Source organism: Bos grunniens, chromosome X, assembly GCF_055505025.1.
Source record: "Bos grunniens cultivar Pamir isolate PY7600 chromosome X, Bosgru_T2T1.0, whole genome shotgun sequence".
In the NCBI taxonomy this organism is placed as follows: Eukaryota; Metazoa; Chordata; class Mammalia; order Artiodactyla; family Bovidae; genus Bos; species Bos grunniens.
Genome location: NC_141194.1, coordinates 70711491 through 70783579, shown reverse-complemented (window position 1 = coordinate 70783579; position 72089 = coordinate 70711491). Strand labels below are relative to the sequence as shown.

Below are 72089 nucleotides of genomic sequence, written 5' to 3'. Positions count from 1 at the left end.
CTGTTTCCCCATCTATTTGCCATAAAGTGATGGGACTAGATGCCATGATCTTAGTTTTCTGAATGTTGAGCTTTAAGCCAACTTTTTCACTCTCCTCTTTCACTTGCATCAAGAGGCTTTTGAGTTCCTCTTCACTTTCTGCCATAAGGGTGGTATCATCTGCATATCTGAGGTTATTGATATTTCTCCTGGCAATCTTGATTCCAGCTTGTGCTTCTTCCTACCCAGCGTTTCTCATGATGTACTCTGCATAGAAGTTAAATAAGCAGGGTGACAATATACAGCCTTGATGTTCTCCTTTTCCTATTTGGAACCAGTCTGTTGTTCTATGTCCAGTTCTAACTGTTGCTTCCTGACCTACATATAGGCTTCTCAAGAGGCAGGTGAGGTGGTCTGGTATTCCCATCTCTTGAAGAATTTTCCACAGTTTATTGTGATCCACACAGTCAAAGATTTTGGCATAGTCAATAAAGCAGACATAGATGTTTTTCTGGAACTCTCTTGCTTCATCGATGATCCAGCAGATGTTGGCAATTTGATCTCTGGTTCCTCTGCCTTTTCTAAAACCAGCTTGAACATCTGGAAGTTCACGGTTCATGTATTGCTGAAGCCTGGCTTGGAGAATTTTAAGCATTACTTTACTAGCGTGAACCTAGACAGCATATTAAAAAGCAGAAGCATCACCTTGGTGACAAAGATCATTATGGTGATGACCTTTTGTGGTGATGGTTTTTCTAATAGTCATGAATGGATATAAGAGTTGGATCATAAAGAAGACTGACCATTAATGAATTGATGCTTTCCAATTGTGCTGCTGGAGAATACCTTTCAGAGTCCTTTGGACAGCAAGGAGATCAAACCAGTCAGTCCTATAAGGCATCAACCCTGAATATTCAACCAAAGGAGTGATGCTGAAGTTCCAATATGTTAGCTACCTGATGTAAAGAGCTGATTCATTGGAAAAGATCTGATCCTGGGATAGATTGGAGGCTAAACGAAAAGGGGGTGGCAAAAAATGAGATGGTTACACAGCATCACTTACTCAATGGACATGAATTTGAGCAAACTCAGGGAGATAGTGAAGGACAGGAAAGCCAGGCATGGTGCAATTCATGGAGCAAAAAAAGAGTCAGACATGACTAGTGACTAAATAGCACAACATAACAAAAAAAAAAATGTTGAATAGTAGCGAGTGTTTCCCAGAATGTGGAGGCTGTAACCTCTATATACTGCTGATGGAAATGTAAAATGTTATAACCACTTTAGAATATAATCTATCAGTTCATTAAAATGGCTAAACATAGAGTTATTACATGACCCAGCAATCCCACTTGTAGGTATATACCCAAGAAAGTTGAAAACCTAAGTTCACACAAAAGTTATAGAATATACATAGCAGTATTATACATAATAGCTGAAAAACAGAAACAACCCAAATATTCACTACTGATATATGAATAAACAGATGTGATAGCTCAGGCAAGGGAACTATATGTTAGAGTATGAGAATATGGATCTCCCCCTCCAAAGCCCATCACAAATACAACTATATGTGGAATGGTTCTCCCAGAAAACTATAAATGGGAAGAGCTCCTATACAACCAATGCTGCAAAAAGATTCCATGTGACTGGGGAGGATGGGACAAAGGTATTGAGTCAGGATCTGAAACCCTGGGACAGATCTGTAAAGAAGCAAGATTCATCTTGGCAGACCCTCACCCTGGGGAATGAGCCACAATCTGGGCGTGCCAGTCCTGGGGAACTGTGCAGAGGAGACAAGCCCCCTTGCTTGCTGGGAAATCCCTTGAGATAGATAGAAGGTCTAGAGAAACACAGTCTCTACTTGTGAGGAATTTGCACATGATAACTTGCTAAAAATAATAGCAGAGAGTGCTTTGAGGCAGTGGTAGCAGCCTTGCAACCCTTCCCAATCCACAACATGGCCTAGCATGGACCTGGGCAAAGATTCAGTAGAGCTCCACAAAGACTGACCAGGGTGCCTAGGGTATGATCTAGGCATAGATGTGGAGCCCATTGTCAGAACATTTAGGGGGCAATGGATGGGGTCTCAGCAGACATTGCCAGTGTGTGTGCATAGTGCACCACAGTAGCACACCATGGTTAAGCACTGAATCTCAGACAGACAGCCCCTGGGCAGGAGTATGCAACAGTTTGTTTCTCAAAGAGAGTGTCCCAGCTTCACATACTCAACAACACAGCTTACTGCTAGATCTAGGTCAGAGTAAAACTTACAATATGCTGCTTACAGGAGACTGTTTTCAGGGAAAAATAAATACACAAACTGAAAGTAAAATGAAGGAAATAATATTTTATGCAAATGGAAACAACAAGAAAGCAAGTATAGCAATACTCATATCAGGCAAAATAGACTTTTAAAAAATCCACAAAGAAAGACAAAAAGTCAGCATTATATAATGATAAAGGGATCAATAGAAGAAGAGGTTACTGCACTCCTTAACATATGTACACCCAATATTTATATACCTCATGGTGAACTGTGTCAGATTTGTGGTCTTGGAAGAAAAGAATTTAGCTTCAGGACCAGAGACAAGGCTTGTTCACTCAGAGATTTTGTGTAGCAGAATTTTCTAACAGTGAAAAAAGGACAGAGAAAGCTTCCGGCACAGACATTAGAAGGGGGCAGAGAGTGCTTCACTCGCTAGTCTTATCAAGGCCTTATATAATTTTTCAGTTGGTTACTAACAATAGAAGGTCTTACTAGGCCCACTCCCACAACATACCTCTTAAGATAACAAGATTAGCCAGAAGGTTTCTATTAAGAAGGAGAAACATGTCCTCAAAGAAAGATACATTGTTTTTATATAATCATTAGCACAGATCGTAAGGAAAAACATATCCTTGATCAAGATGCATTGTTTTGTTCTATAATCATTAGTTCTGGGCTTAAAGAAAGTTATTCTTAAAGAGTATTGTCATAATAACTCAGAGTTTAAGAAAAGAACATCTAATTTGATTAAGACGAAAGAATGCAGGAAAAAAAAGTTTGTCCTTTTATACTCTTCAAGCAGAAAGTGAAGAACTACAATGTCTCTTGATGAAGTGAAAGAGGGGAGTGAAAAAGTTGCCTTAAAATTCATCATTCAGAAAACTAAGATTATGGCATCAGTCCCATCACTTCATGGCAAATAGATATGGAAACAATGGAAATGATGAGAGACTTCATTTTTGGGGGATCCAAAATCACTGCAGATGGTAACTGCAGGCATGAAATTAAAAGACCCTTGCTCCTTGGAAGAAAAGCTATGACCACATAGACAGCATATAAAAAGGAGACATAACTTGACCAACAAAGGTCCATCTAATGAAAACTATGGTTTTTCCAGTAGTCATGTATGGATGTGAGAGTTGGACTATAAAGAAAGCTGAGCACCAGAGAACTAATACTTTTGAACTGTGGTGTTGGAGAAGACTCTTGAGAGTCCCTTGGGCTGCAAGGAGATCCAACCAGTCCATCCTAAAGGAAACCAGTCCTGGGTGTTCATTGGAAGGACTGATGCTAAAGCTGAAACTCCAATACTTTGGCCACCGGATGTGAAGAACTGATTCATGTGAAAAAACCCTGATGCTGGGAAAGATTCAAGGCGGAAGGAGAAGTGGACAACAGAGGATGAGATGGTTGGATGGCATCACTGGTATAATGGACATGAGTTTGAGGAGGCTCTGTGAGTTTGTGATGGACAGGGAAGTCTAGAGTGCTGCAGTCCATGGGCTCACCAAGAATTGGACACCACTGAGGGACTGAACTGAAACTCTTCAAGGACCTCAGATCCCTTTTTCTTCCTCGAGTGTCCCAGACCCCTTTCTCCTCCTCGAAGAGCCCTGGATTCCTTATGAACCTACCTAAGAATTAACTCTTTCAATTGGAGCATCAAAGTATATGAAACAGATACTAAAACACCTAAAGAGAGAAACTGATAATGATATAAGAAGAGTAGGATACTTTAACACCTCATTGATATCAATGGACAGATAATCCAGAGAGAAGAATCAATAAGGCAACAGAAGTCCTAGATGACACAGCATATCAGTTGGACTAAATTGACATCCACAGGACATTATATCCAAAAGAACCCAAGAATACATGTATTTTTCAAGCATGCATGGAATGTTCTCTATGGTAGACCACACAGTAGGTCATAAAGTAAACCTCGACAAATTTAAGAAGATAGAAATTATTTCAAACACTTTTTTTCTGACCATAGTAGTGTGAAACTTGAAATGATCACAGAAAGAAAAATAGGAAAAGAATGAACACATGGGAATTAAAAACATGTTATTATAAACTAACTGTTTAATGATGAAATCAAAGAATGAATCCGAAAATACCTTGAAACAAAGGAAAATGAAAATGAAACCTTATACAATCTATGGGATTCAGCAAAAATTCTAAGAGGGAAGTCCATAGCAATATAGGCCTTCTTCAACAGACAAGAAAAAATCTTGAGCCTATTATACAGAGTGAAGTAAGCCAGAAAGAAAAACACCAATACAATATACTAACACATATATATGGAATTTAGAAAGATGGTAACAATAACCCTGTATGCGAGACAGCAAAAGAGACACTGATGTATAGGACAGTCTTTTGGACTCTGTGGGAGAGGGAGAGGGTGGGAAGATTTGGGAGAATGACATTGAAACATGTAAAATATCATATAAGAAACGAGTTGCCAGTCCAGGTTCGATGCACGATGCTGGATGCTTGGGGCTGGTGCACTGGGACGACCCAGAGGGATGGTACGGGGAGGGAGGAGGGAGGAGGGTTCAGGATGGGGAACATGTGTATACCTGTGGAGGATTCATGTTGATACATGGCAAAACCAATACAATATTGTGAAGTTAAAAAATAATATAAAATAATTAAAAAATATATCTTGAAAAAACAACCCAAACTATCAACTAAAAGGGGTTTCCCTGGTGGCTCAGGTGGTAAAGAATCTGCCTGTAATGAAGGCGACTTGGGTTTGATCCCTGGGTTGGGAAGATCCCTTGGAGGAAGGCATGGCAGTACACTCCAGTATTCTTGCCTAGAGAATCCCCACAGAGAGAGGAGCCTGACAGGCTACAGTCCATGGGGTTGCAAAGAGTCAGACACAACTGAGCGACTAAGCACAGCACACCAACGAAAAGAATCAGAAAAAGAAAACAAAATCTAAAGTCAGCAGAAGGAAGGAAAAATAAATATCAGAGAGGATATAAAATATAAACAGTAAAAAGATCAATAAAACCAAGAGCTGGGCTTTTTTATTTATTTATTTGGAAGAGATAGACAAAACTGACAAACCTTTCCTCAGACTCACGAATAAGAAAAGATAGAGAACTCAATTAAACAAAATAACAAATGAAAGAGAAGAAATCTCAACTGATACCAAAGAAATGAAAAATAGCAATAATAATAAAAAAAGAAATTCTAAGAGAACACCATGAGCAGTTAAATGACAGCAAATTGGATAATTTGGAAGAAGTGTGCCTCCCCAGGTAGCTCAGTGGTAAAGAATCTGCATGCAGTGTAGGAGACACAAGAGTTGTGAGGTCAATCCCTCAGTTGGCAAGATCTCCTGGAGTAGGAAATGGCTATCCACTCCAGAGTTGTTGCCTGGAAAATTCCATGGACAGAGGAACCCGGCAGACTACAACCTATGGTGTCACAAAGAGTTGGACACTGAGCATATGAGCCACACAAGAAATGCATAATTTTCTAGAAACATACAGTGTGTCAAAACTGAACCAAGAAGAAATGGATAATTTGAACACACTGATCACTGAAGTGAAATAGAATCTGTTATTTAAAAAATTAAAACTCGGCGAACAAAAGTCTAGGATCATATGGCTTCTCTATGGAATTCTACCAAACATAAAAAGAAAACATTATACTTATCCTTCCCAAACTACTCCAAAATTTGAAGAGGAGAGAACCCTCCTAAATTCTTTCTATGAAGCCATCATCATCCTGATATCAAAACCAAGGACACTAAAGGAGATTAAATTACAGGCCAATATCTTTGATGAAAATAGATGCACATATCTTCAACAAAATATTAGCAAACAATTCCAATATATAAAGAGAATTACAGACTATGATCAAATTTGATTTGTTCCAGAGTAGCAAGGATATTTCAATGTATGCAAATCAACCAATATGATACATCACAATAACAAATCAAAGAACTACATGATCATCTCAATAGACATGGAAAAAATCTTTTGATGAAATTCAACATCGATTCATGATAAGAAAAAAAAAGTCTCATTAAAATGGATATAGAGGTAATATATGTCCACATAATAAAAGTCATTTATGATAAACCTGTAATCAAAATAATACTCAATGGTGAAAAGCTGAAAGCCTTTCCAGTAAATTTGGAAACAAAACTAGCATACTCACTGTCACTGTTCTTATTGAACATGGCATTGGAAGTCAGAGCCACAGCAATTATACAAGAGAAACCAATACAATATTGTAAAGTAATTAACCTCCAATTAAAATAAATAAAATTATATTAAAAAAAGAAATTGAAAGGCATGTGGTAAAAAAGTCATTTGCAGACGACATGATACTTTATATAGAGAATCCTAAAGACTCTACACACACACACACACACACACACACACAAACTGTTAGAGCAAATAAACTGCAAATTAGCATGATTCAAGATTCAGTTCAGTTCAGTCGCTCAGTCACGTCCGACTCTTTGCGACCCCTTGGACTGAAGCATGCCAGGCCTCCTTGTCCATCACCAACTCCCGGAGTTTACTCAAACTCTTGTCAATTGACACGGTGATGCCATCCAACCATCTAATCCCCTGTTGTCCCCTGCCCCCACCTTCAATCTTTCCTAGCATCAGGGTCTTTTCAAATGAGTCAGTTCTTCGTATCAAGTGGCAAAAATACTGCAGTTTCAGCTTCAGCATCAGTCCTTCCAATGAATATTCAGGACTGGTTTCCTTTAGCATGGACTGGTTGGATCTCCTTGCAGCCCAAGGGACTCTCAAGAGTCTTCTCCAACACCACAGTTCAAAAGTATCAGTTCTTAAGAGCTTAGCTTTCTTTAGTCCAACTCTCACATCCATACATGACTACTGGAAAAACCATAGTTTTCACTAGACAGACTTAAGTTGGCAAAGTCAAGTCTCTGCTTTTCAATATGCTGTCTAGGATGGTCACGACTTTTTTTCAAAGGAGCAAGGGTCTTTTACTTTCATGGCTGCAGTCACCATCTGCACTAACTTTGGAGGCCCCCAAAATAAAGTCTCTCACTGTTCCACTGATTTCCCCATCTATTTGCCATGAAGTGACATGACCAGATGTCATGATCTTAATTTTCTGAATGTTGAGTTTTAAGCCAACTTTTAACTCTCCTTTTCACTTTCATCAAGAGGCTCTTTATATCTTCTTCACTTTCTGCCATAAGGATGGTGTCATCTGCATATCTGAGGTGATTGATATTTCCCCCAGGAATCTTGATTCCAGCTTGTGCTTCTTCCAGCCCAGCATTTCTCATGATGTACTCTGCACATAATTTAAATAAACAGGTTGTCAATATACAGCCTTGAATTACTCCTTTCCCTATTTGGAACCAATCTGTTGTTCCATGTCCAGTTCTTACTGTTGCTTCCTGACCTGCATATAGGTTTCTCAAGAGGCAGGTCAGGTGGTCTGGTTTTCCCATCTCTTGAAGAATTTTCCACAGTTTATTGTGATCCACACAGTCAAAGGCTTTGACATAGTCAATAAAGTAGAAATAGATATTTTTCTGGACCACTCTTGCCTTTTCAATGATCCAACAGATGTTCGCAATTTGACCTCTAGTTACTGTGCCTTTTTAAAATCTAACTTGAACATCTGGAAGTTCACGGTTCATGTGAGATGAGTGCAATTGTGCGGTAGTTTGAGCATTCTTTGGCATTACCTTTCTCTGGGATTGGAATGAAAACTGACCTTTCCAAGTCCTGTGGCCACTGCTGAGTTTTCCAAATTTGCTGGCATATTGAATGGTGCACTTCCACAGCATCATCTTTTAGGATTTGAAATAGCTCAACTGGAATTCCATCACCTCCGCTAGTTTTGTTAGTGGTGATGCTTCCTAAAACCCACTTGACTTCACATTCCAGGATGTCTGGCTCTAGGTCAGTGATCTAGATTGTGATTATTTTGGTCGTGAAGATCTTTTTTTTGTATAGTTCTTCTATGTCTTCTTGCCAACTCTTCTTATATTTTCTGCTTCTGTTAGGTCCATACCATTTCTGTCCTTTATTGTGCCCATCTATGTATGAAAAGTTCCCTCGGTATCTCTTATTTCCTTGAATAAATTTCTAGTTTTTCCCATTTTATTGTTTTCCTCTATTTCTTTGCATTGTTCAATGAGGAGAGCTTTCTTGTCTCTCCTTGCTATTCTTTGGAACTCTGCATTCAAATGGGTATATCTTTCCATTTCTCCTTTGCTTCTCACTTCCCTTCGTTTCACAGCTGTTTGTAATCCCTCCTCAGACAGACATTTCACTTTATTTTGCATTTCTTTTTCTTTGGGATGGTTTGGCTCTCTGTCTCCTGTACAATGTCATGAAACTCTGTCTATGGTTCTTCAGGCACTCTATCAGATCTAATCCCTTGAATCTATTATTCACTTTCACTGTATAATCATAAGGGATTTGATTTAGGTCCTACCTGAATGGTCTAGTGGTTTTCCCTACTTTCTTCAATTTAAGTCTGAATTTGGCAATAAGAAGCTCATGATCTGAGCCACAGCCAGATCCTAGTCTTGTTTTTGCTGACTGTATAGAGCTTCTCCATCTTTGGCTGCAAAGAATAAACTCAATCTGATTTCAGTATTGACCATTTGGTGATGTCTATGTATAAAATCTTCTCTTGTGTTTCTGTAACAGGGTGTTTGTAATCACCAGTGTGTTCTCTTTTTATTTTTATTTTTTAACTTTACAGTATTGTATTAGTTTTGCCATATATCAACATGAATCCGCCACATGTATACACGTGTTCTTCATCCTGAACCCTCCCCCCTCTTCCCTTCCCATACCATCCCTCTGGGTCGTTCCAGTGCACCAACCCCAGGCATCCAGTACCGTGCATTGAACCTGGACTGATGACTTTTTCATATATGATATTATACATGTTTCAATGCCATTCTCCCAAATCATCCCACCCTCTCCCTCTCCCACAGAGTCCAAAAGACTGTCCTATACATCAGTGTCTCTTTTGCTGTCTCGCATAGACGGTTATTGTTACCATCTTTCTAAATTCCATATATATACGTTAGTATACTATACTGGTGTTTTTCTTTCTGGCTTACTTCACTCTGTATAATACGCTCCAGTTTCATCCACCTCATTAGAACTGATTCAAATGTATTATTTTTAATGGCTGGGTAATGTTCCATTGTGTATATGTACCACAGCCTTCTTATCCATTCATCAGCTGATGGATATCTAGGTTGTTTTCATGTCCTGGCTATTATAAACAGTGTGGTGATGAACATTGGGGTACACGTGTCTCTTTCAATTCTGGTTTCCTCAGTGTGTATGCCCAGCAGTGGGATTGCTGGGTCATAAGGCAGTTCTATTTCCAGTTTTTTAAGGAATCTCAACACTGTTCTCCAGAGTGGCTGTACTAGTTTGCATTCCCACCAACAGTGTAAGAGGGTTACTTTTTCTCCACATCCTCTCCAACATTTATTGCTTGTAGACTTTGGACGGCAGCCATTCTGACTGGCATGAAATGGTACCTCATAGTGGTTTTGATTTGCATTTCGCTGATAATGAGTGATGTTGAGCATCTTTTCATGTATTTGTTATCGATCTGTATGTCTTCTTTGGAGAAATGTCTAGTTCTTTGGCCCATTTTTTGATTGGGTCATTTATTTTTCTGGAATTGAGCTGTAGGAGTTGCTTGTATATTTTTGAGATTAGTTGTTTGTCCGTTGCTTCATTTGTTATTATTTTCTCCCATTCTGAAGGCTGTCTTTTCACCTTGCTTAGAGTTTCCTTTGTTGTGCAAAGCTTTTAAGTTTAATTAGGTCCCATTTGTTTATTTTTGCTTTTATTTCTAATATTCCGAGTGGTGGATCATGGAGGATCCTGCTGTGATGTAGGTCGGAGTGTGTTTTGCCTATGTTCTCCAGGAGGTTTATAGTTTCTGGTCTAAAATTTAGATCTATAAGCCATTTTGAGTTTATTTTTGTGTATGGTGTTAGAAAGTGTTCTAGTTTCATTGTGTTACAAGTGGTTGACCAGTTGTCCCAGCACCACTTGTTAAAGAGATTGTCTTTAATTCATTGTGTATTCTTGCCTCCTTTGTCAAAGATAAGGTGTCCATAGGTGCGTGGATTTATCTCTGGGCTTTCCATTTTGTTCCATTGATCTGTATTTCTGTCTTTGTGCCAGTACCATACTGTCTTGATGACTTTGGCTTTGTAATAGAGCCTGAAATCAGACATGTTGATTCCTCCAGTTCCATTCTTCTTTCTCAAGATTGCTTTGGCTATTCGAGGTTTTTTGTATTTCCATACAAATTGTGAGATTATTTGTTCTAGCTCTGTGAAGAATACCATTGGTAGCTTCATAGGGATTGCATTGAATCTATAAATTGCTTTGGGTAGTATACTCATTTTCACTATATTGATTCTTCAAATCCATGAACATGATATATTTCTCCATCTATTAGTGTCCTCTTTGATTTCTTTGACTAGTGTTCTATAGTTTTCTATATATAGGTCTTTAGTTTTTTAGGTAGATATATTCCTAAGTATTTTATTCTTTTCGTTGCAATGGTGAATGGAATTGTTTCCTTAATTTCTCTATTTTCTCATTATTAGTGTATAGGAATGCCAGGGATTTCTGTGTGTTGACTTTATATGCTGCAACTTTACTATATTCATTGATTAGTTCTGGTAAATTTCTGGTGGAATCTTTAGGGTTTTCTATGTAGAGGATCCAAAATCACTGCAGATGGTGTCTCCAGCCATGAAATTAAAAGGTATTTATTCCTTGGAAGGAAAGTTATGAACAACCTAGATAGCATATTCAAAAGCAGAGACATTATGTTGCCACCAAAGGTCCCTCTAGTCAAGGCTATGGTTTTTCCTGTGGTCATGTATGGATGTCAGAGTTGGACTGTGAAGATAACTGATCACCGAAGAATTGATGCTTTTGAACTGTGGTGTTGGAGAAGACTCATGAGAGTCCCTAGGATTGCAAGGAGATCCAACCAGTCCATTCTGAAGGAGATCAGCCCTGGGATTTCTTCGGAGGGAATGATGCTGAAGCTGAAACTCCAGTACTTTGGCCACCTCATGCGAAGAGTTGACTCATTGGAAAAGACTCTGATCCTGGGAGGGATTGGGGGCAGGAGGAGAAGGGGAAGACAGAGGATGAGATGGCTGGATGGTATCACCGACTTGATGGACGTGAGTCTGAGTGAACTCCGTGAGTTGGTGATGGACAGGGAAGCCTGGCGTGCTGAGATTCTGGAGTTGCAAAGAGTCGGACACAACTGGGAGACTGAACTGAACTGAACTGAACTGATGTAGAGGATCATGTCATCTGCAAACAGTGAGAGTTTTACTTCTTATTTTCCAATTTGGAGTCCTTTTGTTTCTTTTTCTGCTCTGATAGCTCTGGCAAAACTTCCAAAACTATTGAATAGTAATGGTCAAAGTGGGCACCCTTGTCTTGTTCCTGACTTTAGGGGAAATGCTTTCAATTTTTCACCATTGAGGATAATGTTTGTTGTGGGTTTGTCATATATAGCTTTTGTTATGTTGAGGTATGTTCCTTCTATTCCTGCTTTCTGGAGACTTTTTATCATAAATGGATGTTGAATTTTGTCAAAGGCTTTCTCTGCATCTATTGAGATAATCATATGGCTTTTATTTTTCAATTTGTTAATGTGGTGTATTACATTGATTGATTTGCCTATACTGAAGAATCCTTGCATCCCTGGGATAAAGCCCATTTGGTCATGGTGTATGATCTTTTTAATGTGTTGTTGGATTCTGATTGCTAGAATTTTGTTAAGGATTTTTGCATCCATGTTCATCAGTGATATTGGCCTGTAGTTTTCTTTTTGTGTGGTGTCTTTGTAAGGTTTTGGTATTAGGATGATGGTGGCCTCATAGAATGAGTTTGGAAGTTTACCTTCCTCTGCAATTTTCTGGAAGAGTTTGAGTAGGATAGGTGTTAGCTCTTCTCTCAATTTTTGGTAGAATTCAGCTGTGAAGCCGTCTGGACCTGGGCTTTTGTTTGCTGGAAGATTTCTGATTACAGTTTCAGTTTCCATGCTTGTGATGGGTCTGCTAAGATTTTGTATTTCTTCCTGGTTTAGTTTTGTAAAGTTGTACTTTTCTAAGAATTTGTCCATTTCTTCTACATTGTCCAATTTATTGGCATATAATTGCTGATGGTAGTCTCTTATGATCCTTTGTATTTCTGTGTTGTCTGTTGTGATCTCTCCATTTTCATTTCTAATTTTATTGATTTGATTTTTCTCCCTTTGTTTCTTGATGAGTCTGGAAAATAATCTGTCAATTTTATTTATCCTTTCAAAGAACCAGGTTTTGGCTTTGATGATTTTTGCTATGGACTCTTTTGTGTTTTTTTTTTTTTTTCTTTTTGCATTTATTTCTGCCCTAATTTTTAAGATTTCTTTTCTTCTACTAACCCTGGGGTTCTTCATTTCTTCCTTTTCTAGTTGCTTTAGGTGTAGAGTTAGGTTTTTTATTTGACTTTTTTTGTTTCTTGTGGTATGCCTGTATTGCTATGAAGTTTCCCTTTAGGACTGCTTTTACAGTGTCCCACAGGTTTGGGGTTGTTGTGATTTCATTTTCATTCGTTTCTATGCACATTTTGATTTCTTTTTTGATTTCTTCTGTGATTTGTTGGTTATTCAGCAGCGTGTTGTTCAGCCTCCATATGTTGGAATTTTTAATAGTTTTTCTCCTGTAATTGAGATATAATCTTACTGCATTGTGGTCAGAAAAGATGCTTGAAATGATTTCAAGTTTTTGAATTTACCAAGGCTACATTTATGGCTCAGGATGTGAACTATCCTGGAGAAGGTTCCATGTGTGCTTGAGAAAAAGGTGAAATTCATTTTTTGGGGGTGAAATGTCTTATAGATATCAATTAGGTCTAATTGGTCTATGGTATCATTTAAAGTTTGTGTTTCCTTGTTAATTTTCTGTTTAGTTGATCTATTCACAGATGTGACTGGGGTATTAAAGTCTCCCACTATTACTGTGTTACTGTTAATTTCCCCTTTCATACTTTTTAGCATTTGTCTTACATATTGTGGTGCTCCTATGTTGGGTGCATATATATTTATAATGGTTATCTCTTCTTTTTGGATTGATCCTTTGATCATTATGTAGTGTCCTTCTTTGTCTCTTTTCACAGCCTTTGTTTTAAAGTCTATTTTATCTGATATGAGTATTGCTACACCTGCTTTCTTTTTGTCTCTATTTGCATGGAAAATCTTTTTCCAGCCCTTTACTTTCAGTCTGTATGTGTCCCCTGTTTTGAGGTGGGTCTCTTGTGGACAACATATATAGGGATCTTGTTTTTGTATCCATTCAGCCAGTCTTTGTCTTTTGGTTGGGGCATTCAACCCATTTACATTTAAGGTAATTATTGATATGTATGATCCCATTGTTATTTACTTTATTGTTTTGGGTTCGAGTTTATACACCCTTTTTGTGTTTCCTGTCTAGAGAATATCCTTTAGTATTTGTTGGAGAGCTGGTTTGGTGGTGCTGAATTCTCTCAGCTTTTGCTTCTCTATAAAGCTTTTGATTTCTCCTTCATATTTGAATGAGGTCCTTGCTGGGTACAGTAATCTGGGCTGTAGGTTATTTTCTTTCATCATTTTAAGTATGTCTTGCCATTCCCTCCTGGCTTGAAGAGTTTCTCTTGAAAGATCAGCTGTTATCCTTCTGGGAATTCCCTTGTGTGATATTTGTGGTTTTTCCCTTGCTGATTGTAATATTTGTTATTTGTGTTTGATCTTTGTTAATTTGATTAATATGTGTCTTGGGGTGTTTCTCCTTGGGTTTATCCTGTTTGGGACTCTATGGGTTTCTTTGACTTGGGTGATTATTTCCTTCCCCATTTTAAGGAAGTTTTCAACTATTATCTCCTCAAGTATTTTCTCATGCTCTTTCTTTTTGTCTTGTTCTTCTGGGACTCCTATGATTCGAATGTTGTAGTGTTTAATATTGTCGTGGAGGTCCCTGAGATTGTCCTCATTTCTTTTAATTAGTTTTTCTTTTTTCCTCTGTGATTCATTTATTTCTACCATTCTATCTTCTAATTCACTAATCCTATATTCTGCCTCTGTTATTCTACTATTTGTTGCCTCCAGAGTGTTTTTATCTCATATTGCATTATTCATTATATATTGACTCTTTTTTATTTCTTCTAGGTCCTTGTTAAACCTTTCTTGCATCTTCTCAATCCTTGTCTCCAGACTATTTATATGTGATTCCATTTTGATTTCAAGATTTTGGATCATTTTCACTATCATTATTTCGAATTCTTTATCAGGTAGATTCCCTATCTCTTCCTCTTTTTTTGGTTTGGTGGGCATTTATCCTGTTCTTTTACCTGCTGGGTATTTCTCTGTCTCTTCATCTTGTTTATATTGCTGAGCTTGTGGTGTCCTTTCTGTATTCTGGCAGTTTGTGGAGGTCTCTTTATTGTGGAGTTTCCTTGCTGTGGGTGGGTTTGTACAGGTGGCTTGTCAAGATCTCTTGGTTAGGGAAGCTTGTGTCAGTGTTCTGCTGGGTGGAGCTGCAGTTCTTCTCTCTGGAGTGCAATGAAGTATTCAGTAATGATTTATGACATGTCTATCATTTTGTAGTAACTTGGGGTAGCCTGTATATTGGAGCTCAGAGCTGTGTTCCTGTGTTGCTGGAGAATTTGCATGGTATGTCTTGCTCTGGAACTTGTTGGCCCTTGGGTGGTGCTTGGTTTCAGTGTAGGTATGGAGGCATTCGATGAGCTCCTGTCAATTAATGTTCCCTGGAGTCAGGAGTTCCCTGGAATCAGGATTTGGACTTAAACTTTCTACTTCCTGTTTTCAGTCTTATTTTTACAGTAGTCTCAAAACTTCTCCTTCTATACAGCACCATTGATAAAACATCTAGGTTAAAGATGAAAAGTTTCTCCAAAGTGAGGGACACCCAGAGAGGTTCACAGAGTTACATGGAGAAGAGAAGAGGGAGGAGGGAGTTAGAGGTGACCCGAATGAGATGAGGTGGAATCAATAGAGGAGAGAGTAGGCTAGCCAGTAATAACTTCCTTATGTGCACTCCACAACTGGACCGCTCAGAGATGTTCACGGAGATATACAGAGAAGAGAAGAGGGAGGAAGGAGACAGAGGTGGTCAGGAGGATAAAAGGGGGGGATGAAAAGGAGAGAGACAGATCCAGCAAGTAATCAGTTCCCTAAGTGTTCTCCACCATCTGGAACACACAAATTCACAGAGTTGAGTAGAGCAGAGAAGGATTAGGGAGGAGACACAGGCGACCTGGTGGAGAAAAAGGAGAGTCCAAAGGAGGCGAGAGCAGTCAAGCCAGGAATCTTGCTCCCAAGTAAAAATGGGTACTGAAGATGGGTTTCTTAAAGGTACAACATTGATGACAAATACCAAAAAGCAAAAATTAAAAATCTAGAGTATAGTTCTGAATTTCAAAAATACAATGTTAAAGAAAATAAGAAGAAAAAGAAAGAGAGAGAGAAAAAAACAAAGTCACAAAAATTATAAATATATATATATATATATATATATATATAGGTACAAATTTGATAACAAATATCAAAAAGAAAAAATTAAAAATCTAGAGTAGAGTTTGGAATTTCAAAAATATAATGTTAAAGAAAAGAAGGGAAAAAAGTCACAAAAATTATAAAATATATATGTATGAAGTTTGCTTTTAAAAAATAGGGTATTTTTTTGCAAAGTAATAGTAAGTTATAAAAATGAAAATTAAAGGAGTAATTGAGGACTTAAAATTTTTTTAAAAAATTTAAAAAAAAAAAGAAAGAAAGAATTATCATAAAAATAGTAAAAATATATCTAGGACTTTCTCTGTTGTTGTTGTGGGTATGTGAGGTCAGTTCATTTTCGGCTGGTTCCTTGATCCGGCTTACATTTCTCAAGATCTATAGGCCCCTTCCTATGTAGTCGGTACTAATGACAGGGTTTTAATCTATTGCACCTGTCGCTTTCAAGGCGGTTCCCTCTGTTTTAGCTTCTTCTGTTTGCTGGTCTCTTCAGTGTCTGATTTCCGCCCTGACACAAAGGGGGCGGTGGTGGACACTTTTTTTTTTTTTTTTTAGGCTCACTTGTTCAGTCGAGCTGTGCGGAGGGAGGGTCACTGCAAACAAATAACACTGGTGTGTGCTCGCATTGCCTCAGCCACACTGGGCCTGCCCCCGCTCACGGCACATGTACCCTCCCTGCCCACACTGCTCAGGTTCTAGGTTGCTCTGCTAGGAACCATCCGAGGCCGGCCCTGGGCTACATGCACCTCCCAGCTCTAAGCCACTCAGGTTCAGGCACTCGGGTAGTCCTCAGAGCTGCAGAATCGGTTGGGCCTGCGTTTTGTGCCCTTCTCAGGTCTGAGCAGCTCAGGTGATGAGGTGTTTGGCGAGCACGATTGCTGCGACTTATCGCCTCCCCGCCACTCGGTTATCTAGGTGTACAACTGGCGCACCTTCTCAGGCGGATGTTGACTGTCCAGACCTCCAAGAAGTTTTAGTTAGCAAAAAGGCCTGCTTACAGTTTTATAGATTATGTCTCTCTGGGTCTGCAATTGCCCCCTTCTGGCTCTGGCTGCCTGTCAGCTGAGGGGGATGGTCTGCAGACGGCTATCTCTGTTCAGTCCTTTGTTCCGTGTGCAGGCCTGTCAGTGTCTTAGGTTAGGGCTGGCTTTTCACGTGGTAGATATCCCACAGTCTGGTTTGCTAGCCCAAATTATTTTGCTCAGATAGGGCTCAGGGTATTCAGGCCAGATCCTTACTCTAAGCGATGCAGCCCACGCCGTGCCTCCCTGCCCAGCGCCCGCTTGCTAGTGGCGTGTGCAGGCATCTGTGCTGCTTCCCCGCTGGGGGAGTTACCGTAGGGCTCGCAATCTGCAGGTTTTAATTATTTATTTTTCCTCCCTGTTATGTTGCCCTCTGTGCTTCCAAGGCTCGCCACAGATTCGGCAGTGAGAAGGTTTCCTGGTGTTTGAAAACTTCTCTCTTTTTAAGACTCCCTTCCCAGGATGGAGCTCTGTCCCTCCCTCTTTTGTCTCTTTTTTTCTGTCTTTTATATTTTTTCCTATCTCCTTTCGAAGAAAATGCACTGCTTTTCTGGGTGCCTGATGTCCTCTGCCAGCATTCAGAAGTTGTTTTGTGGAATTTACTCGGTGTTTAAATGTTCTTTTTATGAATTTGTGGGGGAGAAAGTGATCTCCCTGTCCTATTCCTCCACCATCTTAGCTCCTCCCCTGCAGTGTGTTCTCTTAGCAAAACTCTATTAGCCTTTGCTTTGCTTCATTCTGTACTCCAAGGCCAAATTTTCCTGTTACTCCAAGTGTTTCTTGACTTCCTATTTTTGCATTCCAGTCCCCTATAACGAAAATGACATGTTTGGAGGGTGTTAGTTCTAGAAGGTCTTGTAGGTCTTCATAGAACCATTCAACTTCAGCTTCTTGAGTATTACTGGTCAGAGGATAGACTTTGATTACTGTGATATTCAATGATTTGCCTTGGAAATGAACAGAGATCATTCTGTCATTTTTCAGCTTGCATCCAAGTAGTGCATTTCTTACTCATGTTGACTATGATGACTACTTCATTCTTCTAAGGGATTTTTGCCCAAAGTAGTAGATATAATGGTCATGAGTTAAATTCACCCATTCAAGTCCATTTTATTTCTCTGATTCTTAAGATATCAACATTCACTCATGCATTTCTTGTTTGACCAGTTGCAATTTGCCTTGATTCATTGACCTAACATTCCAGGTGCCTATGCAATATTGCTCTTTACAGCATTGGACTTTGCTTCTATCACCAGTCACATTCACAACTGGGTGTTATTTTTGCATTGGCTTTGTCTCTTTATTCTTTCTGGAGTTATTATTCCACTGATCTCCAGTAGCATATTGGGCACATACCAATCTGGAGAGTTCATCTTTCAGTGTACCATCTTTTAGCCTTTTCATATTGTTCATGGGGTTCTCAAGTCAAGAATACTAATGTGGTTTGCCATTCCCTTCTCCAGTGAACCACATTTTGTCAGAACTCTCCACTATGACCCTTCCATCTTGGGTGGCCCTACATGGCATGGCTCATAGTTTCACTGAGTTGGAGAAGGCTGTGGTCCGTGTCCTCAGATTGGTTAGTTTTCTGTTATTGTGGTTTTCCGTCTTTGTGCCCTCTGATGTAGAAGGAGGAGAGGCTTATAGAAGCTTCATGATGTGAGAGACTGACTGAGGGGGAAACTGGGTCTTCTTCTGATCAGTGGGGACAACCTCAGTAAATCTTTAGTCCAATTTTCTGTTGATGGGTGGAGCTTGTTCCCTCCCTGTTATTTACCTGGGACCAAACAATGGTGCAGGAAATAAAGACAATGGCTAACTCCTTCAAAAGGTCCCATGCATGTACTGCTAAATTCAGTGCCCCCAACACTGAAGCAGGCCAACACCAACCCATGCCTCCACTAGAGACTCTTGGACACTCCCAGGCAAGTCTGGGTCAGTCTTTTGTGGGATCACTGCTCCTTTCTCCTGGGTCCTTATGTGCACACAGCTCTGTTTGTGCCCTCCAAGAGTCTACTTCCCAGTCCTGTGTAAGTTCTGGCAGCTATATGGTGGGGTTAATGGCTACCTCCTCCAAGAGGGCTTATGCCATACCCAAGTATGCTGTACCCAACCATACCCATGTCTGGTGCACCCTGAGCCCGTACCCCTGTGGAAATCCACTGCTGAACCATATCTCCACAGGAAACACTCAAACAGTTCAGTCTCAGTCTCTGTGGAGTCTCTGGGTCCTGGTGCACACAAGGTTTGTTTGAGCCCTCTGAGCAGCTCTGGCGGGAATGGGGTTTCACTCTAAATTTGAATTTTACCCCCCCAACCATCTTGTTGGGGCTTCTCCTGCTGGATGTGGGGTATCTCCTCAAAGTCGCTCCAGCACTGTGCAGCAGCTGCTCTAGCATCTACTGTCTTGCTGGGCCTTCTCCTTTGTCCTTGGATGTGGATTATCTCCTCACAGCCACTCCAGCTCCACATAGTCACCGCTCCAGTGCCTACCACTGGTGATCCAGTGGTTAAGACTTCATGTTTTCACTGTAGGAGGTACACGTTCCGTCCTCAGTCTGGGAAAGAAGATCTCACATGCTCTGGTAAGGAGAAAAACTTAGTATTCATCCCTCAAAGCTCTGAAATCTTAGTCTCATTGTCCACTCAGGTGAGATACAAGATTAGTAACCATAAATCTTTTTTTCATTTCCTTTAATGAATATGAATTATCAGAAAAAGAAAGTTTAAAAACCTCATTTAAATTCACATCATAACAATAAAAGACTTAAGAATAAACTTAATCAAGGAGATGAAAGATGTATACACTGAAAACTATACAACTTGATGAAAGAAACTGAAGATGTTTCAAAGAAATGGAAATATATCCTGTGGTCTTGAATTGAAAGAATTAATATTGTTAAAATGGCCATGTCCCTTAAAGCAAGCTACAAATTTATTGAAATTCCTTACAAAATATCCATGATATTTTCCACATAACTAGAAGACATAATCCTAAAATTTATATGAAACTACCAAAAGCCCAGTATTGTCAAAGAAACCTCAGGAAAAAGAATAAAACTGAAATGAATAACTATTACAGACTTAAGACTATACTACAAAGATATATTAATTAAAACAGTGTGCCATTTGCACAAAAACAGGAATATAGTTCAATAGAACAGAATAGAGAGCCCAGAAGTAAAGTGACACACCTATGGTCAAATAATCTATGACAAAAGAGGCAGAAATATACAGTGGTGAAGACAGTCTCTTTCAAGAAAATCTTGAAAGCTACATATAAATCAATAAAATTAGAATGCTCCTGAACATAATATATGAAAATAAACACATACAGATTTAAAGACTTAAATATAAAATGGACACCATAAAACTCCTAGAAAAGAATATATGCAAAAAACTTCCTTTTACAACAGTATTATTTTCTTAGATCAGTCACCCAAGGCTAAATGAATAAAAGTAAACATAAGCTAATTTTTCCTAATCAAAGTTTTAAAACTTTTTGCAAAGCAAAGAAAAGCATGAACAGAATGAAAAAAAACAACCTATAGAGTGGGAGAAAATATTTGCCAATGGTGTGACTGACAGGGGTTCAATATCTAAAATATAAAAACCTCATACTACTCAATATAAAAGAGTAGTTATACTCTTTTATATTATTAGGGCTTCCCTGGTAGCTCAGCTGGTAAATAATCTGCCTACAATGCAGGAGATGCCAGTTTGATTCCTGGGTTGGGAAGATTCACTGGAGAAGGGAAAGGTTACCTATTCCAGTATTCTGGTCTGGAGAATTCCATGGACTGTAGATACTCAGATCAAAACTGCAATAAGTTATCATCTCCCACAGGTCAGAATGGCCATTATTAGTAAGTCTACAAACAATAAATGCTGAAGAGGATGTGGAGAAAAAGGAACCCTTCTGCTGTATTTGTGTGAATGTAAATTTGTACAGACACTATGGAGAATAATATGATGGTTCCATAAGAAATTTAAAAATAAAGTTACTATATTATCCAGCACTCCCACTCTTGGGCATATATATGGAAAAAATGAAAACTTTAATTTGAAAAGAAAAATGCAACCCAATTTGTTCATATTAGAATTTTTATAAGAGCCAAGACAATGGGAAGAACCAAAGAATAGCTTAAAAATGTGTTGTATGTATGTGTGTGTGTGTGTGTGTGTGTATATATATATATATATATATATATATATATATATATGTTTTAAAGGAGTGTATTATATATGTATAATGGAAAGTTAGTTGTAAAAAAGAATAAGATAGTCAGTTACATTGGTGGACCTAGAAATTATGCTTAGTGATGTACATCAGACAAAGAAAGAAAAATACTGTATGATATCACTTACATGTTGAATTAAAAAAAAAATGATAAAAAATACACCTACATACAAAACAGAAACAGACACACAGATGCAAAACACACACTTACTGTCACCAAAGGGGAGAAGGAGGAAATGAGGGACAAATTAGGATTATGAGTATAACAGATATCAACTACTGTACATAAAATCGATAAGTAAAGAGGATTTTCTGTATAGCACAGGGAATTATATTTAATATTTTATAATAAACTGTAATGGAATATACTCTGAAAAATATAACTGAATCACTTTGCTTTGCATATGTCACTAACATGATATTGTAAATATTATAAATCAACTATACTTCACATAACATGAATGGACAGAGAAAAAATTATGCTAATTGAAAGAAACTGATGACAAAACCCACGTATTATACTTTTTCTTTTATAGATATGACCAGAATGAGCTATTCCTTAGACACAGAAAGATTAGTTTTTGCCGTGGGTTGTGAGAGTGAGAGAAGAAAGGTTAAAGGGGTTAATTAGTAATTGGTATGGCATTTCTATTTGGGGTGACAAAAATGTCCTAAAATTATAGAATGGTGATGGTTGCACAACTCTGTCTATATAATAATAGCCTATGAAGTATATATTTTAGATGGTGAATTTTAAGACATATCAATTACATTTCAATAAAACTGCTATTGGGGAAAAAATCTCTGGAAAAGAATATATATAGCTCCACAATTTCTTCCAGAAAATAGAAAATTAATACTTCCTAACTCATTTTATGAGACTAGTGTTACACTAATATTATAACCAAAAACAACATAATAAAATAAAACTATAGACCAATATACCTCTTGAAATAGATCTTAAAATCTGCAAAAAAAATATTGTAGATCAAACACATCAATATGTAAAATTAATTGTGACTCTGACTATGTGGGATTTACTTCATTTACACAGGACTTGTTCAATATTGCAAAGTCAACTGATGTAATCCTTCCTATAAACAAGCTAAGAAGAAAATCATATGGTAATATCAACTGACACAGAAAAATACCCTAACCCTTAATTATAATTTTTTTAAACTCTCAGAAATATAGACACTGTGAAGAACTTCTACAACTTAATAGCATCTGTAAAAAGCCCATAGATTTTGGTGAGAATATCTAAAATTATGAAGAAGGCAAAGATGCTCACTCTCATCACTTTACTTAAAATTGAAATAAAAGTCTGATCAAGCTATGGTTTTTCCATTAGCCATGTATGGATGTGAAAGATGGACTATAAAGAAAGATGAGCACTGAAGAATTGATACTTTTGAACTGTGGTGTTGAAGGAGACTCTTGAGAGTGCCTTGGACTGCAAGGAGATCCAACCACTCTATCCTAAAGGAAATCAGTCCTGAATATTCATTGGATAGACTGATGCTGAAGCTGAAACTCCAATACTTTGGCCACCTGATGAGAAGAACTGACTCATTGGAAAAGACCCAGATGTTGGAAAAGACCCTGATGCTGGGATAGATTGAAGGCAGTAGAAGGGAGCAGAGGATGAGATGGTTGGATGGCATCACTGAGTCGATGGACATGAGTTTGAGCAACTCCAGGAGTTGGTGATGGATAGGGAAGCCTGCCATGCTGCAGTCGCAGCATGGGGTCACAAAGAGTTGGATATGACTGAGCGACTGACCTGATAACATTGTTTAAGGTATACAATATGTTGATGTGATGCATTTATATATTGCAATATAATTACCAGTGTAGCCTTAGCTAATACCTCCATTGCAACATATAATTGTCATTCCTTTTTCTGGTAAGAACATTTACAATCCAGTCTCTTAGTAACTTTAAATTATATAATACAAACTATAATCGCAATGCTATGCATTAGCTCTCCAGAACTTATTCATCTTCTAAATGTAAGTTTGGATCCTTTGACCAACATCTCCCCAATACTCCCACTTCCAGCCCCTTGTAAGCAGCAATACACACTGCTTTGATGAGTCTGGCATTTCTTTATTCCACATGTAAATGATATCATACAGTATCTCTCTCTGTGTGTGTCTGAAATGTCCACATGTAAGTGATATCATACAGTATCTTTCTCTCTCTCTGTGTCTGAAATGTCCATATAATGCCCTGAACGTCCATCTGTGTTGTTGCAAATCACAAGATTTGCCTTCTTTCTCATGGCTAAATAATATCTTATTGCATATATATATATATATATATATATATATATATATATATATTCTTTATACATTCATCCATTGACAGATACTTAGGTTATCTTATCTTGGTTTCCTTATCTTGGCTATTGAGAATAATGATAAAATAAACATGGGAGTGTAGGTATATTTTTATCTTCTTCAGATTTACACCCAGAAGTAGAATTGCTGGATCATATGGCAGTTCTATTCTTAGTTTTTCAACATAGTACTTAAAGTCCTAGCCAAAGTAATGAGTCAAGAAAAGGAAACAAAAGACATAAATGTCATAAAGGAAGAAATAAGGCCATCCATAATTGCAGATGACAAGATAAGGTGGTCTACCTAGAATACCTAGATACCAAGGTATCTATAAAATAATAATAATGATAAAAACACCAAAACTTATGGAACTGAGTTCAGTAAGTTTGCAGGATACAGTATGAACAGACAAAAAGCAATCACATTTCTATGTACTAACAATGAATATACAAAACCCCAAACAAAAAACCCATGATGCTATTTACAACTGCTCCAAAGAAAATGAAATACTTAGATAAAATTATAACAAGACATGTACAAGATGTATGTTGAAAGTTACAAAATGCTGATAAAACAATTTTAAAAAATAGGCATAATGTGTTTATGGATTGGAAGACTCAATTTATTAAAACATCTATTCTCTCCAAACAGATCTATAGGTTTTAATGCAATTTCTAACAAAACCTCAACAAAGTTTTCATAGACATAGTCAACAAATTCTAAAAGTTATATAGACATGTAGAAAGGCACTAGTGTAGGTAAAATCATTTTGAAAAAAGAGAATAAAGTGGAAAGAATTATTCTACCTGATATTATGAATTACTATATAGCTACCATAATCAATATAGTGAAACGAGTCACCAGTCCAGGTTCGATGCATGGTACTGGATGCTTGGGGCTGGTGCACTGGGACGACCCAGAGGGAGGGTAGGGGAGGGAGGAGGGAGGAGGGTTCAGTATGGGGAACGTGGGTATACCTGTGGCAGATTCATTTCGATATTTGGCAAAACTAATACAATATTGTAAAGTTTAAAAATAAATACAGTATACTAACGCATATATATGGAATTTAGAAAGATGGTAATGATAACCCTGTATACGAGACAGCAAAAGAGACACTGATGTATAGAACAGTCTTATGGACTCTGTGGGAGAGGGTGGGAAGATTTGGAAGAATGACATTGAAACATATGAAATGTCATGTATGAAACGAGATGCCAGTCCAGGTTCAGTGCACGATGCTGGATGCTTGGGGCTGGTGCGCTGGGAAGGCCCAGGGGGATGGTATGGGGAGGGGGGAGGGAGGAGGGTTCAGGATGGGGAGCATGTGTGTATCTGAAATTAAAAAAAAGAAAAAAAAAAAGATGAATTGACAATGGCATAAAAAAAAAAGAATGTGGAGAAAGAAAAAAAAATAATGGACACTTATTAATAGTAATAGGCTTTTACTGTATAATTAGCCAATTTAATCTAAGTTGAAAAAGAAGTTACAATATATAAGAGTGAAAATTTTGTTTCTTGTAACTGTCTAGAATACAATTAAATAAAATATTTTCCAGGAAAAAAAAATAAAAATAAAATAAAATTTAAAAAAAAGATAGTGTGTTATTAATAGAGAGCTAGAAACACAGATCAATGAAATAGAATAGAAAATCCAGAAATAGACCCACACAGACATGCCCAAATAATTTTCACACTGTTTCAAAATCAAATCACTGTTCAATGGATGAATGGGCAAAGAATTTCAGTAAATTGTGCTGAAACAACTGAATACCTATAGGTCAAAAATATTGAAAAACATAAAAGAACTTTGACCTAAACCTCATATTCTACATAAAATCCAAAACAAAGTGGATCATGAACTTAGATATAAAATATAAAATCATAAAATTAAAAAAAAAAAAAACCCTGGAGAAATTATTTGAAGTCTAGGGCTAAGCAAACATTTCTTAGACTTCATAATGACAAAATCATAATCCATAAAAAGACAAAAATTGATAAATTGATATGTATATATATATATATGTGTGTGTGTGAATATACACACAAGCATATGTATACATATTTATATGTATATTTGAGAATCCCAGGGACAGGGGAGCCTGGTGGACTGCCGTCTATGGGGTCACACAGAATTGGACACGACTGAAGCAACTTTGCAGCAACAGCAGCAGCATGCATATATATAGGACTTCCCTAGTGGCTCAGACAGTAAAGCATCTGCCTGAAATGCTGCAGAGTCGGACACAACTGAGTGACCTCACTTTCTTTCACTTTCACAATGCTGGAGACATGGGTTCAATCCCTGGGTTGGCAAGATCCTCTGGAGAAGGAAATGGCAACCCACTCTAGTACTCTTGCTTGGAAAATCCCATGGATGGAGGAGCCTGTTAGGCTACAGTCCATGGGGTCGCAAAGTCGGACATGATTGAGTGACTTCACTCACTTATGTGTGTGTGTGTGTGTATATATATATATATATATATATATATATATATAATTATATATACTTTGAACATACATATATATACACACACACACATATACATGTAACGGACAGTTGAAATGGGACAGTTTAAACAGAAATATTAATAATACATTTAAAAATTGGCAAAAGACACAGCAGACATTTTATGAAAAAGGACAAGCAAGTGGCTAATTATCATGTGAAAGATGTTCATTAACATTAACGATTAGGGAAATGCAAAGTACAATCACAAGTCACCACTACAAGCTTGTTGCAATAAAACAACAACAACAACAAACATTAGCACCACTAAATTTTGGTCAAGAAATGGATAAACTGGATCATTAGTAAATTTTTCTGGGAATGTAAAATTGTACAACCATTTTGCAAAACAATCCAACAGTTTCCTCAAAAACTAGACATGCAGTACCATAAAACCCAGCAATTGAAAACTTGGGCATTTACCCAGAGAAATGAAAATGGACTTTCACATAAAATCCTGTATGTAAATGATCATAATAGCCATAATTTTATTTTATTTTGGAGTATAGTTAATTAACAATGTTGTGTTAGTTTCCTGTGGACAGCAAAGTGACACAGTTATACATATTGATTTGTAACGCATATATCTATTCTTTTTCAAACTGTTTTCTCATTTATTTATTACACAGTACTGAGTAGAGTTCACTGTGCTTTACAGTAGACCCTTTTAAATTATCTATTTTAAATATAACAGTGTATACATATCAATCCAAAACTCCCAATTTATGAACCTCCCCTTTTCCCACCTGACAACCGTAAATTCTTTCTCTAAGTCTGTGAGTCTGTTTCCATTTTGTAAATAAGTTTATTTGTATCATTTTTTAGATTCTGCATATAAACAATATTATGTAATATTTGTCTTTCTCTGACTTACTTGGCTTAATATGATAATCTCCAGGTCCATCCATGTTGCTGCCAATGGCATTATTTCATTTTTAATGTTTGATTAATAATACATTGAACATATTATATAAACATTTTAATTTTTCTGAAATAAATCAAGTGCCCCCATACTGAAAAATGTATGTTACTCATAAATATTTTTATTGATACCATTTTCTAGTTAGATGCCTCTTCAAGGTAAGCACTTTTTTAATTTAATTTTTATTTTATATTGGGGTTTAATTGATTTACAATGTTGTGTTAGTTTCAGTTGTATAGCAAAATGGTTCAGTTATACATAATATGTATATATACTTTTCCAAATTCTTTTCCAATCAGGTTATTACAGACTAGTAAGCAGAATTCCTTGTGCTATACAAGATGTCCTTCTTGTTATCTATTTTACATATAGTAATCTGTATTTGTTAATCCCCAATTCCCAATTTATTCTTCTTCCCCTTTGTTCCTCTCTGGTAACAATCAGTTTATTTTTGAGGTCTCTGAGTCTGTTTCTGTTTTGTAAATAAGTTCACATGTTTCATCATTTTAGATTCCATGCATAAGTGATATGATATGATATTTGTTTTTCTCTTCTCACTTGACTTTTGTAGGATAATCTCTACATCCATCCATCTTGCTACAAAAGGTATTATTTTATTCTTTTTAAAACCTGAGTGATAATCCAATGAATATATGTACTATATGCTTTTACCCATTCATTCTGGTTACTTTGCTGTCTTGATTGTTGTAAACAGTGCTGCAGTGAACACTGAGGAGCATGCGTCATTTTGAATCATGATTTTATCCAGATATATGCCCAAGAGTGGGATTACAGGATCATACAGTAGCTCTATTTTCAGTTACTTAAGGAATCTCCATATTATTCTCTGTAGTGACTGTACCAAATAACATTCCCATCAACAGTGTAGGGGGTACATTTCTCAATACTCTCATCAGCATGTATTGTTTGTAGACTTTTCAATGATGGCCATTGTGTTATAGTTTTAATGTAATCCCTATCAAATTAACAATGGCATTTTCCACAGAAGTAAAACAAAGAAACAAAAACCTTAAAATATGTAGAGAGACACAAAAGACCATGAATAGCCAAAACAACCTTGAGAAAGAAAAACAGAGCTAGAGGATTCCAGCTCCTTGGCTTCAGACTATATTACAAAGCTACAATCATCAAATTAGTATGGAAATGGCTCAAAAACAGAAATATGGATCAATGGAAAAGAATAGAAAGCCCAGAAGTAAACCCACACACCTGTAAATAATTAATATATGACAGAGGAGACAGGAACATAAAATGGAGAAAAGACAGACTGTTAAAAAAATGGTGCTTGGAAAACTGGACAGCTACATGTAAAAAAATGAAATTTGAACATTATTTAATACCATACACAAAAATAAACTAAAAATGGAGCTTTTGAAAGATGTTGGAGTAGGACAACGTAGAGTTCATTTCACCTCACAAACAGATCAAGAATATATCTACAAGTGGAAGAGTTCCTACAGTTCAGTTCAGTTCAGTCGCTCAGTCATGTCCAACTCTTTGCGACCCCATGAACTGCAGCATGCCAGGCTTCCCTGTCCATCACCAACTTTCAGAGGTCACTCAGACTCACATCCATCGAGTCAGTGATGCCATCCACCATCTCATCTTCTGTTGTCCCCTTCTTCTCCTACCCCCAAACCCTCCCAGCATCAGAGTCTTCTCCAATGAGTCAACTCTTCTCATGAGGTGGCCAAAGTACTGGAGCTTCAGCTTTAGCATCATTCCTTCCAAAGAAATCCCAGGGCTGATCTCCTTCAGAATGGATTGGTTGGATGTCCTTGCAGCTCAAGGGACTCTCAAGAGTCTTATCCAACACCACAGTTCAAAAGCATCAATTCTTTGGCACTCAGCTTTCTTCACAGTCCAACTCTCACATCCATACATGACCACTGGAAAAACCATAGCCTTGACTAGACGGACCTTTGTTGAAAAAGTAATATCTCTGATTTTCAATATGCTATCTAGGTTGGTCATAACCTTTCTTCCAAGGAGTAAGCGTCTTTTAATTTCATGGCTGCAGTCACCATCTGCAGTGATTTTGGAGCTCCAAAAAATAAAATCTGACACTGTTTCCACTGTTTCCCCATCTATTTCCCATGAAGTGATGGGACCGGATGCCATGATCTTAGTTTTCTGAATGTTGAGCTTTAAGCCAACTTTTTCACTCTCCTCTTTCACTTGCATCAAGAGGCTTTTGAGTTCCTCTTCACTTTCTGCCATAAGGGTGGTGTCATCTGCATATCTGAGGTTATTGATATTTCTCCCGGCAATCTTGATTCCAGCTTGTGCTTCTTCCAGCCCAGCATTTCTCATGATGTACTCTGCATAGAAGTTAAATAAGCAGGGTGACAATACACAGCCTTGATGTACTCCTCTTCCTATTTGGAACCAGTCTGTTGTTCCATGTCCAGTTCTAACTGTTGCTTCCTGACCTGCATATAGGTTTCTCAAGAGGCAGATCAGGTGGTCTGGTATTCCCATCTCTTGAAGAATTTTCCACAGTTTATTTTTATCCACACAGTCAAAGGCTTTGGCATAGTCAATAAAGCAGAAACAGATGTTCTTCTGAAACTCTCTTGCTTTTTCGATGATCCAGCAGATGTTGGCAATTTGATCTCTTGTTCCTCTGCCTTTTCTAAAACCAGCTTGAACATCAGGAAGTTCATGGTTCACGTACTGCTGAAGCCTGGCTTGGAGAATTTTGAGCATTCCTTTAGTAGCATGTGAGATGAGTGCAACTGTGTGGTAGTTTGAGCATTCTTTGGCATTGCCTTTCTTTGGGTTTGGAATGAAAACTGACCTTTTCCAGTCCTGTGGCCACTGCTGAGTTTACCAAATTTACAGAGTACCTGGTAAACACTAGCAGAGGACCTTTAACACCTAAAAGGGCAAGAAACATCCCGACATAACTGAGTGAGATGAAAAAAGGAGGGAAAAGTAAAAGGAATGGAAGACGGACCAGACCAGTGTAACTGGCTATGGGTTGAATGTGAAGAGAGGTTCCTGTCTGGGAAAAATCCCTTAATACGTGAGGGATCAGCTGGACAGAAAAGGAACTTGGAGGGGCTGGAGGATAGCGTAGGAAATGATCAGTGGCATGCAGGATAGAGTGAGACCTGCATAGATGATCTGTGCCATAGCCCTGCATGCCCCAGCCTGACACAGGTGTCAAGCTGGTGCAAACAGGGACTAGGTGCTGGAACACAGGGATTGGAGAGCAGACCCAGGAAGGGGAGTGATGTTGACTGTGAGGAGACGGCCAGAGAGGATAAGAATGAGGAGCTCCAAAATGAAGAATGCTCATAGAAGAAGCTCAGACCACCAGAGAGCCAACGCACCATTGCTGAGTGATGTGCAAAGGGCAGGCCTGCCATTGCAGCCTCTCTCCTCATGTCATGGCCCCAGCCCCCCTGGACACTAGCACGGGGATTTGCTGGAACTGGCTCCCAAACCCATGCCATCACCTCCCCAAAACCCCAAACTAGGTGGCATACTTGCACAATATTGTACAAAAAAATAAGATATAACTTAAAAAAAAAAGAGAGAGAGAGAAAAAAAAAAACATTACCTAGAATCAAATAACAATGAAAACATGATGACAAAAACCTATGGGATGCAGAAAAATGTTGTTCTAAAAGGGGCATTTAAAGCAATATAATCTTATCTCATGAAACAAGAAATGTTACAAATCTTGCATCTAAAGCAACTAGAGAAAGAAGAACCTAAAATTAGTAGAAGGAAACAAATCATAAAGATCAGAGCAGAAATAAATAAAGAAAACAATAGCAAAGATCAATGAAATCAATGAAATTTATTCTATCAATAAAAATATTGATAGAAATGAAAAAGAACTTACAACCAATACCACAGAAAAACAAAGGATATGAGATCACTGCAAGTAACTATATGCCAATAAAATTGACAACCTACAAGAAATGGACAGCTTCTTAGAAACAACTTTCTAAGACTAAGCCAGAAAGAAAGAAAAAATGTCAACAAACCAGTCACAAGTACTGAAATTGAAACTGTGATTAAAACTATCTAACAAGGAGAGGGAGGTGGGAGGGCAGTTCAGGATGGGGGGACACATGTTTACCCATGGATGATTCATGTTAATGTGTGGCAAAAAGCCATCATAATATTGTAAAGTAAGTGAAAGTGAAGTCGCTCAGTCGTGTCCAACTCTTAGCGACCCCATGGCCTGCAGCCTACCAGGCTCCTCCGTCCATGGGATTTTCCAGGCAAGAGTACTGGAGTGGGTTGCCACTGCCTTCTTCATCTCAGTCGTGAAGCTGTCATAATTACTGGGCTAGGGAAATTTTGATGACACATTTAGGGGCACATTAAAAGATAAAATTGGTATCACTGTTAGAACATGCGAAGATGATCTTTCCCAGAACTGAAATTAAAAATTTTACAAGAAGCCAAAATCCTCAAGCAGTATAATCATACCAATATTGTAAAACTCATAAAAGTTAGCACACAAATACAGCCTATCTACAAAATTAAGGGACTTGTTCCAGGACATGATTTCCTCTCCTTTCTGAGAAAGAAGGATGAACTAAAACAATTAGTGAAATTTTTATTAGATGCTGCTTCTCGATGGCAAATCTCAGGTAAAAATTATATGCACAGGGACCTTGCTCCAAGAAACTGCCTGGAGGTGAAAATAATGTTCTGAAAACCAGTGACTTTGGAATGTCTCGTCAAGAGGATGGTGGTGTGTATTCATCTTCTGATTTAAAGCAGATTCCCATTAAATGGACAGCACTAGAAGCTCTCAATTATGGGAGATATCATTCTGAGAGTGACGCATGGAGCTTTGGCATCCTCCTCTGGGAGACCTTCAGCTTAGGGGTCTGTCCATACCCTTGATTGAAAGTCTTCATTATCTGTGCTTGTCCGAGGACTTATGATGTTTCTTCTCTTCCTTTCCTCTGGAACTGTCCCATTTCTCTTTCTTTTCTATCTTTTCTTTATCATGCCTGGACTCCTTTTTGCCATCAGAGGAGATTTTTATCCATCTTTTCAGATTTAAATGAGTCGCCACCTTTTTTTTTTTTTTTGCCTGGAGATTTTGATTTATTTATTTTTTTCCTTGTCTTTCTAATTTGGATAAGGAGACTCACATAGACTTTCACTTTTGTATTTTGAAACCCCCATTGTTTCACTTTCTTCTTTCTGCCTCTTGGTTAAGTATGGTGGCACTTCTCGGTCATTGTTTGAGTGATCCCTTTTCCACTCTTTCCTGTCCTTTTCATCTTCCCCCCACCCTCCGGATCTTTCCCTTGACTTGTCCAAATCTTTCTTGTCCATTTATCTCTCCTTACTCTTGGACACTGGTGGAGGAGTATGATTAATGCAGAGTTTTGCTGAAGACTCCTTGAGTTTGATGAAACTCTCCTTTACTGTTGAGGAATGTGATGGAGAAGAATGGGTATCAATTTTGCAACGTATCTGTTCCCTTTCAGGCTCTGCAATATCTGATGGGGGAACAGGTGACTTCAAGGACCCAGAAACTGGTGGGTTTTCTCTTCCTTTAACATTTTCCTTTGATTTCATTTCCTTTGCTATATCTCGTTCTTTGGGTGGCTCCTTCTCTCTTTCCTTTTCTTGAGTTGACTTTGATTCTACATTCAGGACAGTGGTCTTGAATTTCTCATCTTTAGCTTTTTCTTCCTTCTTGAATTTTTCTTTCTCTTTGTCAGATTTAGATATTCTTTCCTTTGTCTCTCTTGCTTTTTCATCTTTATTTGGCCATTCTTCCTTTGTATTTTCTTTACCATCTTTACCAAGTACTCGGGCCTCGAGTAGTAGCTGGAGTCTTTTCTTTTTTCTCTTTTTCTGTCTCTTTTCCTTTTTCTTTGTCATTTTCTTTAACTTTGCTGCTGTTAGAGCCACTATTTCCATCACTTGAATTCCCTTTTGGTGTGAAATTAGAAGCTTTATCAACAGCTTTCACACCACATTGAGATCTCTCCCTTGATTTATCAGTGTCCACAGGACTGCTTTCATCTGACCTACACTTCCAACCGACGATGAAGAAGGCCTGCCACCAGGCCCATTTTGTACACTGGCAACTGCATTCTTCAAAGGGGGTCTTTATGATGAAACTCATTTTCAGGTATCATGTATGACTTTCTACTTTTCAACTGCCCAGAGTAGCCCATAGCCAATGCATATAGATTTGACCTCTTCTTTTTCTTCTTGGAAGATTTTATGCACTCTTCTTCCCAAAGCCTGACCCAGATTCTAAAGTTTTGTGTACCAAGGAAGTATTTTTTGTTAGCACAATCAAGATATTTTTGATGAGAGTATAGTCGCCTCTTTCAAGGCAATGTACTGATGCCTTGGTTAGTTCGTAATGCCATTTGTGTACAACATGTCAAAAATTTTCATAGTCTAATTGATCAGCTTTGTTTCCACCACCAAATCCAGTTGCTCGTATAGTAAAGAATCCCGGATAATTTCCACTTTCCTTTTCATATGTGGCTTTATCACTGTGCCACCTGGTCACAATCTCTAACATGCAGCAAGGGAATCTCCCATATTGACTAGCTTCATTTTCAGTACAGCTTGCGACTGTGTAAATTATATCAGAGAAAACTCGATCATAGCAAAGAAGTGTGGAAAAATTTGGAGTTTTCTGTTGATGTACCAATTCAACAAAATGAGTAAACAGCATCAATTGCTGAAAAAATACATCGAGGAAATATACACAGCTGTAGAAATTTTGTGATGGTCTCATTTTTGGTAGATTTTGCTAGAAGCCAGTTGTCCTTTTCCAGTGTCAGTCTCTGCAGAACTCATTGTACATGTTCCATCTATTTCTTTTCTTCCTCGAGAAGCTCGCCCTGAAGGGCAGTACATCACTCCTTCTCTTTTTTAGTTTTATTTGGAGGCATTTCCTGATTGTTATCAATTGCTTTCATCTGGATTTTAAGTTTATTGACTTCCTGTTCATAGCTGGTATGTGGAAATGCAAGGTTATACATTGTCAATGACCAGAATGTGGCATAGAATTGAGGACCGATGTCATCCCAGACTTTGGAAACGTGTAAGGAAACCACTGCTTCATGAACAGGAGCCATCACCATTTCATATGATGTGATGTACTTATGAACTTTATGCTGCTGTTTACTTCCCTTCCTTGATTTTTTAAGTTTGTCATACTTTGATGAAATATGGTGTGTGTACATTGGCCTAGACAGGAAAAATGCTGCATCATGAGGTGTGTGAAATTCATTACAGAGCACATCAACTGAAGGCACTTGCTTTATATAATCTTCTGTGCTTAGATTAGATGCTAAAGCCCACCAAACTGTACCAGGGTATCATGACACTGATCATAGAGTTTTTCCACAAGTTTCAAATGTTTAATAAATAAATTTAAATTAGTCAGTAATGTCCGTGTTAGACTCAGTCGTGTCTGACTGTTTGTAACCCCATGAACTATACAGTCCATGGAATTCTCCAGGCCAGAATACTGGACTAGCCTTTCCCTTATTCAGGGGATCTTCCAAACCCAGGGATCAAACCCAGGTCTCCCACATTGCAGACGGATTCTTTACCAGCTGAGCCACAAGGGAAGCCCATACTGGAGTGGGTAGCCTATTCATTCTCCAGCAGATTTTCCTGACTCAGGAATCAAACTGGGGTATTCTGCATTACAGGCAGATTCTTTACCTACTGAGCTATCAGGGAAGCCCAATTGTTCTCCAATTAAAATAAATTAATTAAAAAAAAATTCTGACAAGCAAAAGCCTAGGGCCAAAGTCTTCACAGGCTAATTCTATCAGATACTTAGAGACGACTTAACACCTATTCTGATAAAAATCTTACCAAAAATGCAGAGGAAGGGACATTTTAAACTCATTCTATGAGGCCATCACTACCTTGACACCAAAACCAGACAAAAATCACAAATAAAGAAAATTACAGAACAATATCACTGAGGAACATAAATGCAAAAGTCCTCAACAAAACACTAGCAAATAGAATTCAATACCACATTAAAAGAATCATAAACATTGACCAACCAGGATTTATCCTAGGGATGTAAGGATTCTTCAGTACATGAATCTCAATCAGTGTGATCAGTTCAGTTCAGTCGTTCAGTCATGTCCGACTCTTTGCGACCCCATGAATTAAAGCATGCCAGGCTTCCCTGTCCATCACCAGCTCCCAGAGTTCACTCAGACTCACATCCATTGAGTCAGTGATGCCATCCAGCCATCTCACCCTCTGTTGTCCCCTTCTTCTCCTGCCCCCAATCCCTCCCAGCATCAGAGTCTTTTCCAATGAGTCAACTCTTTGCACGAGGTGGCCAAATTACTGGAGTTTCAGCTTTAGCATCAGTCCTTCCAAAGAACACCAAGGACTGATCTCCTTTAGAATGGACTGGTTGGATGTCCTTGCAGTCCAAGGGACTCTCAAGAGTCTTCTCCAACACCACAGTTCCGAAGCATTAATTCTTTGGTGCTCAGCTTTCTTCACAGTCCAAATCTCACATCCATACATGACTACTGGAAAAACCATAGCCTTGACTAGACGAACCTTTGTTGGCAAAGTAATGTCTCTGCTTTTTAATATGCTAGCTAGGTTGGTCATAACTTTCCTTACAAGGAGTAAGCTTCTTTTAATTTCATGGCCGCAATCACCATCTGCAGTGATTTTGAAGCCTAGAAAAAATAAAGTCTGACACTGTTTCCACTGTTTCCCCATCTATTTCCCATGAAGTGATGGGACCAGATGCCATGATCTTAGTTTTCTGAATGTTGAGCTTTAAGCCAACTTTTTCACTCTCCTCTTTCACTTTCATCTAGAGGCTTTTTAGTTCCTCTTCACTTTCTGTCATAAGGGTGGTGTCATCTGCATATCTGAGGTTATTGATATTTCTCCCGGCAATTTTGATTCCAGCTTGTGTTTCTTCCAGCCCAGCATTTCTCATGATGTACTCTGCATATAAGTTAAATAAGCAGGGTGATAATACACAGCCTTGACGTACTCCTTTTCCTATTTGGAACCAGTCTTTTGTTCCATGTTCAGTTCTAACTGTTGCTTCCTGACCTGCATACAGGTTTCTCAGGAGACAGGTCAGGTGGTCTGGTATTCCCATCTCTTGAAGAATTTTCCAGTTTATTGTGATCCACACAAAGACTTTGGCATAGTCAATAAAGCAGAAATAGATGTTCTTCTGGAACTGTCTTGCTTTTTCGATGATCCAGCAGATGTTCGCAATTTGATCTCTGGTTCCTCTACCTTTTCTAAAGCCATCTTGAACATATAGAAGTTCACAGTTCACGTATTGCTGAAGCCTAGCTAGGAGAATTTTGAGCATTACTTCACTAGCATGTGAGATGAGTGCAATTGTGTGGTAGTTTGAGCATTCTTTGGCATTGCCTTTCTTTGGGATTGGAATGAAAACACCTTTTCCAGTCCTGTGGCCTCCGCTGAGTTTTCCAAATTTGCTGGCATATTGAGTGCAGCACTTTCACAGCATCATCTTTCAGGATTTGAAATAGCTCAACTGGAATTCCATCACCTCCACTAGCTTTGTTCATAGTGATGCTCTCTAAGGCCAACTTGGCTTCACATTCCAGGATGTCTGGCTCTAGGTGAGTGATCACACCATTGTGATTATCTTTTCGTGAAGACCTTTTTTGTACAGTTCTGTGTATTTTTGCCACCTCTTCTTGATAGCTTCTGCTTCTGTTAGGTCCATACCATTTCTGTCCTTTACTGAGCCAATCTTTACATGAAATGTTCCCTTGTTATCTCTAATTTTCTTGAAGAGATCTCTAGTTTTTCCCATTCTGTTGATTTCCTCTATTTCTTTGCATTAATCGCTGAGGAAGGCTTTCTTATCTCTCTTTTCTATTCTTTGGAACTCTGCATTCAAGTGAGAATATTTCTCCTTTTCTCCTTTTCTCATTGCTTCTCTTCTTTTCACAGCTATTTGTATCTCTCCACGGCTGCTCCAGCAAAGGGCAGCCACTGCTCCTTACCTTGGACGAGGGGTATCTCCTCAGCACCACCTGTCCTGACCTTGAACATGAAGTAGCTCCTCTCGGCCATCCTGTGCCCGCTCAGCCACAGCTCCTTAGATGTGGGGAGTCAGTGTGATACAGCACATTAAGAAAATGAAGAATGAATCACATGATCATGTCAGTACATGAAGAACAAACTTTTAACACAATTCAACACACATTTATGATAAAAAGTCTATAAGTGGGCTTAGAGGAAACCCACCTCAACATAATAAAGGCCATATATGACAAACCCACAGAGAACATAATTCTTAATGATGAAAATCTGAAAAGATCTCCTGTAAGATCAGGAACAATACAAAGATGTCCACTCTTGCCACTTTCATTCAACATAGTTTTATAAGTTCTAGCCATGGCAATCAGAGGGGGAAAAAAGAAAGAAAATGAATTAAATTTGGAAAAGAAAAAAGTAAAATTGTTACTGTTTGCAGATGACGTGATACTATATATAAAAAATTCTGAAGATGTCACCAGAAGACTACTAGAGTTCATCAATAAGTTTGGTAAAGTAGCAGGATAGAAAATTAATATGCAGATATCTATTAAATTCCTATCCACTAGCAATGAGTGATCAGAAAAAGAGTTTACAGAGACAATCCCATTTACCATTGATTTAAAAGAATCATATACCTAGGAATAAACCTACTTAAGATGGGAAAATAACTGTACTCAGAAAAAATAGAATACTGATGAAAGAAATAAAAGATGAGACAAACAGATGGAGAGATATACCATGTACTTGGACTGGATGAATGAATGTTGAGAAAATGACTATACAACCCAAAACAATTTACAGACTTAAAGAAATCCCAAATTACCAAGGGCATTTTTCATAGAACTAGAACAGTAAGCTTTGAAATTTGTATGGAAATAGTAGAAATTCCAAATAGTGAAAGAAATAATGAGAAAGAAGAATGGAACAGGGGAATAAAGTTCCCTGACTTCAGATTATACTAGAAAACTACAGTCATAAAAATAGTATGGTATTTGTGCAAAAACAGAAATTTAGGTAAATGGAACACGATAGAAAGTCCAGACATAAACACATGCACCTCTGGCTGCCTAACCTATGATAAAGAAGGCAAGAATATATAATGAAGAAAAGAACATCTCTTTAATAAGTGGGATAGGTAAAACCGGACAGAGACATGTAAAAGAATGAATTTAGAACACTCCCTAATACTGTATACAAAAATAAAGTAAAAATTAAATAAAGACCTAAATGTAATATAAAACAAATAGAGACATAGGCAGAAGACTCTTTGATATAAATCATAGCAATATCTTCCCCCTCCTCATTGGCTATTCATTTTATCTATGGTATTTCATGTTACTCTCGCCATACAGCCCATCCTCTCCTTCCTCCCCCCACTCCATGTTCATAAGTATGTAATCTATGTCTGTATCTCCATTGCTGCCTTGAAAATAATTTTATCAGTACCATCTTTCTAGATTCTATATATATGCATTTATATATGATATTTCCTTTTCTCTTTCTGACTTATTTTACTCTGTATAATAGGCTCTAGGTTCATCAATCTCATTAGAACTGACTCAAATGCTTTCTTTTTTATGGCTGAATAATATTCCATTTAACTTATATGCAGAGTACATTATGAGAAATGCTGGACTGGAAGAAACACAAGCTGGAATCAAAATTGCCGGGAGAAATATCAATAACCTCAGATATGCAGATGACACAACCCTTATGACAGAAAGTGAAGAGGAACTAAAAAGCCTCTTGATGAAAGTGAAAGAGGAGAGTGAAAAAGTTGGCTTAAAGCTCAACATTCAGAAAACGAAGATCATGGCATCTGGTCCCATCACTTCATGGGAAATAGATGGGGAAACAGTGGAAACAGTGTCAGACTTTATTTTTTCTGGGCTCCAAAATCACTGCAGATGGTGACTGCAGCCATGAAATTAAAAGACGCTTACCAACCTAGATAAAATATTCAAAAGCAGAGACATTACTTTACCAACAAAGGTTCGTCTAGTCAAGCTGTGGTTTTTCCTGTGGTCATGTATGGATGTGAGAGTTGGACTGTGAAGAAGGCTGAGCACCGAAAAATTGATGCTTTTGAACTGTGGTGTTGGATAAGACTCTTGAGAGTCCCTTGGGCTGCAAGGAGATCCAACCAGTCCATTCTGAAGGAGATCAGCCCTGGGATTTCTTTGGAAGGAATGATGCTAAAGCTGAAACTCCAGTACTTTGGCCACCTCATTCAAAGCGTTGACTCACTGGAAAAGACTCTGATGCTGGGAGGATTTGGGGGCAGAAGGAGAAGGGGAAGACAGAGGATGAGATGGCTGGATGGCATCACTGACTCGATGGACATGAGTCTGAGTGAACTCTGGGAGTTGGTGATGGACAGGGAGGCCTGGCGTGCTGCGATTCATGGGGTCGCAAAGAGTCGGACATGACTGAGCGACTGATCTGATCTGATCTGATGTGTATGTACCACTGCTTTCTTATCCATTCATCTATCAATGGACATCTAGGTTGCTTACATGTACCAGCTATTGTAAATAGTGTTTCAATGAACATTGGAGTACATCTGTCTTTTTCAGTTTTGCTTTCCTCAGGGTATATGGCTAGAAATTGGATATACAGTTTTTCAGTGGTTTTATTTCTTGTTTTTTAAGGAATCTCCATACTGTCTTCCATAGTGGCTGTATCAATTTACATTCCCACCAACAGTGCAAGAGGATTCCCTTTTCTCTATACCCTCTCCAGCATTTATTGTTTCTAGACGTTTTGATGATGGCCATTTTGACTGGTGTGATGATATTTCTTTGTAGTTTTGATTTGCATTTCTATAATAATGAGATATACTGAACATCTTTTCACGTGTCCATTAGTCATTTGTATGTCTTCTTTGGAGAAATGTCTGTTTATATTCTTATCTTACTTTTTGACTGGGTTGTTTGTTTTCCTGATATTGACTTCTATGAGCTGCTTGTATATTTTGGAAATTAATCCTTTGTCAGTTGTTTCATTTCCTATTATTTTCTTCCATTCTGAGGGTTGTATTTTCACCTTGTTTATAGTTTCCTTTGCTATGCAAAAGTGTTTAAGTTTAATTAGGTCCCACTTTTTTATTTTTGTTTTAAATCCCATTACTCTAGGAGGTGGGTCATGGACTATCTTGCTGTGAATTATCATACTCTGTTCAGCCAACGTTTTCCTCTGAGAGTTTTACAGTTTCTGGTCTAACATTTAGGTATTTAATCCATTTTGATTTTATCTTTGTGTATGTTTTTAGGAAGTCTTCTAATTTCATTTTTTTTACCTGTAGCTGTCCAGTTTTCCCAGCACCCCTTATTGAACAGACTATCTTTTCCCCATTTTATATTCTTGCCTCCTTTGACAAAGATGATTTGCCCATAGGTTTGTGGGCTTGTTTCTGGGTTTTCTATTTTGTTCCATTGGTCTATATTTCTGTTTTTGTACCAGTACCATACTGTATTGATAACTGTAGCTTTGTAATGCTGTCTGAAGTCAGGAAGGTTGACTCCTCCAGCACCATTCTTCTTTCTCAAGATTGCTTTGGCTATTTGTGGTCTTTTGTGTTTCCATATGCATTGTGAAATTGTTTGTTCTAGTTCTGTGAAAAATGCCATTTGTAATTTGATAGGGATCATATTGAATGTGTAGATTGCGTTTGGTAGTATAGTCATTTTCAAACTGTTGATTCTTCCAATCCAGTAACATGGTATATCTCTCCAACAGTTTATATGGTCTTTGATTTTTTTTCCTCAGTGTCTTATAGTTTTCTGTATACAGATTGTCTGTCTCCTTAGGTATGTTTATTGCTAGATATTTTACTCTTTCTGTTGCAGTGGTAAATGTGATTGATTCCTTAATTTCTCTGATTTTTCATTGTTAGTATAAAGGAGATTCTCTTGGAATGCAAGGGGATGAAACCAGTCAATCCTAAAGGAAATCAGTCCTAAATATTCATTGGAAGGATGATGCTGAAACTGAAGCTCTAATACTTTGGCCACCTTATGAGAAGAACTGACTCATCGGAAAAGACCCTGATGCTGGGAAATACTGAAGGCAGGAGAAGAAGGGAGTGACAGAAGATGAGATGGTTGGAGGGCATCACTGACTTTATGGATATGAGTTTGAGCAAGCTCTGGGAGTTGGTGATAGACAGGGAAGCCTGGCATGCTGCATTCCATGGGCTCACAAATATTCCAACACCAATAGGTGACTGAACTGAAAACTGACAAAGGAATGCAAGTAAATTCTCTATATTGATTTTGTATCCTGCAACTTTGCTAAATTCATTGATTAGCTCTAGTAATTTACTGATAGTATCTTTAGGTTTTTATTTTTTTATGTATAGTATCATGTCATTTGCAAACAGTGAGTGTTTTATTTCTTCTTTTCTATTCTGAATTCCTTTTATTTATTTTCCTTCTCTGATTGCCATAGCTGGGACTTCCAAAACTATGTTGAATAATAGTGGTGAGAGTGGCACCCTTGTCTTGTTCCTGATCTTACAGGAAATGCTTTCAATTTTTTACCATTGAGAAAAATGTTTGCTGTGGGTTCACCATATACAGCCTTTATGTCAAGATCAAGCAAGTCAATCCTAAAGGAAATCCACCCTGAATATTCACTGGAAGGATTGATACTGAAGCTGAACCTACAATTGGTCCTCTGATGGAAAGAGCTGACTTGTTGAAAAAGACCCTGATGATGGGAAAGATTGAAAGCAGGAGGAGAAGGGGATGACAGAGGATGAGATGGTTGAATGGCATCACCAACTCAATGGACATGAGTTTGAGCAACTTCTGGGAGGTAGTGAAGGGAAACCTGACATAATTCAGCCCATAGGGTCTCAGAGAGCTGGACTTGACTGTGTGACTAAACAACAACAGTGCTCCTATTGCCATTTTCTTAATTTCTTGGGATTTGTTTCTATAGGACTTTTTCTTCTTTTATGTTTCCTGTCTATCTAACTCCTTTATCATTTATTGTAAAACTGGTTTGGAGATACTAAATTCATTTAATTTTTGCTTGTCTGTAAATCTCTTGATTTCTCCATCAGTTTTAAAGGGGTCCTTGCTGGGTGGAGTAATCTTGGTTGTAGATTTTTCCCTTTTAGTACTTTAAATATATCCTGCCATTCCCTTCTGGCCTTCAGAGCTTCTGCTGAAAATTCAGCTGTTAAGCATATGGGATTTCCCTTGTATCTTACTTGCTGCTTTTCCCTTGCTACTTTTAATATTCTTTCTTTGTGTTAAATTGTTTAAAATTTGATTAGTATGTTTCTTGTCATGTTTCTCCTTGGGTTTACACTGTATTGGACTCTCTGTGCTTCTTGGACTTAATTGACTATTTCCTTTCCCAGTTTGAGAACATTTTTGACTATAATCTCTTCAAAAAATTTTTCATACTCTTTTTTTCCTATTGTTCTTGAAGTACCCTTATAATATGAATGTTGGTGCATTCAATATTGTCCCAGAGGTCTCTGAGACTATCCTCAGTTCTTTTCATTCTTTTTCCTATATTCTGCTGTTCAGCAGTTATTTCTACCATTCTGTCTTTCAGCTCACTTTTCCGTTCTGCCTAGGATATTCTGCAATTGATTCCTTATAGAGTATTTTTAATTTCAGTAATTGCATTGTTTGTCTCTGTTTATTCTTTATTTCTGATAGGTGTTTGTTAAATGTGTTAATTGATTCTTGCATTTTCTCCATTGCATTTTCAAGGTTTTGGATCATCTTTACTCTGAATTCTTTTTCAGAGAGTTTGCCTATTTTCTCTTTGTTTATTTGGACTTGTGTTTTTTCTAGGTTGCTCCTTAATTTTTGCAATATTTATCTGCTTTTTCATTTTTTTTTAAATTGTGTTTAAGGCTTCCTTTTCTCAAGCTTTGAGGTCAAATACCTTTTTCCTTTTGGTTTCTTAGCTCAGTAGGTATGGTTGCTCCAGTTGTTTGTGTAACCTTCATATTGGGTGTGATATGTGCTTGCTTGCTGGTGGAAGGAGATAAGTTTCTTTCTCTCTCGGATGGGCAGGGCTGTGAGGTAGCAGTCATGTCTACTGATGATTTGTTAGTATTATTGTATTTGTCGTTTGTGAAAGGTTTTTGCTGAACCACGAAAAGATGCCAGGATTCTTGGCCTCTGGAGAAGAACTCAATCCGGGGCCAGAGACGAGGCTTGATCGCTAAGAGCCTTTGTGCAATAGAGTTTTATTAAAGTATAAAAGGGATAGAGAAAGCTTCTGACATAGACATCAGAAAGGGGCAGAAAGAGTACCCCCTTGCTAGTGTTATCAATGGAGTTATATACTCTCTAATTAGTTATTACAGTGAAGTTGAGTTCAGTCATTCAGTCGTGTCTGACTGTTTGTGACCCCATGAATCACAGCACGCCAGGCCTCCCTGTCTATCACAAACTCCCGGAGTTCACTCAAACTCACGTCCATCGAGTCAGTGATGCCATCCAGCCATCTCATCTTCTGTCATCCCTTTCTCCTCCTGCCCCGAATCCCTCCCAGCATCAGAGTCTGTTCCAATGAGTCAACGCTTTGAATGAGGTGGCCAAAGTACTGGAGTTTCAGCTTTAGCATCATTCCTTCCAAAGAAATCCCAGGGCTGATCTCCTTCAGAATGGACTGGTTGGATGTCCTTGCAGTCCAAGAGACAATCAAGAGTCTTCACCAACACAACAGTTCAAAAGCATCAATTCTTTGGTGCTCAGCTTTCTTCACAGTCCAACTCTCACATCCATACATGAACACTGGAAAAAACATAGCCTTGATTAGATGGACCGTTGTTGGCAAAGTAATGTCTCTGCTTTTCAATATGGTATCTAGGTTGGTCATAACTTTTCTTCCAAGGAGTAAGCGTCTTTTAATTTCATGGCTGCAGTCACATTCTGCAGTGATTTTGGAGCCCAAAAAGTAAAGTCTGACACTATTTCCACTGTTTCCTCATCTATTTCCCATGAAGTGATGGGACCAGATGCAATAATCTTAGTTTTCTGAATGCTGAGCTTTAAGCCAACTTTTTCACTCTCTGCTTTCACCTTCATCAAGAGGCTTTTTAGTTCTTCTTCACTTTCTGCCATAAGGGTGGTATCATCTGCATATCTGAGGTTATTGATATTTCTCCCAGCAATCTTGATTCCAGCTTGTGCTTCTTTCAGCCCAGCGTTTCTCATGATGTACTCTGCATATAAGTTAAATAAGCAGGGTGACAATATACAGCCTTCACGTACTTATTTTCCTATTTGGAACCAGTCTGTTGTTCCATGTCCAGTTCTAACTGTTGCTTCGTGATCTTCATACAAATTTCTCAAGAGGCAGGTCAGGTGTTCTGGTATTCCCATCTCTTTCAGAATTTTCCACAGTTTATTGTGATCCACACAGTCAAAGGCTTTGGCATAGTCAATAAAGCAGAAACAGATGTTTTTCTGGAACTCTCTTGCTTTTTCCATGATCCAGAAGATGTTAGCAATTTGGCCTCTGGTTCATCTGCCTTTTCTAAAACCAGCTTGAACATCTGGAAGTTCATGGTTCACATACTGCTGAAGCCTGGCTTGCAGAATTTTGAGCATTACTTTACTAGCGTGTGAGATGAGTGCAATTGTGCAGTAGTTTGAACATTCTTTGGCATTGCCTTTCTTTGGGTTTGGAATGAAAACTGACCTTTTCCAGTCCTGTGGCCTCTGCTGAGTTTTGTAAATTTTCTGGCATATTGAGTGCATCACTTTCACAGCATCATCTTTCAGGATTTGAAGTAGCTCAACTGGAATCCCATCACCTCCACTAGCTTTGTTCATAGTGATGCTTTCTAAGGCCCACTTGACTTCACATTCCAGGATGTCTGGCTCTAGGTGAGTGATGACACCATCATGATTATCTGGGTCGTGAAGATCTTTTTTGTACAGTTCTTCTGTGTATTCTTGCCATCTCTTCTTGATATCTTCTGCTTCTGTTAGGTCCATACCATTTCTGTTCTTTATCGAGCCCATCTTTGCATGAAATGTTCCCTTGGTATCTCTAATTTTCTTGAAGAGATCTCTAGTCTTTCCCATTCTGTTGTTTACCTCTATTTCTTTGCATTGATCGCTGAGGAAGTCTTTCTTATCTCTTCTTGCTATTCTTTGGAACTCTGCATTCAGATGCTTATATCTTTCCTTTTCTCCTTTGCTTTTTACTTCTCTTCTTTTCACAGCTATTTGTAAGGCCTCCCCAGACAGCCATTTTGCTTTTTTGCATTTCTTTTCCATGGGGATGGTCTTGATCCCTGTCCATGTAAAATGTCATGAACCTCAATCCATAGTTCATCAGGCACTCTATCTATCAGATCTAGGCCCTTAAATCTATTTCTCACTTTCACTGTATAATCATAAGGGAGTTCATTTAGGTCATACCTGAATGGTCTAGTGGTTTTCCCTACTTTCTTCAATTTAAGTCTGAATTTGGCAATAAGGTGTTCATGATCTGAGCCACAGTCAGCTCCTGGTCTTGTTTTTGTTGACTGTATAGAGCTTCTCCATCTTTGGTTTCAAAGAATGTAATCAATCTGATTTCGGTGTTGACCATCTGGTGATGTCCGTGTGTAGAGTCTTCTCTTGTGTTGTTGGAAGAGGGTATTTGCTATAACCAGTGCCTTTTCTTGGCAAAACTCTATTAGTCTTTGCCCTGCTTCATTCCGTATTCCAAGGCCAAATATGCCTGTTACTCCAGGTGTTTCTTGACTTCCTACTTTTGCATTCTAGTCCCCTATAATGAAAAGGACATCTTTTTTGGGTGTTAGTTCTAAAAGGTCTTGGAGGTCTTCATAGAACCGTTCAACTTCAGCTTCTTCAGCATTACTGGTTGGGGCATAGACTTGGATTACTGTGATATTGAATGGTTTGCCTTGGAAACGAACAGAGATCATTCTATCACTTTTGAGATTGCATCCAAGTACTGTATTTTGAACTCCTTTGTTGACCATGATGGCTACTCCATTTCTTCTGAGGGATTCATGCCTGCAGTAATAGATATAATGGTCTTCTGAGTTAAATTTACCCATTCCAGTCCATTTTAGTTCCCTGATTCCCAGAATGTCGACATTCACTCTTGCCATCTCTTGTTTGACCACTTCCAATTTGCCTTGATTTATGGACCTGATATTCCAGGTTCCTATGCAATATTGCTCTTTACAGCATCAAACTTTGCTTCTCTCACGAGTTACATCCGCAACTGGGTATAGTTTTGCTCTGGCTCCTTCCCTTCATTCTTTCTGGAGTTATTTCTCCACTGATCTCCAGTAGCATATTTGGCACCTACTGACCTGGAGAGTTCCTCTTTCAGTATCCTATCATTTTGCCTTTCATACTGTTTATTGGGTTCTCAAGGCAAGAATACTGAAGTAGTTTACCATTCCTTTCTCCAGTGGACCACATTCTTTCAGACCTCTCCACCATTACCAGCCCGTCTTAGGTGACCCCACTGGCATGGCTTAGTTTCACTGAGTTAGACAAGGCTGTGGTCCTAGTGTGATTAGATTGACTAGTTTTCTGTGAGTATGGTTTCAGTGTGTCTGCCTTCTGATGCCACTTGAAACACCTACTGTCTTACTTGGGTTTCTCTTACCTTGGGCGTGGGGTATCTCTTCACAGCTGCTCCAGCAAAGCGCAGCCACTGCTCCTTACCTTGGACGAGGGGTATCTCCTCACCACTGCCCCTTCTGACCTTGAATGTGGAATAGCTCCTCTAGGCCCTCCTGTGCCCACGTAGCCACTGCTCCTTGGAGGTAGGGTTGTGCCTCCCGGCTGCCGCCCCTGGCCTTGGACGCAGGGTAGCTCCTCTCGGCTGCTGCCCTTGACCTCAGACGTGGGGTAACTCCTCTTGCCCGCCTCCCTTCGGGCATGGGGTCCTCCCGGCTTCTGCCCCTGACCTCGGACATGGGGCCACTCCTCTCGGCTGCAGTCACAGCCGCCCACACTAAATGTGCGGGTCACAGCTGCCTGGGCTATAAAACACTGATGAAAGAAATCAAAGATACACTCTCCAATTAGTTTTTACAATGAATCAAAAGAAAGTCTGGAGGTTGTAAAGACCTCACCAGATCTACTCCCATAATTTACATTTTAAGATAACAGGATTAGCTGGAAGATTTTTTCCAGAGACTGTCTTCAAGCAGGATACATTATTGTTATATAATCCTAAGGAATGTAGGGGGGGAGTTTGCCTTTTCTTCCTCCTTGAGAATTCCACACCCCTCTCTCCTTGGGGACCCCTGGACTTCTTATCAATCTGCCTAGGAATTGACTATCTCATTTGGATGAGGCATCATGAACTGGATGCTGCCAGTAGTTGTGTCTTAATAGAGGTGGATGCCTTTGTGGGAGTTCTCACCAATTGATACTCCTTAGAGTCAGGGATTTTCTAGCAGCCTAGGACCTTGGAGTCAACATTACCACTCCAAAGGCTCGGCCTGATCCCTGACCAGCAACCGAAGATTCCATAGGTGTTTTTTTATGGTGTTAAATGGGGTTAAAAAAAAAAAAAAAAGAAACAAAAGATGTACCCAAGACAAATTGCAAATACAAAATCAGACAAATAATAGCAAAAATAATGAAATATGCACACATACATATACACCCATAAACAAAACCAAAACAGTCAAAAATAAAATAAAACAGGTTGACACAGCTGCAAAGGAAATCAAATATGATATCAACTGGTTAAAAACATAACTAAATAAAGCACAAACTGGAACATAAATCCAAAGCAAGGTGCCAATGGAGAATAAAGCAACAAATACAAAACAAGCTAATAAACAAGGTGAGAAAAAGAAAGAAAGGTAAGAAAAGAAAGAATTGAAAGGCAAAGTTAAATAGAGGGAGAAAAAGAAGATTTACATATACTAAACAATAACTACAATAGGAAAAGTACATTAGGAAAAGCAAATGAAAGGATAAGTGTAGAAAGATAACAATAAATTTTAAAAAATTTAAGAAAGGAAAACCCCCACAGAGCTGCAAAAGGCCAGTGTAGAGTCAGAAATATATAAAATAAATTAAAAGTGTGATTAAAAAAGATTCTTTAATGTTTAAATAGATTTAATAGTGCTAATAAAATCAACAACTACAACAACAAAGGGAAAGAAATGAAAAAATTCAGAAACAACTACAGAACAAGTCAAAATATAAGAATAATGAATGTTTTTCTTGAATGTCAGCTGTCAGCATTGTTTCCCTTGCTGTGAGTCACAGTCTACTTCATCTCCCTAGGTTGCTCTCCAATACAGGTCTGGTCTCTGGACTTGCTGTGGGGGCAGCTCAGATGCTAATCTCATCCTACTCTTATGTGTTCTTGTCTCCAATGTCCACAGCTGTCAGAACTAGTGCATTTTCTTTTGTGGGAAGTCTTATTGTCCTTTTATGTATTCCACAGACACAGAAACTGCCTAGTTTATCATGTGGATTTAATCTGCAGCTTGTACAGTTTGTGGGGAAGTTTTGGGTCCTCTTCTTTAGCTGTACCACCTCTGGGTTTCAGTTGTGGTTTTATCTCCATCTCTGCATGTGACTCATCCACAGGGTTTTGCTCCTGGGGCTGCCCTGGAGGAATGTGGGTCTGACTCAGTGAGGACCAGTTGTGAAGGTGATGTAACTGACTGGGTCACGGGAACCCTGGCAGCACCAGGTACTCAGGGGAGCCACACACTAAGGCAGCAGGTAATGTGATGCTCTTAAGTTTTTTCTAGACTTTGGCAGTTCTGTCCCAGTGGGGGATGTGTCAAGGTGGTGTAGTTGTTTGGATTTTGGAGACCCGGGAAGTGCTGGCTACCCAGGGATGTTGGCAACTATTGTCGCAGGAGATACAGTGCTATTTAGGCCTTTTTCTAGCCTATGGCAGCTCTGCACCATTGAGGACTGAGCATGAAGGTGATGCAACTGCCTGGGTCATGGGGACCCTGGTAGCACCAAGTGTGCAGGGACACCGACTCTCTCAGCCACAGGAGCTATGGCCCTATCAGAGTATTTCTAGATTGTGGCAGCTGGCAATCAGAGGGCCTCTTTGGCTGGTCCTTTTTTGTTGCTCAGCCTATTCAAGCACTTAAATGGCCACCCTGTCTGGGGTCCTTCTCCATTGTCTGTGCAACAGGTGCTGAAAAAGCCAGCCTTTCTGGAATCTTTATTGTTCAGCTGCTGGTACTGGTGTGTGGGGAGAGAGAGGCTACAGTTATGTCACTATCCCCTATGCATGACTTAGCAGTATCACTTTGCTTTCATTAATCCAGGTTCCTCCAAAGGCATTTCCCACCACCATCTCTTCCCTCACAAGACCTTGCCCTGGGATTGTTCTCCAGTTCATATGCTCTAGCTCCCAGCAAGTGTGCTTTCCAGGAGACTTGCACCCCTGCCAGGGGTACGAATGGCAGCAGCAAGGATTGTCTGTGTGATTCTTATTCCATTTAGAGTATCACAGATCAGCTTCTTCACTCACAGACTCAAATGTTTCTCCTCTGTCCCAAACAACTGCTCCAATGTGGGGATCAGAGGCCTGCTTCAGTTCCGTCACCCACCAAAGGCAGGTGCAGTACTGCTGACTCTCCTCTTTTTCCCCTTACTCCCTCCATCCTACTGAATTTTGTGTGATTCTATATATATTTTTCCAGTTGTCAGGTACTCCTGCCTGGTCTCAGCTGGTGTTCTGCAAGATCCTCTGTGTCTGGAAGTATATTCCTCATGTATCTGTGGAGAGAGATGTACTCCACATCCACCTACTCCTCCACCATCATTTTCTCCTAAATCATAACAAGATTTTTTTTTTACCTACCTCCTAGAGTAATGAAAATAAAACAAAAGTATACATATGGGATCTAACTAAACTTAAAAGCTTTTGCAGAGCAAAGGAAACCATAAACAAAATGAAAAGACAACCCTTAGAGAAAATATTTGCAAATGAAACAACCAACAAGCAATTAATCTTCAAAATATATAAAAACTCATCCTGCTCAATATCAAAATAATAAACAACCAAATAAAAAATAAGCAAAATATTTAAATTGATATTTCTTTAAACAAGACATACACATGACTAAAAAGGACATGAAAAGATTCTCAACATCACTAATAATTAGAGAAATGCAAATCAAAACAGCAAATGAGGCACTACCTCACACAACTCAGAATGGCCATTGTAAAAAACAAAACAAAACAAAAAAAAACAACTACAATAAATGCTGGAGGGTGTGTAGAAAAGGTAACCCTCCTACATGGTTGGGAATTTAGAATGGTACAGCCCCTGTGGAGAACAGTATGGAAATTTCTTCAAAAACTAAAAATAGAGATACTATTTGATCCAGCAATCCCACTCCTGGGCATATGTCTGGAGAAACCATAATTCAAAAAGATACACATACCTGAATGTTCATTGTAATGTTGTTTACAATAGCCAGGACAAGGAGGCAATGTTAATGCTCATCAACAGAGGAACAGCTAAAAGAAGATGTGGAACATGCATACAAAATTTTACTCAGTCATAAAAAACGAATGAAACTATTCCATTTGAAGCAACATAGGTGGACCTAGTGATTGCCCTACTGAGTGAAGTAAGTCAGAGAAAGACAAATTTCATATGATTTGGCCTATATGTGGCATCTAAAAGAAAAAAGAGTACAAATGAACATCTAGAAAACAAATAGAGTTACAGATCTGGAAAATAAACTTATGGTTACCACAGGGTAAGGAAGAGAGAGAGATAAATTGAAAGATTGTGATTGACATATATACACTACCGTATATAAAACAGATAACTAGTTAGGACCTACTGTATAGCAAACAGAGCTCTACTCAATACTATTTAATGGTCTATATGGGAAAAGAATCTAAAAAAGTGGATATATGAATTGGTGTGTGTGTGTATATATATATATATATATATATTATTCACTTTGCTATACAGCTCAAACTGACACAGAATTGTAAATCTAATATACTTCAATATTAAAAAAATCAAAATGGACTAAAGACTTTAATATAAGTCTGGATACTATAAAACTCTTGAGGTATTGGTTTTGCCATACATCAGGCGGATTCATATTGATGTATGGCAAAACCAATATAATATTGAAAAGTAATTAGCCTCCAATTAAAATAAATACATTTATATTAAAAAAAAAAACTCGAAGTAAACATTGGTAGGACACTCTTTGACATAAAGTACAACATTTCTTCTATCTGTCCCCTAGAGTAAGGAAAATAAAAACAAAAATTAAAAAATGACATCTAATTAAAACCAAAGCTTCTGCATAAGCAAAGGAAATTATAATGCAAAACAAAAAAATAACCCATAGAATGGAAGAATATATTTGTGAAAAAGGAGACCAACAAGATTTTAATCTCCAAAATTTACATACAGATCATGCCCATCAACATAAAAAATATATATAAATAAACAACTCAATGAAAACACAGGCCAAAAAAAAAAAAAAAGGCAGAAGACCTAAATAGATATTATTCTAAAGAAGACATACAGATGGCTGAGGCAGATGAGAAAAGTGTTCAACATTGCTAATTATTAGAGAAATGCATAATAGCTTAATCTTTTAATAGCCAAAAAATGAATTCTTCTAATTTATCCATCCATAGGTCAATAGTTAAATGAACTGTGGTATGTCCACCTCATGGAATACAATTCAATGAAAGCATACCCTCCCACCAATGTTTTAGTTGTCTTAATCTGATAATGACTTATCTTAGAATCATTATGATTATTGTACTTTATTATACTACATCTCACTTTAATTTAATGTTAAGGAAATGCAGTCTTTAAATTGTAACTCCCCCAACATCTTTATCCAGATGCCTATAACACTTCTGTCTTTTTGTAAAATTTTTATTTATTTAATCAGAGGCTAATTACTTTACAATATTGCAGTGGTTTTGCCATACATTGACATGAATCAGCCAAGGGTGTACATGTGTTCCCCATCCTAAACCTCCCTCCCACCTCCCTCCCCATACCATACTTCTGGGTCATCCGAGTGCACCAGCCCTGAGCACCCTGTCTCATGCATCAAACCTAGACTGGTGATCTGTTTCACATATGATAATATACATGTTTCAATGCTATTCTCTCAAATCATCCCACCCTAGCCTTCTCCCACAGAGTCCAAAAGTCTTTTCTATACATCTGTGTCTCCTTTGCTGTCTCACATACAGGGTTATCATTACCATCTTTCTAAATTCCATATATATGTGTTAGTATACTGTGTTGGTGTTTTGCTTTCTGGCTTACTTCACTCTGTATAATAGGCTCCAGTTTCATCCACCTCGTTAGAACTGATTCAAATGTATTCTTTTTAATGGCTGAGTAATATACCATTGTGTATATGTCCCACAGCTTTCTTATCTATTTATCTGTTGATGGACATCTAGGTTGCTTCCATGTCTTGGCTATTATAAACATTGGGGTACAGGTGTCTCTTTCAATTCTGGTTTCCTCCGTGTGTATGCCCAGCAGTGGGATTGCTGGGTCATATGGCAGTTCTATTTCCAGTTTTTTTTTTTTTTTTTTTTTTTAAAGAATCTCCACACTGTTCTCCATAGTGGCTGTACTAGATTGCATTCCCACCAACAGTGTAAGAGGGTTCCGATTTTTTCCAACCTTCTCCAGCATTTATTGTTTGTAGACTTTTGAATAGCAGCCATTCTGATTGGCGTGAAATGGTACCTCATTGTGGTTTTGATTTGCATTTCTCTGATAATGAGTGATGTTGAACATATTTTCATGTGTTTGTTAGCCATCTGTATGTCTTCTTTGGACAAATGTCTGTTTAGTTCTTTGGCCCATTTTTTGATTGGGTCATTTATTTTTCTGGAATTGAGCTGCAGGAGTTGCTTATATATTTTTGAGATTAATTCTTTGTCAGTTGCTTCTTTTGCTATAATTTTCTTCCATTCTGAAGGCTGTCTTTTCACCTTGCTTATAGATTCCTTCGTGGTGCAAAAACTTTAAAGTTTAACTAGGTCCTTTTTGTTTATTTTTGCTTTTATTTCCATTACTCTGGGAGGTGGGTCATAGAGGATACTGCTGTGATTTATGTCGGAGAGTGTTTTGCCTATGTTTTCCATTAGGACTTTTATATTTTCTGGTCTTACATTTAGATCTTTAATGCATTTTCAGTTTATTTTTGTGTATGGTGTAAGAAAGTGTTCCAGTTTCATCCTTTTATAAGCGGTTGACAACTTTTCCCAGTACCACTTGTTAAAGAGATTGTCTTTTCTCCATTGTATACTTTTGCCTACTTTGTCAAAAATAAGGTGTCCATAGGTGTGTGTATTTATCTCTGGGCTTGCTATTTTGCTCCATTGATCGATATTTCTGTCTTTGGGCCAGTACCATACAGTCTTGATGACTGTAGCTTTGTGTTATAGCCTGAAGTCAGTCAGGTGGATTACTCCAGTTCCATTCTCCTTTCTCAAGACTGCTTTGGCTATTCTAGGATTTTTGTATTTCCATACAAATTGTGAAATTATTTTTTGTAGTTCTGTGAAAAATATCATTGGTAGCTTGATAGGGATTGCATTGAATCTATAGATTGCTTTGGGTAGTATACTCATTTTCACTATATTGCTTCTTCCAATCCATGAACATGGTATATTTCTCCATCTATTTGTATCCTCTTTGATTTCTTTCATCAGTGCTTCATAGTTTTTTATATAATGGTCTTTAGTTTCTTTAGGTAGATATATTTCTAAGTATTTTATTCTTTTCATTGCAATGGTGAATGGAATTGTTTCTTTAATTTGTCTTTCTGTTTTCTCATTATTAGTGTATAGGAATGCAAGGGGTTTCTGTGGGTTAATTTTAAATCCTGCAACTTTACTATATTCATTGTTTAGCTCTAAAATTTTCTAGTGGTGTTTTTAGGGTTTTCTTTGTAGAGGATCATGTCATCTGCAAACAGTGAGACTTTTACTTCTTTTCCAATCTGGATTCCTTTTATTTCTTTTTCTGCTCTGATTTCTGTGGCCAAAACTTACAAAACTATATTGAATAGTAGTGGCGAGCTTGGGCGCCCTTGTCTTGTTTCTGACTTTAGGGGAAATGCTTTCAATTTTTCACCATTGAAGATAATGTTTGCTGTGGGTTTGTCATATATAGCTTTTTATTATGTTGAGGTACGTTCCCTCTGTGGCAGCTTTCTGAAGGTTTTTTTTTTTTTCATCATAAATGGATGTTGAATTTTGTCAAAGTCTTTCTCTGCATCTATTGAGATAATCATATGGTTTTTATCTTTCAATTTGTTAATGTGGTGTATCGCATTGACTGATTTGAAAATATTGAAGAATCCTTGCACCCCTGGGATAAAGCCGACTTGTTCATGATGTATGATCTTTTTAATGTGTTGTTGGATTCTGGTTGTTAGAATTTTGTTAAGGATTTTTGCATCTATGTTCATCAGTGATATTGGCCTGTAGTTTTCTTTTTGTGTGGCATCTTTGTCAGGTTTTGGTATTAGGGTGATGGTGGCCTCATAGAATGAGTTTGGAAGTTTATCTTCCTCTGCAATTTTCTGGAAGAGTTTGAGTAGAATAGATGTTAGCTCTTCTCTAAATTCTTGATAGAATTCAGCTGTGAAGCCATCTTTTGTTGCTGGAAGATTTCTAATTACAGTTTCAATTTCCATGCTTGTGATGGGTCTGTTAAGATTTTCTATTTCTTCCTGGTTCAGTTTTGGAAAGTTATATTTTTCTAAGAATGTATCCATTTCTGCTAAGTTGTCCATTTTATTGACATATAGTTGCTGATAGTAGTCTCTTACGATCCTTTATATTTCTGTGTTGTCTGTTGTGATCTCTCCATTTTTATTTCTAATTTTGTTGATTTTATTTTTCTCCCTTGTTTCTTGATGAGTCTGACTAATGGTTTGTCAATATTATTTATCTTTGGAAAGAACCAGCTTTTAGCTTTGTTGATTTTTGCTATGGTCTCTTTTGTTTCTTTTGCATTTATTTCTTCCCTAATTTTTAAGATTTCTTTCCTTCTACTAAACCAGGGGTTCCTCATTTCTTCCTTTTCTAGTTGCTTTAGGTGTAGAGTTAGGTTACGTATTTGAGTTTTTTCTTCTTTCTTGAGATAAACCGGTATTGCTATGGACCTTCCCCTTAGCACTGCTTTTACAGTGTCCCATAGGTTTTTATTTTTTTGTTGTGTTTTCATTTTCATTCCTTTCTATGCATATTTTGATTTCTTTTTTGATTTCTTCTGTGATTTGTTGGTTATTCAGCAGCGTGTTGTTCAGCCTCCATAGATTGGAAGTTTTAATAGTTTTTCTCCCGTAATTGACATCTAAACTTACTGCATTGTGGTCAGAAAAGATGCTTGGAATTATTTCAATTTTTTTTTTTGAATTTACCAAGGCTAGATTTATGGCCCAGGATGTGATCTATCCTGGAGAAGGTTCCGTGTGCACTTGAGAAAAAGGTGAAATTCATTGTTTTGTGGTGACATGTCCTATAGATAACAATTAGGTCTAACTTGTCTATTGTATCATTTAAAGTTTTTGTTTCCTTGTTGATTTTCTGTTTAGTTGATCTATCCATAGATGTGAGTGGGGTATTAAAGTCTCCCACTATTATTGTGTTATTGTTAATGTCCTCTTTCATACTTGTTATCATTTGCCTTACATATTGCAGTGTTCCTATGTTGGGTGCATATATTTATAATTGTTATATCTTCTTCTTGGATTGATCTTTTGATCATTATGTAGTGTCCTTCTTTGTCTCTTTTCACAGCCTTTATTTAAAAGTCTATTTTATCTGATATGAGTATTGCTACTCCTGCTTTGTTTTGGTCTCCATTTGTATGAAATAACTTTTTCCAACCCTTCTCTTTCAGTCCGTATGTGTCCCTTCTTTTGAGGTGGGTCTGTTGCAGACAGCATATATAGGGGTCTGGTTTTTGTATCCATTCAGCCAGTCTTTGTCTTTTGGTTGGGGCATTCAACTCATTTACGTTTAATGTAAGTATTGATAAGTATGATCCCGTTGCCATTTACTTTGTTGTTTTGGGTTCAAGTTTATACACCGTTTTTGTGTTTCCTGTCTAGAGAAGATCCTTTAGCATTTGTTGGAGAGCTGGTTTGGTGGTGCTGAATTCTCTCAGCTTTTGCTTGTCTGTAAAGCTTTTGATTTCTCTTTCATATCTGAATGAGATCCTTTCTGGGTACAGTAATCTGAGTTGTAGGTTTTTCTCTTTCTTCCCTTTATGTATGTTCTGCAATTTCCTTCTGGCCTGAAGAGTTTCTATTAAAGGATCAGCTGTTATCCTTCTGGGAATCCCCTTGTGTGTTATTTGTTGTTTTCCCCTTGCTGCTTTTAATATTTGTTCTTTGTGTTTGATCTTTGTTAATTTGATTAATATGTGTCTTGGGGTGTTTTGCCTTGGGCTTATCCTGTTTGGGAATCTCTGAGTTTCTTGGACTTGGGTGACTATTTCCTTCCCCATTTTAGGGAAGTTTTCAACTATTATCTCCTCAAGTATTTTCTCATGGTCTTTCTGTTTGCTTTCTTCTTCTGGGACTCCTATGATTCGAATGTTGGAACGTTTAACATTGTCCCAGAAGTCTCTGAGGTGTCCTCATTTCGTTTAATTCTTTTTTTCTTCTTTTTTTCCTCTCTGCTTCATTTATTTCTACCATTCTATCTTCTACCTCTCTTATCTTATCTTCTGCCTCTGTTATTCTACTCTTGGTTACCTCCAGAGTGTTTTTGATCTCATTTATTGCATTATTCATTATATATTGACTATTTTTTATTTCTTCTAGGTCCTTGTTAAACATTTATTGCATCTTCTCAATCCTTATCTCCAGGCTGTTTATCTGTAACTCTATTTTGTTTTCAAAATTTAGGAATATTTTTACAATCATTGTTCTGAATTCTTTTTCAGATAGATTCCCTATCTCCTCCTCTTTTGTTTGGTTTGGTGGGCATTTTCATTTTCCTTTACCTGCTGAGTATTTCTCTGCCTTTTCATCTTGTTTAGATTGCTGTGTTTGGGGTGTCCTTTCTTTATTCTGGCAGTTTGTGGTTCCTCTTTGTTTTGGAGCTTCCTCCCTGTGGACAGGGTTGAATGTGTGGCTTGTCAAGGTTTCCTAGTTAGCAAAGCTTGTGTCAGTGTCCTGGTGTGTGGAGCTGGATTTCTTCTATCTGGAGTGCAATGAAGTGTCCAGTAGTGAGTTTTGAGATGTCTGTGGGTTTGGGGTCACTTTGGGCAGCCTGTATATTGAAGCTCAGGGCTGTGTTCCTGTGTTGCTGGACATTTTGTGTGGTATGTCGTGCTCTGGAAATTGTTGGCTCTTGGATGGTGCTTGGTTTCAGTGTAGGCATGGAAACTTGGATGAGCTCTTATCAATTAATGTTTCCTGGATCAGGAGTTATCTGGTGTTCTCAGGTTTTGTACTTAAACCTCCTGCCTCTGGTTTTCAGTTTTATTCTTACAGTAGCCTCAAGACTTTTCCATCTATATAGCACCATTGATAAAACATCTAGGTTAAAGATGAAAAATTTATCCACAGTGAGGGACACCTAGAGACGTTCACAGAATTACATGGAGAAGAGAAGAGGGATAAGGGAGATAGAGGTTACCAGGAGGAGAAGAGGGAGAATCAAAAGGGGATAGAGCAAGCTAGCCAGTAAACAATCCTCTATGTGCTCTCCACTGTCTGGACCCATCAGAGATGTTCACAGAGTTACACAGAGAAGAGAAGAGGGAAGATGGAGACAGAGGTGACCAGGTGCAAAAAATGGCAGAATCAAAAGGAGAGAGATGGGTCTAGGCAGTAATCAGTTCCCTATGTGTTCTCCACAGCCTGGAACACACAAAGAGATTCACAGAGTTGGGTAGAGAAGAGAAGGGGGAGGGAAGAGATAGAGGCAACCTGGTGGAGGAAAAGGAGGGTCAAAAGTGGTAGAGAGCAATGAAGCCAGTAATCACACTCTCAAGTAAAAAGAGTACTGAAGATTGGATTCTTAAAGGTACAAAATTGATAACAAATACCAACAAGCAAAGATTAAAAGTCTAAAGTAGAGGTTAGACTCTCAAAATTAAAATATTAAAAAAAAACAAAGTTAGAAAAATTATAAAATATGTATATGAAGTTTGGTTTAAAAATAGTCTTCTTTTTTTTTTTTTTGCAAGGTTATAGTAGGTTACAAAAATGAAAATTAAAGGAATAATAAAGGACTTAATTTTTTTTAAAGTTTTAAAAAATGATAATAGTAAAAATATATCTAGGAATTTCTCTGGAGCTGTTGTGGACAGTTTTGGGCCAGTTCAGTTTCAGATAGTTCCTTGATCCGGCTTATACTTCTCAATATCTATAGGCCCCTTCCAATGTAGTCAGTGCTAACTACAGGGTTTTAATCTGTTGCATCTACTTCCAAAGTGGTTCCCTCTGTTTATTTTAGATTCTGTTTGCTGGTCTCTTCAGTGTCTAATTTCTACCGTGACACAAAGGAGCAAAGGTAGTCACTTATTTAAAACCACTTGTTCAGTCGTGCTTTGGGGAGGGAGGAACACTGCAAACAAATATCACTGGCGTGTGTGGGGAGTGCTCACAAGTGTCTCGGCTGCACCGGGTTTGCCCCAGCTCACAACATGTGTGCTTTCATGGTCTACACTTCTTAGGCTCTAGGATGCTCTGCTGGGGAACTGTCTGAGGTGGGTCCTGGGTTGAGTGCACTTCCCCAGTCTAAGCTGCTCAGGTTCAGGTTCTCAGGTACTCCATAAAAGCAGAGACTCGGTTGGGCCTGCATTTTGTGCCCTTCCCAGGTCCAAGTGAGAGAGTCATTTCCTAGGCAGGTTGATAGGAAATCTAGGGGTCTCCAAATGGAGGAAATAGCCTGTAAGTGTCAGACATTTTTTATCTCTCTTAAGCGGCAGGAGGAAACAAACTAACAATATTTTTTCCTTCACTATACAGATTTAAAGGGAGGTTTCTCTTAAAATACTGTGTTGCCATAATGACACCTGGTTTCGCCTGAAGTTAGCTATTCTTGAGCCTAGAGATAACCAATGCCTTTTTCTTATGGAAATGTTTGTCTTAAGCTATGCTAATGTACTATGCCTTTACCCCAAACTCTGTCTCCAAGTCGGTTCCACCTCTTGGCCCAGAACCTACTTGACAAACCAGTAAGTTATACTCAGATATTGTTCCCCTAATCTATGTCAATGAAACTATTTGTATGGTGATCTGCCCTTCTTCAAGATTCAAGTTAATCATTTTATGGCCCAGGATAAGCCATTTGGTGCCAAGATTATCCCAAAATGCATCTTATGGGTGAGGGGCCTGGTGCCATTCTGAATTTTAAGACATTCCTTTCTTTCATTAACAGACTGCTAGTGACTCTATAACATCCAGCTGAAGACTAGCAGGGGGGTACTCTTTCTGCCCCCTTCTGATGCCTATGTCAGAAGCTTTCTCTATCTCCTTTATACTTTAATAAAACTTTATTACACAAAAGCTCTGAGCGATCAAGCCTCGTCTCTGGCCCCGGATTGAATTCTTCTCCTCCGGGGGCCAAGAATCCTGGTGTATTCGCGTGATTCAACAACAACCTTTCACAAGCAGCTCAGGCGACCAGGTGCTTGGCGAGCACAGCCTCCCCAGGTGGGGAGTGAGTCTTATCAACTCCCCAGTCCCAGCCCCTAAGTGTCCTGGGTGCGCAGCAGGTGCATCTTCTCAGGTGCTGTGTGTCTCTTCTGGGAAGCTGATCTCTGGCTGTGACCCTCCCAGCAGATGTCAACTGTTCAGAATAAGAAGTCTTGGTTAGCAACGGAGCCTGCTTACAGTTTGGTAGACGATGCCTCTGGGTTGGGGGGGGGGGGAGCGAGATTTCCCCTTTCTGGCTCTGGCTGCTCCCTGCCTGCCTGTCTCTGGTGGAGGATGGGCTGGTGTGCAGCTGGCTAGCTCTCCTCTGGTATTCCCTCAGTCCTTTGTTCTGTAGCAGGCCTGGCAGTGCATTAGGTTAGGGCTTTTCTTGGGATAGTTCTCTCTCTGTCTCTGTCTCTCTCTCTCTCTCTCTCTCTTTTTTTTTTTTTCTCCTCTCTCTCTCTCTGGCTATCTCACGTTAGTTCCCTCAGATTGTCCTCAGGGCATTCAGGCCTGGTCCTTACCCTAAGCAATGCAGCCCGAGCCTTCCTGTTCAGCCCTGCTTGCTGCTGGTGGATCTGAGCACTGGGAGTTGCTGTTAGACACATAATCTGTGGGGTTTATTTATTTATTTTTAATTTTTCCTCCAAGTTATGTTGTCCTCTGAGATTCCAAAACTCCCCACAGACCCGCCAATGAGAGTGTTTCTAGGTGTTTGGAAACTTCTTCTCTTTTAAGACTCCCTTTTTGGGATGGATCTCCATCCCTACCTCTTTTGTCTCTCTTTTTATCTTTTATATTTTGTCCTACCTCCTTTCAAAGACAATGGGCTGCCTTTCTGGGTACCTGATGTCTTCTGCCAGCATTCAGAAGTTGTTTTGTGGAATTTGTTCAGTGTTCAAATGTTCTTTTGATGAATTTGTGGGGGGAGAAAGTGGTCTTCCCATCCTATTCATCTGCCATTTTAGGACCTTCCCCACTTCTGTCTTTTTAAAATAATTGGTCCTGTGTAAATCAGGATTACGTTTCTTATCATTTTAATTTGGCTTAATATATTCTTAGTCATCAAAATACTTATGGCTTTGGACCCTTAATTGGTAAATATTCATGGTATATGAATAAGCATTATCAATATTGTATGACCATAGCCATACAAAAATATTGTATGCTCAGTTGTGTGTAGACATACATGACTAGAACTCAAACTATACACTACTTGCGATTATGAAAATTTTTGCATTTTCTTGTGCTTTTTATATTTTTAATTTTTATTTATTTGGTTTTGCTGGATCTTTGTTGGTGCATGTGGACTTTAGTTGTGAGTGAGGGTTACTCTTTGTTGTAGTGCACAGGCTTTTCATTGCAGTGGTTTCTCTTGTTGCAGAGCACAGGCTCTAGGCACATGGGCTTCAGTAGTTGCAACATGAAGGCTTAGTAGCTGTGGCATGTGGGCTCTAGGGTGTGTGGGCTTTGTTAACTGCGGCTTACAGTCTCTAGAGCACAAGTCAGTAGTTGCAGTAGTTGTAGCGATCAGGTTTAGTTGCTCCATGGCATGTGGAATCTTCCCAGACCCAGAATCAAACCTGTGTTCCCTGAATTAGTGGGCAGATTCTTATCTACTGTACCATCATGGAAGTCCTCTTGTGCTTTTTAATTTGCAATGATATACATATAAACTTTTAAAAGTTAGAAATATTATTTTAAAAGTACCATTCCTCCCCTCAAGTGTTTCCCAGGCTTCCTAGGTGCTTCCCAGGTTTCCCAGGTGCTTCTCAGGCTTCCCACGTGGCACTAGTGGTAAAGAACTCACCTGCCAATGCAGGAGACTTAAGAGATGCAGGTTCTATTCCTGGGTTGAGCTGATACCCTAGAGGAGAGCATGGCAGCCCACTCCAGTATTCATGCCTGGAGAATCCCATGGACAGAGGAGACTGGTGGGCTATAGTCCATAGGGTCACAAAAAGTCAGACATAACAGAAGCAACTTAGGACACACGCATGCTTTCCTCCCTCCACTTAAGTCAAGTAGGAGAAATATGCATGTGAACAACTAAAGTAAAATATAGTATAATATGTGTGTGTAAGTTTCACATCTTTGTTATTATCAGCTATAGAGCTCTCACGCACTAGACAGCTCTGAATCTTAACTAGCCAAGAGCTCATGTCAACTGCCCTAATTCAACTCACCCAAGGGACTGCTGAAATTGGCAACAACAATTGAGAGTAAATGTTGCGTCAGTTTATCTTAATCCCTTATGTGTGGTACTATGGCTTGCAGAGCCTTTATGAAATGGAATACCCTATCTCCATCCCAGCTTCATGAATGTTATAACTACAGAAAAGAATCATGTTGATAGTTAGCAAAGTCATGGTATATTTGCTAAATAGTTCTTTCTTCTTGGCATCATAGTTTGATGATGATCCAATCTGAGTTTTGAAAACAGAATTATTAATATAGTATTTAAACATCAAGTATTTGACCTGTACATGAATTCCTGTAAAGAATGCCAGATAAATATCTGTGCAAGTACAGTAGTGAGTAATTTTGCCAGTTTAACTGGAGTCTTAACTAAGAAAATATGCCTCTTTCAAGGGGTAATATTTGTTGGTGCTTCTATGAAAAAGTTTTTCCTAAAATTTACAAATTTCAATAAAGCAAAAATCCAGCATGATTATACATTAGAATAATAGATAAGAGGTCACAAGATCTTCAGGTCATAAAAGAAATATGAAAGCTCAATTTTAGGCAAAATTAAATAAAGGCAAAATACTAAACCATCGACACGTTCCAAAAATTAACATAAAAATGGGAAACTGAATTATGTGTTTAACAAAAATATCTTTACATTAATATTATCTAATAGAAACATGTGATTTTATTCCCTTCATATTCTAGTAAAATTCTGAATTAACTTTTATATCTACAATGTTACATTATAATTTGTCATGTGTGTATGTGATCTTCAATTCAAAATAATAAATCTTTCATCTTTAACAATAACAAATTAATTATCATTTGATAAAAGAGTTTAATGATGCATCTTGTACTGTAACTTAAAGGTTTTCCATTATGTTTAATTTCAAATTTTATAACTCTTTTAGGTACTTTGAAAAAATAAATCCAGTATATATGTGTACATTTCAACTAAGTAGAAATATCGTATCACTATTCTTTGAACATCTGCTCACTATAATGCATGTTTACATATTAATTTGCAGTACAAATTTGTAAACATGAACATACAAAACTTTGAAAGGAAATGACATTAGTCTTTTTCCTCTCAATATTTTATTGAAACAGCATGTCAAAAGTTGGGCAGCATCACACATGTAAATAGTTTTAATACTGGATATGTTTCAAGCATTCTGTATATTTATTTACTCTATGTTGACATTCAAATCATGTTTATTTGCACAATTTTAATACAAATTATCATTTAATTGCAGACCAAACCTAAGAAGATTAAATGCATATTAAAGCACCTATATCAAAGCAACAGTCACTGATGCCTAAGCTATGCATTTGGTTGTTTTAAATTGTTCCAATAAACATGTTAAATTCCAGTGAAATTGACTAGTAAACTGCTGCTATATGCCAGGATACTATTGTTATTTTGGCTAAATAAAGATTTTTCAGCACAAAGGCAACATATCTCTAAATTGGAGTAAAAACATTGTACTTCCATAAAATATTTTTACTGCAATTCAATTCACCCTGTCAATTCACAAAATGCAGTACATGCAATTAGACATTTCTAAGTATATTTAAATACGTCTTTCCATATAAGAATACATCATTAATAGTATAAGAATGCAATGATTAGATGTCTTGTAGCATCCTTTCTTTGAGAAGAGGAGGGAGAAAAAGCAACATAGTATAAATTATTCTAAAACAAAATGAAACTAAAACCCCACTGGTTATATGAATTACAGGGTGACATCTAGAACTTAGCAAATTGCATCTTCAAATAAGGAAAAGATTTGTTACTGAGATTTAAATCAGTGATAACTGTATATTACCCTACTGTAAACATGGACATATAATACTATTGTTTCAAAGCATCTAGATTTGTCATCACAATGTTTGTAGATTTTTGTAAAATATATTTTAAATATTTGTACAAAGTTATTTCAATCATATTCTGGCTTACTATTGCATCAGTAACAGTTAAAAGATACATATTATCAGCTTTATGTGCACCGTGATTTTCTTTAAGGTGCATACTATAAATGATTAGGATAATGAAAGGGAACTCTTCCATAATATCCAATAAAGATGCTTGTCTTTATTCATTGTTGGTTGGCACTTTTTCAAGTTGTCAGCACTTAGAACTGTGATCATCCAAAGACAGATTCACTGATTCATCACTTGCTGATTCTAATTTTTCAGTTTTTGTGTGCCATAGACTCACTTCAACCTCACAAAGAAGAAGTCGTGTCTACTACTAGACTGCCTAATAGCAGTGAAATATCATGAACATCTAAATTCATAGCTTGAAGAAAATACAACTATGTTTATAATATAGCAAATAGGAGTAATGATATTAATGTTTGAAAACTCTAATATTATATAATCTAATATTATGTATTAAAGTTTAAAATACAATGTCCAGAGGGCAAACTTGCTCTATTTAATGAAAAAAAAGTTTTGATGCTAAGTTTGTTACCTAAAAATATACTCTGGTGATTAAAATGTAATGAATATAGGATTTATCCACTTAGACATGTGTTCTGCAAAGAGGCTCAAATTTGAACTCAAGCCCTTGATTTCAATTTGACTGACTGTTCCACAAAATAGAAATACTTCCTGACACCGGGTCTTAGCTTGACTAAGCTAAGTTGCAAAGATAAAGTGACATTCACTTATTTCCTGATTCAATGTACAAATCTTATAGAGTAGATGAAAGTTTATTTTCTCTAGATTTATTTGGGTCATATGATCAGATTTTTATCTAGATAACATAATTAAACTGCTTCTGACAACTAAATTAAAATGCTTTTTCTTTAATGGGATGAAGTAGATGTATGCATGCATGCTAAGTCACTTCAGTAGTGTCTGATTCCTTGCAACCCTATGGACCGTAGCACTCCAGGCTACTCTGCCCATAGGATTCTCCAGGCAAGAATCCTGGAGTTGACTGCCATGCCCTCCTCCATGGGATCTTTCCAACCCAGGGGTCTAACTTGTATTTCCTGTGGTTTCTGCATTGCAGGTGAATTCTTTACCACTGAGCCACGAGGGAAGCCTAGATGTATATATATGGTCAAACAAAATGGAAATAGCAGTTTTAATTATTAGACTTGGGAGTCTATTATGTATCATTTGGTCACTTTCATTTGATACTTCATACTTTGTCTAATTTGAGTGACTTTTGATTTTTGTAGGTTTTAAAAGCAAACCTAATATTCAGTTGACACAGCTGAAATTAATATAATTTCATAGCATTCTGTTTTTCACTCCATAACCATTAGCCTCAACTTACCAAGTTACTCAAGTTTTGCAACATCTTATTTGGTAATAAGAATTTATTTAATATAACATAGTAAGGGTACTAAATATGAATTGTACATGAATTAGAAATGATAGCAATTTCCCACAGATGAGAAAATTGTTCAGAAAATAGAGGACTGCTTACTGAACTTCTTAAGGTCTCTTCCAAGTCTAATTTTCTATAAAGGTTTTCCCTTGGTTTCTTATTCAATTAAAAGTATTGAAGGACAATTTGTGAATATTATATAAAAACAGCTTAAAATAGATGCCTGGGTTCTAGCCTTTAAATGTTTTCCCCTTAATATAAACCACCTTTCCCAATATAGTTTATATTTGCAACTGTATATGGATTATACACAGAAAAATTATCTGAAATATAAAGTATGGTGTATATGTACTTGAGCAGCTACAAAATCAATGCCTTTTCTTAAATAACCATTAAAAAGTAACCCAGAATTGAGCTGCAGGAGTTGCTTGTATATTTTTGAGATTAGTTGTTTGTCAGTTGCTTCATTTGATATTATTTTCTCCCATTCTGAAGGCTGTCTTTTCACCTTGCTAATAGTTTCCTTTGATGTGCAGAAGCTTTTAATTTTAATTAGATCCCATTTGTTTATTTTTGCTTTTATTTCCAATATTCTGGGAGGTGGGTCATAGAGGATCCTGCTATGATGTATGTCAGAGAGTGTTTTGCCTATGTTCTCCTCTAAGAGTTTTAGAGTTTCTGGTCTTATGTTTAGATCTTTAATCCATTTTGAGTTTATTTTTGTGTATGGTGTTAGAAAGTGTTCTAGTTTCATTCTTTTACAAGTGGTTGACCAGAGGTGGATGAAACTGGAGCCTATTATACAGAGTGAAGTAAGCCAGAAAGAAAAACACCAATACAGTATACTAACACATATATATGGAATTTAGAAAGATGGTAATGACAACCCTGTATGCGAGACAGCAAAAGAGACACAGGTGTATAGAACAGTCTTTTGGGCTCTGTGGGAGAGGAAGGGGGGGATGATTTGGGAGAATGGCATTAAAATATGTATAATATAATATAAGAAACGAATCACCAGTCCACCTTCGATGTAGGATACAGGAAGCTTGGGTCTGGTGCACTGGGATGACCCAGAGGGATGGTATGGGGAGGGAGGTGGGAGGGGGATTCAGGATGGGGAACACATGTACACCCATGGCGGATGCATGTTGATGTATGGCAAAACCAATATAATATTGTAAAGTTAAAAAATAAATAAATAAATAATAAAAAAATTAAAAAAGTAACCCAGAAATTTTCTAGATTTTTCAGCCAAATACTTTATGGTTTTAGTTGCTAAGTATCTGCCATGTAAGTCATCAGAATAAGTTTTATTATAATCTGACTTGGGAGTTTCTGCTTTAAAAAAAAATCATTCTTTTGGCAGTAAAAATTAGCCTACAGCTTTCCTGTTTAATAGTAGACAGGAATAGTGTGCTTGCTACTTTAAACCTTGATTTGATAAACTTGAGTAGTACAGGTTTTCTGCCTCAAAGACTTTTATAACAGGTACCTAATTAACTTGGACAATAAATAATTTTTCATCTTGACTAGAATACTCAGTTTGAATGTAACTATGTGCTGTTCTATCCCTATGCCCAGAAGTGAAGGGACATATAATTTTAATGCATGTATAAGAAGGTATATTTATAAGGTACATTTGAGAAGAAAAACTATTTTGAGCAAAATAAATAATGTTGACTCGTGTGTGTGTGCTTTGTTGTGTCTGATTCTTTGCAACTCCATGGACTGCAGTTCACCAGGATCCTTGTCCACGGAATTTTCCAGGCAAGAATACTGGAGTGGTTTGTCATTTGCTCCATCAGCTTATCTTCCTCAGTTAAGGATCAAATTCACATCTCTTGCATCTCCTGCATTGGAAGGCAGATTCTTTACCACAGTGCCACCTGTAAAGTCCAATAATGATATGCCTTCCCTAATATGGGACTTCCCAAGTGGCGCAGTGGTAACTAATCTGCCTGTCAATGCAGAAGCCACAGGAGACTTGGGTTTGATTCCTGAGCTGGAAAGATCCCCTGGAGAAGGAAATGGCAACCTACAATAGTATTCTTGCCTGAAAAATTCCATAGACAGAAGAGCCCAGAGGGCTTTAGTCCATGGGTCACGAAGAGTCAGACATGACTGAGTGACTGACTATGCTCCCTAATATGTGCTGGAAAAGTTTTTATAAAGCAGTTTTTCAGTGCAGTTAGTTTTTCAAGTCATACCATTGTGATGTGAAGGGCCTTGGCTTAATAAATTGTAAAGCTAGCAGCATCAAATTAAAATTAAAATCCAAGTCATCTTAAGGATATAGAGGTTATACTTAACAAATCTCTCCAGAAAATGTAGGACCAGGTGAAAGGAAACTTTTCAACTTCATAAACTAAAATTAAGTCTCATTTATGCTAATGTTGTATAGTTTACCATGATTGATGCAGAAGAGTGAAATTAAATTGTACCATTGTAATGCTAGTTTCATATTTATGGATTCAAATATATACTCACAATTCAAATCATAACTTTTAGTCTTTTTGAAGGACTACAAAAATTTGTAAACTTTGTACATAAAATGCCAGGTTTGCTAAAGTACTAAGTAAACAAACACCACCTGAGAATGATCTAAAAAATAAAAGAGCATAAAAGATCAAATTTATTTAAAATATTTTGTTGTTGATTTAATCTTCATGTTCCTTCAGGATTAAATGGTCCATAGGCTGCAAATATTAGTATTAGAATGTTAATGTCCCAACAGCAGAGTATAAAAGTATAAGGCAAATTAACAATGAAATGTTCTACAGTTATGAGATAGATAATTAAAACGATACCAATATTCATAGGTAAAGTTGAAATTGTTTCACTGCTTTCACAGGAATTAAATCTATCTTCTTTTGGTCATTGCCAATATTTAAGAGGCAGTTGTTGTAAACAGGCTTCACTATAATTAGGGACTTTGTTACCTGAAGTCATTTTTCACTGGTAATCTTACCTCATCAAACAATATTTATTGAGTATCTTATTTTGAGACTTAAGGCTACTGCAATCAGAGATTGCTATAGTTCATATCTGATTTATGGCATGTCATAAAGCACTTTAACAAAGGAATATCCTTCTGATAATGAAGCTTTTTAAGCCCTTTAGTTTTTGACCATTTTTGGTGACACATAAAGAAAATATATGCTTACTTGCAATCATTTTAGGAACATGACTATTTCATTAAAGGTAATGGCTAATTTTTGGATACAAATGAGAGTGATTGTATTTGCCTTCTATGAAAGAAACTTGACTGTTGTCATTCACTTTAAGATGGTTGGCAGCATTTACCAGTCTAGGTGGTGTGGAGAAGTTGTATCTATAAAAGCCATAGGAAGGATGGAAAGAGCAAGCAATTGCTTCCTGAGCAATGGGGTTTGGTGATAAAATATTTTCAAGTACCTGTAATTCATACATTTGATTGGAAGATTTAGGTGCTTGTAGACACTGTCCATTTAAGTCTCCAGATGAACCATTTTTTGAATTGGTGACTCCCAAAGAAGATAACATGGGAACTTCCATCATGAGTGGGGCTGAAGACTGAGAACTGTTGTTGCTTGCTAGACTTTCAAGAGCAGACAAGACAAGAGGCTGTTGTTGCCAAAAATTATTTGGGCAAATCTTGTAGCAAAGGGGCAGGTTGATACTGTGTAGGTACACCTCTGGACGGGGCATTCCAAGGGAGCTTGTAGGTATGTGAAATGTAGGAGGTGAGCAAAGTGGAGAAAGCAAAGAGTTCAAAGGAGAAGGAGCCCCTCCACTAGAGGTCACTGGGGATGAGCTGCTGCTTCCACCTGTGAATGACAAGTCAATCAATGAACAATGAACTATATGTTCCTACTGAATCAGTAATCATGTCCATAACTATCCCTGCTTCATTCTTAGATTAGCTTTCTTTGCAAGTTCAGAGTTATTTAGCTGTTGCTGTTTAGTCACTAAGTTATGTCCAAGTCTTTTGAGAACCCATGCACTGTAGCCCTCAAGGCTCTTCTGCCCATGAGATTTCCCAGCAAGAATACTGGCGTGGTTTTCCATTTCCCTCTCCAGGGTATCTTCCCAATCCAGGCAACGAACCTATGTCTCCTGCTTGTCAGACAGATTCTTTACCACTGAGCCACCATGGAAGCCACAGTTATTTTGACTCCTTTGGAAAAGACCATTCCTCTGATCAAAGTTGAATATGGTATCTCTATTGCTACCACTACTACTTTTAGCATTACTATTATGTATCATACATTGAGCATTCTTTATGCTCTAGAACTATACCAGGTACTTGAGCAACATTCATTCAATGAATTAAAAAAAGAAGCCTAATTAAATATGATCCAGAACCAATTATATCTTACAAATAAAAGTTTTTATCTTTAACTTAAAAAAAAATTACTAAAATAAGTTCTAGATTAAATTTAACAAGTTGGTTGAGATTCTATAGAAAGCTTTAGTTGATTTAAAAAAATCACTGCATATGAAAGTAATCTTATAAATTAAAAAAAAGAACATTTAATATATTAGGTTTTCTCTTATGTGAAAATCACAGATGGGGAAAGGTCTATGATGCACTATATCAAGAATTAAAGACAGTTTTACAGGTTAAAAATACCAAGATGAAAATGAAACTGTTCATACCAATGTTGTTAGGTGATCCTTTATGGTTGCCTAGCATCTACTAAAATCAGGGATAAATATAATGCCCAGGAAAATCTAGATTCTACACCTTATATTTGTAATTATTTAATTTTTTTAAAAAATTGGTTATTGACTGAACTTGATCAAGTTTTTGTGGAGTTTTTTAGGGGCTACTATTTTTCTTAGTGTTTCCCTGGTAGCTCAGCTGGTAAAGAACCTGCCTGCAATTTTTCTTAACTATTTTAAAATACTTTTTGTTGTTCAGTTGCTAAGTCATGTCTGACTCTTTTCAACCCAATGGACTGTAACCCACAAGTCCCCTCTGTCCATGAGATAGTTCAGGCAAGAATACTGGAATGGATTGCCATTTTCTTTTCTAGGGGATCTTCCCAACCCAGGGATTGAACCCATGTCTCCTGCATTGCAGGGGGACTCTTTATTGCTGAGCCACCACAGAAGCCCGCTTTTATATGTAAACATAGCTTAATCCTATATCAACAGGGTAGAAAATATCTTTTATAATTAAACATCCAAATATTATTTAAACAAAAATGGTACCCCTTTTCTTTGTAATTTGAGAACATTCTGGACATCTTAAATAATTGAGAAAAATATATATTTTAAATTATTAATGATCATCTTTAGCTTTTTACAAATTAATGTGTTTTGTGTTGACTTGGATAATTTAAAATCATCCTGCCTAGATGCTATTAAAGTGATACTATCAAATAAGTGTTCATATTTTTCTAGGCAACTTGAACCAAATTAATACAGTCAATTCAGTGAAATATTTCACTAAATAATTAGACTTGATTTCTTTACATTTCAATTAGTTGTTATGATATTTTTATGTAAAATTCAACCTAACTATAATGTAACTAACTTTCAATTAATGTTTAAAGACAAACAACTTTAATGAAGTAAAGACAAAAAGGGTAAAATAATTCCATATTGCTCATGAATAAAGACTTTTCTATTTATAATTGAATATCATAGTAAATGAAGGTATGCATTCTTCTACCAGAAAGCCTGCATTGTCAAGTTATTATTTAGTCAGGTGATGTACTACCTGACAACAAATGCTCTGCAGCTATTTTAAGTGCTTATGGCAATTAAGCAAATTGGAATAGCTTAGTATTGTTTTTGACATTTATTTTTCCTACTAACAATGAAAGGAAAATTGAAGCCAAGTAATGATGAAATTTAATGGAAGTCATTTTTATCATGCACTGAAAGTATCTCATAAAATACAAAATATTTATTTTAATATCTAACATATTTGAAAATAAGGCCACTAGTGCACGCCAGGGCTTTCCTAATAGTTCAGTTTGTAAAGAATCTGCCTGCAATGCAGGAGATCCAGGTTTGATTCCTGGGTCAGGAAGATCCACTGAGAAGGGATTGGCTACCCACTCCTATATACTTGGGCTGTGGTAAAGAACCTGCCTGCAATGACAGTATACTAATGCATATATATGGAATTTAGAAAGATGGTAACGATAACCCTGTATGCGAGGCAGCAAAAGAGACACAGATGTATAGAACACTATTTTGGACTCTGTAGGAGAGGGAGAGGGTGGGATGATTTGAGAGAATGGCATTGAAACATGTATAATATCATATGAAACAAATCACCAGCCCGAGTTCGATGCATGATACTGGTTGCTTGGGGCTGGTGCCCTGGGACGACCCAGAGGGATGGAGGAAGGAGGAGGGAGTGGGGTTCGGGATGGGGAACACGTGTATACCTGTGACGGATTCATGTTGGTGCATGGCAAAACCAATACAATATTGTAAATTAATTAACTTCCTAAAATAAATAAATTTATATTAAAAAAAATCTGCCTGCAATGCGGGAGACTTGGGTTTGATCCCTGGGTTGGGAAGATCCCCTGGAGAAGGTAAAGGATACCCACTCCAGTATTTTGGCCTGGAGAATTCCACAGAGTGTATAGTTCATGGGGTCACAAAGAGTCAGACATGACTGAGAAACTTTCACTTCACTTCACTTCAATTCAGTGTATCACAGGCAGATTCTAAAGAATATGAGATAGTGAGCTGCTGAAAGACCCAGGTGATTTCTACAGCTCTCAGGATGAATGATAACTCAAGAAGATACAAGTCAGTAAATCCACCATTAATTATCATGTTTACACTCTTTTCCATCTTGCCTGTTTCTCTCCCTTTTTGCTTCTTATCTCCTCATCAAGATAAATATACACTCACTTGATTGTAAGCACACATTTTCTAGCATGTACTTATATTCTTGTGTAGTATTTGTACAGAGCTTCTGACGGTCATTATTTTATTAACATTTAAAAATAAAAATTAATGAAACATCTTA

At 37.7% G+C, this 72089-nt stretch overlaps 1 protein-coding gene and 1 pseudogene across 2 annotated transcripts in view; both read right to left on the bottom strand.

Moving 5' to 3' along the window:
* Positions 1–31469: 31469 nt before the first annotated feature.
* Positions 31470–42996, bottom strand: LOC147340693 (THO complex subunit 2 pseudogene; annotated as a pseudogene). The gene is made up of 3 exons (XR_015158681.1): positions 42846–42996; positions 36929–36992; positions 31470–34324 (listed from the first exon to the last, which is right to left on the bottom strand). The product of XR_015158681.1 is annotated as a THO complex subunit 2 pseudogene (transcript).
* A 25306-nt stretch (positions 42997–68302) lies between these two features.
* TBX22 (T-box transcription factor 22) overlaps positions 68303–72089 on the bottom strand; it is a 9695-nt gene continuing 5908 nt past the window's right edge. The window contains exon 8 of the mRNA XM_086387109.1: positions 68303–68913. Coding sequence (XP_086243235.1) covers positions 68303–68913 — 611 coding nt within the window. The remainder of the gene's footprint in view (positions 68914–72089) is intronic.